A 72,089-nucleotide genomic window follows, 5' to 3' on the forward strand; every position below is an offset into this window, starting at 1 on the left:
GAGATAACATGAGCAGAATCACCACAGTAAAAACACAGCCTATTCTGACGTCTGAATTCCTGCCGTTCTGTTCTAGTCAAAATCCTATCACATTGCATAGGTTCAGGACTCTGCTCAGAGGACACTGCCATATGGTGCACAGCTTTGCGCTCGTGCAGACGCCGATCAATCTGAATGGCTAGAGACATAGATTCGCTCAAACCGGCAGGCGTAGGAAAGCCCACCATAACATCTTTAAGGGCTTCAGAAAGACCTTTTCTGAATATAGCAGCCAGAGCCTCCTCATTCCATTTAGTGAGCACAGACCATTTCCTAAATTTCTGGCAGTATAATTCTGCCGCTTCCTGACCTTGACACAAGGCCAACAATGTTTTTTCTGCATGATCCACAGAATTAGGTACGTCATACAATAATCCGAGCGCTTGAAAAAATGCGTCTACATTTAATAATGCCGGATCCCCTGTTTCAAGAGAAAAAGCCCAGTCTTGAGGGTCACCACGCAGCAAGGATATGATGATTTTTACTTGCTGAATGGGATCACCAGAAGAACGGGGTTTCAAAGCAAAAAACAATTTGCAGTTATTTTTAAAGTTCAAAAACTTGGATCTGTCCCCAAAAAACAAATCAGGAGTAGGAATTCTAGGCTCTAAAGCCGGAGTCTGGACAACATAATCTTGGATACTCTGTACTTTTGCAGCAAGTTGATCCACACGAGAAAACAAACCCTGAACATCCATGCCAGAGCATATATCCTGAACCACCCAGATATGAAGAGGAAAAAAGAGACAAACCAGAGCACAGAAAAAAAAATGGTTCAGAACTTTCTTTTCCGTCTTTTGAGATGCATTTAATTCATTTTTGGCCACTTGTACTGTTATGATGCGGTGGTTTAGGAGCAACATGGAACGAGCTCTGAAGGAAGTGGTAACTGTACTGACCGCAGTCCCTAAGCTCAACACAACACTAGAAGTAGCCGTGGGATGCTCCTAACTCTCCCTAGGTACCTCGTCACAGCCTAAGAGCTAACTACCCCTAAAGATAGAAGCAGGAAAACTATCTTGCCTCAGAGAAAATCCCCAAAGGATAGATTAGCCCCCCACAAATAATGACTGTGAGTGGAGAGGGAAAAGACATACACAGAATGAAACCAGGATGAGCACAGGAGACCAGTCTAGCTAGATAGATAGGACAGGATGGAATACTGTGCGGTCAGTATAAAACACTACAAAAATCCACGCAGAGTTTACAAAAAATCTCTACACCTGACTAAAGGTGTGGAGGGTAAATCTGCTTCCCAGAGCTTACAGCAAGACAGAATTAATTCATACTGATAAGCTGGACAAACATAGAAAGCACAGAACGGATAAGTCCACAATCTATGGACAGAAAAGAGCAAGCAAAAACTTAGCTTTGCTGAACTGGTCAGGATAACAGGGAAATCCAAAGACATGTGAATCTAACCAGGAACCATTTACAAGTGGCACTGGCTGAAGGAAAGAGCCAGGCATAAATAGCCGAGCAGAAAAGACGATCAGTGGAAGCAGCTGCTGACAGCTAACTCCAAGGAGCAGCCATACCACTTGTAACCACAAGAGGGGGCCCAAGAGCAGAACTCACAAAAGTGCCACTTACAACCACCGGAGGGAGCCCAAGAGCGGAATTCACAACACGTTATGTATTGTATATGGCACTGTGGTGACGTATTGTGCACAGTATATGAGGACAGTATTGTGGTATGTAATAGTGTTCTGGTGTACGTAATGTGTTGTAAATGGAACTGTTGGGACGTGTTGTTAACAGTGTTTGGTGACAGTATTGTGGTATATAATAGTGTTATATTGTATGTTATGTATTGTATATGGAACTGTTGGGACGTGTTTTGCACAGTGTATGGTGACAGTATTGTGGTATATAATAGTGTTATATTGTACATTATGTATTGTATATGGCACTGTGGTGACGTGTTGTGCACAGTATATGAGGACAGTATTGTGGTATATAATAGTGTTATGGTGTACGTTATGTATTGTGTATGGCACTGTGGTGATGTGTTGTGCACAGTATATGAGGACAGTATTGTGGTATATAATAGTGTTATGGTGTACGTTATGTATTGTATATGGCACTGTGGTGACGTATTGTGCACTGTATATGGTGACAGTATTGTGGTATATAATAGTGTTATATTGTATGTTATGTATTGTATATGGCACTGTGGTGACGTGTTGTGCACAGTATATGAGGACAGTATTGTGGTATATAATAGTGTTATACGTTATGTACTGTATATGGCACTGTGGTGACGGGTTGTGCACAGTATATGAGGACAGTATTGTGGTATATAATAGTGTTATATTGTACGTTATGTATTGTATATGGCACTGTGGTGACGTGTTGTGCACAGTATATGAGGACAGTATTGTGGTATATAATAGTGTTATATTGTACGTTATGTAGTGTATATGGCACTGTGGTGATGTGTTGTGCACAGTATATGAGGACAGTATTGTGGTATATAATAGTGTTATATTGTACATTATGTATTGTGTATGGCACTGTGGTGACGTGTTGTGCACTGTATATGAGGACAGTATTGTGGTATATAATAGTGTTATATTGTACATTATGTATTGTATATGGCACTGTGGTGACGTGTTGTGCACAGTATATGAGGACAGTATTGTGGTATATAATAGTGTTATATTGTACATTATGTATTGTGTATGGCACTGTGGTGATGTGTTGTGCACAGTATATGAGGACAGTATTGTGGTATATAATAGTGTTATATGTTATGTATTGTATATGGCACTGTGGTGACGTGTTGTGCACAGTATATGAGGACAGTATTGTGGTATATAATAGTGTTATATTGTACGTTATGTAGTGTATATGGCACTGTGGTGACGTGTTGTGCACAGTATATGAGGACAGTAGTGTGGTATATAATAGTGTTATATTGTACATTATGTATTGTGTATGGCACTGTGGTGACGTGTTGTACACAGTATATGAGGACAGTATTGTGGTATATAATAGTGTTATATTGTACATTATGTATTGTATATGGCACTGTGGTGACATGTTGTGCACAGTATATGAGGACAGTATTGTGGTATATAATAGTGTTATATTGTACGTTATGTAGTGTATATGGCACTGTGGTGATGTGTTGTGCACAGTATATGAGGACAGTATTGTGGTATATAATAGTGTTATATTGTACATTATGTATTGTATATGGCACTGTGGTGACGTGTTGTGCACAGTATATGAGGACAGTATTGTGGTATATAATAGTGTTATATTGTACGTTATGTAGTGTATATGGCACTGTGGTGACGTGTTGTGCACAGTATATGAGGACAGTAGTGTGGTATATAATAGTGTTATATTGTACATTATGTATTGTGTATGGCACTGTGGTGACGTGTTGTACACAGTATATGAGGACAGTATTGTGGTATATAATAGTGTTATATTGTACATTATGTATTGTGTATGGCACTGTGGTGACGTGTTGTGCACTGTATATGAGGACAGTATTGTGGTATATAATAGTGTTATATTGTACATTATGTATTGTATATGGCACTGTGGTGACGTGTTGTGCACAGTATATGAGGACAGTATTGTGGTATATAATAGTGTTATATTGTACATTATGTATTGTGTATGGCACTGTGGTGATGTGTTGTGCACAGTATATGAGGACAGTATTGTGGTATATAATAGTGTTATATGTTATGTATTGTATATGGCACTGTGGTGACGTGTTGTGCACAGTATATGAGGACAGTATTGTGGTATATAATAGTGTTATATTGTACAATATGTATTGTGTATGGCACTGTGGTGACGTGTTGTGCACAGTATATGAGGACAGTATTGTGGCATATAATAGTGTTATATGTTATGTATTGTATATGGCACTGTGGTGACGTGTTGTGCACTGTATATGAGGACAGTATTGTGGTATATAATAGTGTTATATTGTACATTATGTATTGTGTATGGCACTGTGGTGACGTGTTGTGCACAGTATATGAGGACAGTATTGTGGTATATAATAGTGTTATATGTTATGTAGTGTATATGGCACTGTGGTGACGTGTTGTGCACAGTATATGAGACAGTATTGTGGTATATAATAGTGTTATATTGTACATTATGTATTGTGTATGGCACTGTGGTGAATAATAGTGTTATATGTTATGTATTGTATATGGCACTGTGGTGACGTGTTGTGCACAGTATATGAGGACAGTATTGTGGTATATAATAGTGTTATATGTTATGTATTGTATATGGCACTGTGGTGACGTGTTGTGCACAGTATATGAGGACAGTATTGTGGTATATAATAGTGTTATATTGTACATTATGTATTGTGTATGGCACTGTGGTGACGTGTTGTGCACAGTATATGAGGACAGTATTGTGGTATATAATAGTGTTATATTGTACATTATGTATTGTGTATGGCACTGTGGTGACGTGTTGTGCACAGTATATGAGGACAGTATTGTGGTATATAATAGTGTTATATGTTATGTATTGTATATGGCACTGTGGTGACGTGTTGTGCACAGTATATGAGGACAGTATTGTGGTATATAATAGTGTTATATGTTATGTATTGTATATGGCACTGTGGTGACGTGTTGTGCACAGTATATGAGGACAGTATTGTGGTATATAATAGGGTTATATGTTATGTATTGTATATGGCACTGTAGTGACATGTTGTGCACAGTATATGAGGACAGTATTGTGGTATATAATAGTGTTATATGTTATGTATTGTATATGGCACTGTAGTGACGTGTTGTGCACTGTATATGAGGACAGTATTGTGGTATATAATAGTGTTATATTGTACGCTATGTATTGTGTATGGCACTGTGGTGACGTGTTGTGCACTGTATATGAGGACAGTAGTGTGGTATATAATAGTGTTATATTGTACGTTATGTAGTGTATATGGCACTGTGGTGACGTGTTGTGCACAGTATATGAGGACAGTAGTGTGGTATATAATAGTGTTATATTGTACGTTATGTAGTGTATATGGCACTGTGGTGACGTGTTGTGCACAGTATATGAGGACAGTATTGTGGTATATAATAGTGTTATATGTTATGTATTGTATATGGCACTGTGGTGACGTCTTGTGCACAGTATATGAGGACAGTATTGTGGTATATAATAGTGTTATATGTTATGTATTGTATATGGCACTGTGGTGACGTGTTGTGCACAGTATATGAGGACAGTATTGTGGTATATAATAGTGTTATATTGTACATTATGTATTGTGTATGGCACTGTGGTGACGTGTTGTGCACAGTATATGAGGACAGTATTGTGGTATATAATAGTGTTATATGTTATGTATTGTATATGGCACTGTGGTGACGTGTTGTGCACAGTATATGAGGACAGTATTGTGGTATATAATAGGGTTATATGTTATGTATTGTATATGGCACTGTAGTGACATGTTGTGCACAGTATATGAGGACAGTATTGTGGTATATAATAGTGTTATATGTTATGTATTGTATATGGCACTGTAGTGACGTGTTGTGCACTGTATATGAGGACAGTATTGTGGTATATAATAGTGTTATATTGTACGCTATGTATTGTGTATGGCACTGTGGTGACGTGTTGTGCACTGTATATGAGGACAGTAGTGTGGTATATAATAGTGTTATATTGTACGTTATGTAGTGTATATGGCACTGTGGTGACGTGTTGTGCACAGTATATGAGGACAGTAGTGTGGTATATAATAGTGTTATATTGTACATTATGTATTGTATATGGCACTGTGGTGACATGTTGTGCACAGTATATGAGGACAGTATTGTGGTATATAATAGTGTTATATTGTACATTATGTATTGTGTATGGCACTGTGGTGACGTGTTGTGCACTGTATATGAGGACAGTATTGTGGTATATAATAGTGTTATATTGTACATTATGTATTGTATATGGCACTGTGGTGACGTGTTGTGCACAGTATATGAGGACAGTATTGTGGTATATAATAGTGTTATGGTGTACATTATGTATTGTATATGGTACTGTGGTGACGTGTTGTGCACAGTATATGAGGACAGTATTGTGGTATATAATAGTGTTATATGTTATGTATTGTATATGGCACTGTAGTGACATGTTGTGCACAGTATATGAGGACAGTATTGTGGTATATAATAGTGTTATATGTTATGTATTGTATATGGCACTGTAGTGACATGTTGTGCACAGTATATGAGGACAGTATTGTGGTATATAATAGTGTTATATTGTACGCTATGTATTGTGTATGGCACTGTGGTGACGTGTTGTGCACTGTATATGAGGACAGTATTGTGGTATATAAGTGTTATATGTTATGTATTGTATATGGCACTGTGGTGACATGTTGTGCACAGTATATGAGGACAGTATTGTGGTATATAATAGTGTTATATTGTACATTATGTATTGTATATGGCACTGTAGTGACATGTTGTGCACAGTATATGAGGACAGTATTGTGGTATATAATAGTGTTATATGTTATGTATTGTATATGGCACTGTAGTGACATGTTGTGCACAGTATATGAGGACAGTATTGTGGTATATAAGTGTTATATGTTATGTATTGTATATGGCACTGTGGTGACATGTTGTGCACAGTATATGAGGACAGTATTGTGGTATATAATAGTGTTATATGTTATGTATTGTATATGGCACTGTAGTGACATGTTGTGCACAGTATATGAGGACAGTATTGTGGTATATAATAGTGTTATATGTTATCTATTGTATATGGCACTGTATTGTGCTATATAGTAATATTATGTAGATTGTAGGATTATAGGCATAGTCTATTACATAAACACATTGTGTCTGTTTATGATAATCTCGCACAAATCCGCTGAGCTAGGAGACGGAGTGTGGTGTTGGTCCAGTGAGGGGAGTAGTCCTCGGCCTCCTGCCCGTAAAGTGCTGCTGCACATAGTGGCCGCCATAGTGCTGACGTTGAAGCCCAGCCCTGTGAGGTTGCAGAAGCAGGGTGCAGGGAGGGGAGAGGAGGCCGCACACGGGGCCGGGGGAGGAGAACACGGGCACTTGGAGATGTCTGATTGCTGGAGAGAGACAGTCAATCGTTTCTAGAAAGTCCTCGAACCAACCGGCTGGGCCTGAGTGGAGGAGGCAGCTCTGCACCCGCGTCCGGAGAGGGGCTGTGTGCTCTGCAGCCAGCAGCACAGGGGGAGCAGACACTTTCAATGGAGGAGCAGCCTGGCCCACAGCAGCAGCAGCAGCAGCACAACCACCACCACCATCTGCACTCCGCGCCCAGCTACTACTACTACACGGCCAGCCTGCAGCATGGAGCAGAGGGCAGCGCCAAGTACCAGCCAAAGCCGATAAAACATGAGCAGAAACACGCCCTACAGCAGCAGGAAACACACCAGAAGAAAACAGGTCTGCTCCTGGGGGCTCACTACAGGGTGGGAGATGGCTGGGGGCCTGGGCAGGGAAGCATCGAAGTCTGGGGGTGCTGGCAGAGTGCTTGGCGATGCCATGGGTTACCCGGGCACACACGGTACTAGGCTGTTGGCACTGGTCATTTTCATTGGAAATTGGTCGTGCACATTGCCCTCCCCCCACTAAGACTCAGCCCCCTGACCAGGTCACCAACGTTGTGCCACATAACGCATGCTACTGAATGGAGAGGCTGCTTGTGGGAAGTATTGGGGTCCACAGGGTGGTCTTGTGCCTGCTCGCTGTTGTGTGATTGAAATGACTTCTATGGAGTGTGACTGTTGTGATATGAAACTTACAGCCGGTGTCCCCAACTTATTGATGAATATTTTGGTAAATATAGTCACTAAATTGCCTGTGCCGATCCGTGCCATAGCCCGGAACAAAGGCTGGTGCCACATGCTTAGTCTTCTATCGGGTACATGATACATTGTTTCAATTACAAAATGATTGTTTTGGTAAATCTAGAAACAATTGAGCCGATAGATCACACCCTGGTGAATTTATATAACGGCAGACACGGGTGTGAGCGGATGCCTGGGCCCCGGACCCCACATGGGCCTTCAATGGCTGTTTCATAGATGTTTATACCCAGTTTAGGGCGTAGTGCCTCGAATCCCCCTTACGGCGGATCCCTAGTGCCTCGAATCCCCCTTACGGCGGATCCCTAGTGCCTCGAATCCCCCTTACGGCGGATCCCTAGTGCCTCGAATCCCCCTTACGGCGGATCCCTAGTGCCTCGAATGCCCCTTACGGCGGATCCCTAGTGCCTCGAATGCCCCTTACGGCGGATCCCTAGTGCACAGAATAGCCCATACGGCGGATCCCTAGTGCACAGAATAGCCCATACGGCGGATCCCTAGTGCACAGAATAGCCCATACGGCGGATCCCTAGTGCACAGAATAGCCCATACGGCGGATCCCTAGTGCACAGAATAGCCCATACGGCGGATCCCTAGTGCACAGAATAGCCCATACGGCAGATCCCTAGTGCACAGAATAGCCCATACGGCGGATCCCTAGTGCACAGAATAGCCCATACGGCGGATCCCTAGTGCACAGAATAGCCCATACGGCGGATCACTAGTGCCTCAAATACCCCTAATGGCGGATCACTAGGACCTCTCCTTGCGCCTCATTTTGTTTATCCTCGCCATGTTATATTGTGCTGTGTTGGGGGGTTTTCTTTTAGGGGTTGTGTGTAGTTATGTAAGGCCGCTCAGGCCGGCTGCTTGCTGCAGGGGGTTAATTGAATTCTGGAAGCCGGCTCTGTGCCTCCCTCCAGTCAGCTGCTTCATGTGGCCTAGTGTCTGCAGCCGGAGCCCAGTACTTGCCTAAATGCCTCTGTCGGGTGTACACAGATCTGGGGCGACTGCGGCCGGGTCACCTGGTCCGTGTTGATGTGGACGATGATAACGTCGTGTGTTATTGGCCTTGTGTCGCTGTCATTGTTTCCTCTATACGGGTGGAAACAAGTTGTATCGGATGAATATTCTAGAAGATGTGGCTCTGGGCCCTGGCGTCTACGTTATATAATGGGATTGTGTCTATGAGAGATGTTCTGGCAGGACGGAGAATGTGTCGTGTGCTCTTCTATAGGCTTGGGTACATTTTAATCAATGCGAGTTGATGAAAAGGACATTTTTAGTCAATTACAATTTCACAAAGAAAATATCGCTTTATCATAAAAGGAAGAACGATTACCAATGCGATCGCCTTTATCAGTCGTGCGGGGAGGTACAACACTCATCTGCTTTTCCGTAATATATTTTTCTGAAAGTCTCTGATCCGTCTATTGCTTCTATCTGCGTGCGTTGGGCTAGGTAGACACATTGGTCCTACTTCTCAGGCTGAATTCACATGTTTGTATTTCAAGGTCTATATATGATCCACAGTATCGAAACCAACGACTGTTCTCATGATCTGAACTAACATTTTCATACATGCTATAAAGGTATATTTGTTTTAATTATTTTACTCGCTTATATAGCGCCATTAATTCCACAGCGCTTTACAGACCTCATCAACTCTGTCCCTATTGGCCGGCTCACAATCTAAATTCCCTATCAGTATGTCTTAGGGTATGTGTCCACGTTCAGGATTGCATCAGGATTTGGTCAGGATTTTATGTCAGTATTTGTAAGCCAAAACCAGGAGTGTAACAATTAGAGGAAAAGTATAATAGAAACATATGCACCACTTCTGCATTTATCACCCACTCCTGGTTTTGGCTTACAAATACTGACATAAAATCCTGACCAAATCCTGATGCAATCCTGAACGTGGACACATACCCTTAGGAGTCTGGTAGGAAACTCAATAAACACCCTGTAGATGTTGTCCTTGGTGGGATTTGAACCCAGGACCCCAGCGAGTGCAGGTCTACAGTGCTAACCACTGAGCCACTTACGTGCACCCAATTCTTTTTCATGTGGCTCGGCTCCAAAACCCGCCTGAAAAAGCGCCAACTAAACAAAAGAATTAACATTAATTTCTATGTGAAAACAACTTGCTGTCCATGCATTCAGGTTTTTTTCGCATCTTTTATCCACTTGGGGTCTCCAACATCTCCAACCGGTTAAAAGAAGTGATCTGATTGTTCTTCAGGTGTTTTCCACTTAGAAGTTGCTTTATCTTTTCTAATACAAGTCAGGCTACTTTCACACTGGCGTTTTTTTTAATACGTCGCAATCCGTCGTTTAGGGGAAAAAACGCATCCTGCAAAGTTGTTTGCAGGATGCGTTTTTGCCCCATAGAGTTACATTACCGACGCATTGCGACGTATTGACACACGTCGCAACCGTCTTGCGACGGTTGCGCTGTGTTATGGCGGACCGCTGGGAGCAAAAAACGTTAAATGTAACGTTTTTTGCAGCCGACGGACCGCTTTTTCCGACCGCACATGCGCGGCCGGAACTCCGCCCCCACCTCCCCGCACCTTACAATGGGGCAGCGGATGCGCCGGAGAAATGCATCCGCTGCACCCGTTGTGCGGCACAACAAACGCTAGCGTCGGAATCTCGGCCCGACGCAATGCGACGGGCCGAATCCGACGCTAGTGTGAAAGTAGCCTTAGTGGGATGGCTCGACGGGCGCCTGAGTGTTTCGACAACATTTTTGCTTGAAAATTCGCCAATGGTTTCTTCATTGTTGAATGCCAGTAAAAAAGACGTTCATAATCGCTGCCAAAAAGGGTTGAAAATGTGCTCAGGAAACAATTTAAAAAACCCAAAACACTCAAGAAGTATCAGGGAAAAAAAGCCAACGTTTCCTGAGATGTTGGATGCACATACCCTACTCGTGGTCGCTCCAGACATTGCGGCCGCATATGGACGTCTGAATTCATTCTTAATCTGGTGTGAACAGGTTATTGGCAATATGTGGCTCACCTTCTTTGCCTGTTAACCTTACTCCCCTACCTACTTTTGATCCGCCTTAGGCCGGTTTCACATGTCAGTGGCTCCGGTACGTGAGGTGACAGTTTCCTCACGTACCAGAGACACTGACACACGTAGACACATAAAAATCAATGCATCTGTACAGATGTCATTGATTTTTTGCGGACCGTGTCTCCGTGTGCCAAACACGGAGACATGTCAGTGTTCGTGGGAGCGCACGGATTACACAGACCCATTAAAGTCAATGGGTCCGTGTAAAACACGTACCGCACACGGACGTTGTCCGTGTGCCCTGCAGGAGACAGCGCTACATTAAGCGCTGCCCCCCCCCCCCCCAACTGGTGCTGAAGCCCCATTCATATCTTCCCTGCAGCAGCGTTTGCTGTAGAGAAGATATAAATATTAGTGTGTAAAATCAATATCCAGGTATACTGGATGAGCGGTCACGTGGGACCGCCGATTACAATCACGAATATGCGGCTCCACCTCCCAAAGGAGTGGAGCCGCATATTCATTACTGTAAATGAGCGGCCCCACATGACCGCTCATACAGTACAAGGTGCAGCCAGGACTGGACGCTGCGAGGGATCCGGAAGCTGGGTGGGTATTTTAATCACAGCGGGGGGGGGGGGGGGGGAGGAGGGCTGCTGGGGTGCACAGGGGGTGGGAGGGGCGGGGGGGTTGGCAGCTGGGGCGCACAGGGGGTGGGAGGGGGGTGGGGACCTGGATATTGATTTTACACACTAATATTCATATATTCATATCTTCTCTACAGCAAACGCTGCTGCAAGGAAGATATGAATGGGGCTTCAGCACGATGCCGGGGACAGCGCTAAACTTTAGCGCTGTCTCCGGCACGGTGCGTGTGGTACCCAGTGGGCACATGGGCGGCACACATGTGCCGCACTGATGTGCCACAGAAACGTACCGGCACACGGACACTGATAATCCCGGTACCGATTTTTTTCCGGTACCGGAAATATCTGGACATGTGAGACTGCCCTTATAGAGAGTGCTAAAAACTGATGTCCACCACTTAGGCTGCCGTCACACTAGCAGTATTTGGTCAGTATTTTACCTCAGTATTTGTAGCCAAAACCAGGAGTGGAACAATTAGCGGAAAAGTATAAGTATGGTTTTGGCTTACAAATACTGATGTAAAATACTGACCAAATACTGCTAGTGTGACATCAGCCTTAAAGTGTGTACAATGGGCATGTGAGCATGGAGCAGTAACAAAAGGTGACCAGGTCTGAGGACTCGCCTTTTCTTTTATATTATGCGGATGGCCGTGTGCATGTGTCACTTACTTGGGAAACGGATGGCGCCAGGAAGCACCATGATCACGGCACAAGTCTGTGCAATTTTCTACTTCTGCTCTCCTGCAAGCTTGAGTAGGTCTAGGCTTATAACCAATGAAGGGACACAGTGTGCACCGTTGTGCTGCTTTCTCCCTACTCAGCTGATTATTGGGGATCCACAGTTTGGACTCCCCCTGATCCAACATTGTCATTGCATATTTCAAAGCACTGAGAATGAAAGAGGAATCCAGCTCAGGAAAGTATATAAAATCAAGTTTTTATTCCAAATTATTTTAAAAAAGAGGAAACACTGCATGTCAAAAATCAGCAATATCCAATGAACGGAAGGACGACCATGATACAGCTGAACGCGTTTCGAACACTAGGTGTTCTTAGTCCACAGCAAGTCCAATATTTCAAAGCACCACTCCAGTTTTTTTTTTTTTATTATTGCAGCGGTAGAGTGGTGCAACTAGAGCAAGCTCCATGCCCCTAGTATTATACTTACCAGACGTCACCTTCATCTTTTACCGGCGCCATTCCGGTTTTCTGGAGATTGCTCCAGTGTTTGCTGGTTGATCCGGAAGTCACAACCTAGTGTAAGTTTGAGAGCCAGAACGGGGCGCTAATAGACTCACATTGAGAGCTTGTGACCGTTAACTTTAACTTCCAATCGGTCACAAGATGGCGGATTGGGACCAGAGCGGCACTGATAGCAGATCACGACGGCAGCTGGTGAGTATAATGCTACGGTCAGGGAATTTCCTTTAGTTACACCACTCCAGTGCTGCAATAAGTAAAACCATGCTGGAGTGGTGCTTTAAGTCATGGAATATTTTGTCCAGGATTAGAAGAGCATGGCTGTGTTCTATCAGAAATTGCCCCATTCCTGACCATGGGGTTGCATCTGGCATTACAACTCGGGCCCCATTGAAATGAATAGAGCTGAGCTGCAATATCATACACATCCAATGGGGGTCATAGTTTTCTAAAGAAATCGCCATGTTTTACTAATGTTAGGTATCCCTTTTAAGATGAAGATGTAGTAGTTCAGGTCTGTGACTCGCTACTGCCAACTTTCTAAATCACTGACAAACAATTTTGAAAATTCATGGCCGGAGGATCTGACTGACATTTCCGTCTTTACGATCCGGCGTAGAGGGGCGTCAATGTTGGCTAGTGACGGTTCTTTTGATCGATGCCTGTTGTAAATGTCACCATGAGCAGCACTTGCATTTCCTGATCGTGCAGCTTATGATCACTTTAGCAGCACAATTAATGAAAGTAATCCATAATTTTATTTTCCCCATGTATTCACAACTATCATGATGGCAGATTTGTTCAGTGTTGTTTTCCATCACTCGTATAATGCCAACTTGTTCTGTAGCGCTGTACGGTTTATCATTCTCTTCTTACACAGCGTTACCAATGGGGCCTCAAATTAAATCCTGCTCTTCCATTTGTATTAATGAAAAGCCAGTTCTTATACAAAACAAATGTTATTCTCAACCCTAAATAGCGATTTCTTTGCTGGTACTGTAAAACGCAGCTGAAAATGTGCATAAAAAGCGCAACGTGTGAACATAACCTAAAAGGAATTAAAATACTGCTGTGTTTAGGCATAAGCATTTTTCTATTGTAAGGCTATGTGCAGAATTCCTGAGAATTCCGGACATTTTCTGCAAGAAAACCGCATGCGTTTTTGCCGCGGTTTTTTCCGGACATTTCCCAATGCATTTTGGAGTGGGAAATCCGCAAAAAAAACGGAAAATTAATGAACATGCTGCGGCTTTTACCGCAATGCGTTTTTTTCGCGGAAAAAACCGCATCATGTGCACAAAACATGCAGAATTCATTCTAAATGATGGGATGCTTATTGTATGCGTTTTTTTTTTTTTTGCGGTTTTATAGCGTTTTTATCGGGGAAAAACGCAAAAAAAACCGCAACGTGTGCACACAGCCTAAATGTTACATATTGCTAAAGCAACCACTGCCTTTTATTTGTGAGGGGGGAAAAAACTTTTTATTTTTTGTTAAATAGAAACAGCTAAAAATTTCACCCACAGTGCATGGGGCACAGTACCTAACAGAATCCTATAAAAAAAAAAAAAAAAATCACCCACAGAGTATGGGGCAGAGAACTCCCATAGAAGCAGCTTACAAACTTCACCCACGGAGCATTGGACAGAATGCCCCCCACGGAGCATGTTTTCACATATCCCCCACAACTAAAAAAAATGTAAACTCCAGTTGTGTACATTACTAAGGCTATGTACACACGTTGCGGATTAGGCTTAGGAATTTCTTGTGTGGATTCTGCCTCTCCTGGCAGAAAACGCACCTGCGGATTTGTTGCGTTTTTTGTGCATTTTTGCTGCAGTTTTCTTGCGGGTTTGCTGCGTTTTTTCCCCCTGTGGTTTTCTATAATGGAATGGGTACAAAAACGCTGCAGATTTACAAAAAAGTGACATGCTGCTTCTTTTAAACCGCAGCGTTTCCGCAGCGGATTTTCCGCAAAGTGTGCACACAGCATTTTTTTTTCTCATTGATTTACATTGTACTGTAAATCAATTGCAGATCTGCAGCGTTTCTGTACCTCAAAAAACGCCACGGATCCGCAGAGAATCCGCAACGTGTGCACATACCCTTATGCCGCCTATGAAAGCTGGTAGTGTGATCTTGGATGGAGCTGACGGTCCTCCGTGAGGCTTGCTAATGGCAGTCCAGTTAAAAAATTTCACCCACAGAGCCAGACTTTATCTTCATACAGTAGCATTATGGAGAGGCTGCAGATAAGGTTTGCAGTTTGATTCTGTACATAGCTGGCAGTCCTACGCGAGTCTTGCTACCACCAGTCCCAGCCCCCCTGCCCTGGGACACCTCCCCAATATTGTTGCCTTAGGGCGCGGGGGGCCTGAAGTGTTTCCCTTGAAAAAAAAGTATTGTTCAAAGAAGGCATCCATGTCTGTATACTTCAGCTAAGGATAATGGAATTGTACTCCGTTTCTATTTTCTTGTTTGATCGAACCGGGGCCATGATTAAGAGGGGAACCAGTGGACCACAAAGTGAAGGAACTGGAGGCACTCTCAGCCGTCCAACATCAAACCACCCACAGGCGGAATTGCAGAGTACACACAGGTAACGGAGAATCTGGGTGCTATTCTGGAGAGGCAACCTGATAAAACAGGTACCACATCTATGGAAGGCAGCAGTCAAGCAAATTAGCCACGTCTCAACTGAGTCAGCAATTGATTTAGGGAGACAGAATAGCCCTCCATAACAATGGAGGCTCTGTAATTTGAATGAGTGGATAAGTCCTTTAATGAGCATTAGGGCACAAAGAAGAGTAAAAAAATTTTTTAGGCACACTACTCGTATAGACATGGCTGCAGAATGCACAGAGGCTTTTGGGCACCGTACCCCATAGAAGGTACTAACAAATTTCACCCATAGAGCATGTTTCCACATTTCCCCTGCAAAAGCTGAAAAAAAATTAATACCCAGACAATAGGCATAGTACCCCACAGGCAGGGTTGCAGACAACACACAGCGTCTTAGAGAGCTGTCACACAGACAGCTCTCCAGTGACCAACGATGCCGTTCCCCGGGTAACCAGGGTAAACATCGGGTTACTAAGCGCAGGGCCGCGCTTAGTAACCCGATGTTTACCCTGGTTACCAGCGTAAAAGTAAAAAAAAACCAAACACTACATACTTACCTTCCGCTGTCTGTCCCCGGCGCTGTGCTTTCCTCTGCACTGTGTAAGCACAGCGGCCGGAAAGCAGAGCGGTGACGTCACCGCTGTGCTTTCCAGCTGGCCGGCGCTAATGCAGGATGAGTGCAGAGAAGCAGAGCGCCGGGGGACAGACACCGGAATGTAAGTATGTAGTGTTTGTTTTTTTTACTTTTACACTGGTAACCAGGGTAAACATCGGGTTACTAAGCGCGGCCCTGCGCTTAGTAACCCGATGTTTACCTTGCTTACCAGTGACGACATCGCTGGATCGGCGTCACACACGCCGATTCAGCGATGTCTGCGGGAGATCCAGCGACGAAATAAAGTTCTGGACTTTCTGCAGCGACCAACGATGTCACAGCAGGATCCAGATCGCTGCTGCGTGTCAAACTCAACGATATCGCTAGCGAGGACGCTGCAACGTCACGGATCGCTAGCGATATCGTTCAGTGTGACGGTACCTTTAAAGGCAAAGATATGGGTTAAACAATACACACTTTTGGTTACTTACAGTACTCTCACAGACAAGGGTGCAGAGTACACAGTGTTTTTGTAAAACTGCGCACATGTAAAACCTAATACTGTCCCTCATTACAGCTATGTCCTGTCTCTATGCTAAGCAGAGCAGAAATAAAAAAAAAAATAATCTTGACCCAGGTGGAACAGGAGGAGGTGGGAGAAAGGACAGCACGGTGGCTCGGTGGTTAGCACTGCAATGTTACAGTGCTGGGGTCCTGGTTTCAAATCCAACCAAGGACAACATCTGCAAGGAGTTTGTATCTTCTCCCAGTGATTCCGTGGGTTTCCTCCAGGTTCTCCGGTTTCCTCCCACACTCCAAAGATAAACTGATAGGTAAATTAGATTGTGAGCCCCAATGGGGACAGTGATGATGTCGTCTATAAAGCACTGTGGAACTAAAACTAGCATTCTATAACCAGGAGGCGTAGGTACGAGTCGAGGAAGACGTGGACATCGTGCTATAGGTATAAGCAGAGGAGGTGGCCAACACCGTTGTTTGGCTTATTTTTTTCTGGAGGAGGCGCCCAAATGAAACGAATGGCAAATAGTTATGCTATTTGGCTAATTTGTAACGGGGTGAGGTGGAAGCTGTATGACCACGGTTCTCAGGTGCCAACTGTGCACTTTCTGCAGTGAACCAGCCAGTCGAACAGCTTTTCAACATCTTGTGGAGTCGGAGTCTGTGTCAACTTTGGTGGAGTCGGTATAAAATGGAACGACTCCAACTCCTAAAATATCTAATAAATTGAGTATAGTAGTTCAATGCAGGATGGGCTTTTAGTTGAGAGGAATCTTTGCTGCACCTTATGTACATGCTCAGTGGTGACCAGTGCTGGGGAGTCAGGGAAATTGTGGTTTGGCTTACCAACTCCATCCACAGCCCTGCTTGTGGCCTCACCATTCGTGCAGCAGTATTCAGGCCTGCGAATGGACACATAACATCCTGTCGTCTACATGCACCAGAAAATGTTGTTGTATTTGGGAATGTAGCAGGTACCGAATGACCAAGTCTTCTCACTGCATCAGCTACACTACCTTCAGCAGCTACAACAGCACCATCATTGTCACGTCCCTGATTTGGAAGTGGTTTTTCTAAACACTACTCACAAAGAGATGGCAGAAGACTAGATTTATTTATTTGCAATACTACTGGAAAACACAGCGGTCCTGAAAAATTATTTTTTGGGCCTATAAATGGCAACAAGATCGCTGATGTCAATTGTTTATCTCCCAGACTACTAAAAACACACAGCGGCTTAAAGACACAGTACTCCCACAGGCAGGGGGTGCAGAGTACAAACCACAGCTTAAAGGAACAGTAGTCCCACAGATTTGGATTGAAGAATACACATAGCGGGTTTTTGCACAGTACTCCCACAGATCTAGATGCAGAGTACACCCCCACACTTTTAGCACAGTACTGCTGCAGATATGGGTTGCAGAGTACACAACACAGCTTTTAGCACAGTACTCCCTCAGATCTAGATGCAGAGTACACCCCCACACTTTTAGCACAGTACTCCCACAGATATGGATGCAGAGTACACACAATGGCTTTTAGCACAGTACTCCCACAGATATGGATGCAGAGTACACACAATGGCTTTTAGCACAGTACTCCCACAGATATGGATGCAGAGTACACACAATGGCTTTTAGCACAGTACTCTCACAGATATGGATGCAGAGTACACACAATGGCTTATAGCACAGAATTCCCGCAGATATGGATGCAGAGTACACACAATGGCTTTTAGCACAGTACTCCCACAAGTATGGATTGCAAAGTGCGCAATCAGTCTGCCTCACTCCAACTGTGTCCTATCCCTACACTAATGAGAGCATTTTAGCGGCAACATTTGTGATCTGGCCTTTATACAGGCTGGGTCATTCTCTGCGCTTGCCAATCACAGCCATGCCAATACTTTGCATGTCTGTGATGGCTTCTGAAGTGCCCATGGTCTAAAAGTTTGTTGATTAGCTGCGCTGCAGTCTTTCAACAAGTTTTATTAGACTGGCGAAACCGAACGTACAGTAAAAAACCTGTGTTCGGTGACTGACATTAGGTGTCCGGTACGAACCTTGAACTTTAATGTCCAGATTCGCTCATTCTTAATTACCAGTATTCTTGGCGTGAATACCTCTGTGGCTTTTTGAATTGCAACCTATTCATCAGATGCTTTGCACCCTTTTAAGTTGTATTTTGGGGTGTGAAATCCTGCTAACAGATTGCCTTTAATAACAGAAGATGGGGATATAATGTGTATATGCATGTCTCCATTCATTTGAGATGGGAAAGTGACATGTTGAAAAGTTTTTGAGATGCTAGGCTGCATCAATGCACTCTTAAGAGAGCCAGGCTAAGAAATAAGAGCCTGGCGTCGGCACGTAACCCCTAGACCTGAGTCATGTCCTCCATAGATATATGCCCCCACCTATTGACGGAATAGGAGTCTGATGCTCGCTCCAGCAGATCAGCCATATTCGTATAGACAGAGAGATGGCAGCACATGGCAGGATTTTGCACACTCAAGTCTTTTTATAGTTAGTGACAGCTGCCAACTTGTATTGCTGTTCTTGTAAATGCCAAAATGCCATAGACTTGAATGGTGAGATCCAACTCTCCATTCATTCTTTTTCCCAGATGTATTTGTCTTATCTTAATAACAAAGAACAGGGCAACACATCATTCAAAATTGGGGGTCTTCAGGGAGGAGCGATCGATAACACAAATAGTTGTGCTTACCGTAAATGCTTTGCCAAGAAAAAGGTGCATCGAGCGCCTGTACTTGGTTTGAACAATCATTCTGTGCTGACAAATATGCAGAATATTCAGATGATTGAAATCTAAACAATTATTGGTAAATCCTCAGTATAAGGTTAGAGGCACACAAGTAGAGTAGGGCCCTCCAATTTATCTGGTTCTCCATAACAATGGCTTATACACAGAATTATGCATATACCTTTTAGGAAATGCCTGAGTGGTTCATCAGTGTTAATATTTTTATTCACAGTAGAATCCCATTAATCTGAAACGCTAGGAACAGGAGTCATAGTAAATTTATGGGACTTGCAGAAATATTGTTTTACCAGATTATTGAAATATTACCTTTTCATAGTATGTAGTCCAGGTACCTGGAATGATTGTTAATATTGGATGGCACAGTATGTCTTTATTAATGTATAGGACTTCTATGTACCAAGCATACACCTACAGCCGGTGAATTAAGTATTGTACACGTCACCAATTTTCTAAGTAAATGTATTTCTAATGGTGCAATTGACATGAAATCCTCACCTGATGTCGGTAACAACCCATCCCATCCACACAGGCAAATCATAAATCCAAAAATTAAGTTGTGTAATAATGAGATAGCATATGGAAAATGTATTGAACATGAAGAAAAAGGTGTAAAAAGCCATGGAAAGTCAGGACACTAGCTAAATCTATCAGTAATTAGAAAGCAATCCTGACACTTAATGAAAAATATCAGCTGGTTCACCTGATGGCCTATAAAAAGGTGTCTCATTACCAAGGTGCCACAGAACAAACCTCTTATGATGAGTAAAATCAATGACGTTTCAAGACCTTCGCAACCTTATTGTTGCAAAACATAGCATATTTATGGCATTGTTAGACAGCCAAAAAACATGCGGGGGATTGCCTGTGAGCAACCGATGCAAGCTTGAGTAGTGAGCACTTAAGCTCAACACTAGTTCTCATAATTTTTAAAAAAAAACTTTTTACAAAACCTCAACCCTAACCTCGAAGAAAGAGAAAAAAAAAATAAGAATCGTAAAATATACAAAATCTGTGTAAGGGGATGATACATGGGGGGGATGATTTACTAACTAATGGCTTTTAATCACATGGGGTCTATCACAGTGAACAAAAGGAACCAATAGGAAAAATCTGTACTATTCATTGAATAATGGTTACTATTCATTGAATAATGGTGATCGGGGACCGAAAAATCTGGCGCTGATCGTGTTCTCCAGGGTCTCCGCTATCCCTGGTAGCCGAGACTCTGGAGATTTCTGAGCTCTGGGGGTGCAATACCCTTGTTCCAAAGCTGTTTTTAAACGGCGATGAGGAAATAGAAGCCCCTTAGTGGCCTCCGCTTTTAATGCGTATCGGCGGTTGTTAAGGGGTGAACGTTTGCTCAACAACATTTAGTAATAATAATACTGGGAGAATATAGTCTGGTCGGATAAGCGCAAAACTGAACTCTTTGGATGCCATAATACCAGGATTTTAGGCCAAAAGACACTGCATATCAACACCCGAAAACACCATACAAACTGAAGTTTTGAGGTGGAACATCAACATTGTTGTTTGGAGGTGGAACACCGTGGTGTGGAGGTGGAACACCGTGGTGTGGAGCTGATTTTCAGCATACGGCACTGACAATCTTCATATAATTGAAGGAAGTATGAATGGAGAAATGTTCAGATATTGATGACTTATCCATAGGATTGGTGGGAGTCTGTCACCTGACAATTACTGATCATCGAGCGTGGTTGGACAAGGTGTTATCTGAGCATAAAAGAAAAGAATGTCCAGCTTCACCGAATCCGTAAAAAAGAGTTATCTGAGCATGCTCGAGTGCTTATCGAGCATTTTGGCGTGCTAGCGAAATATGCTCGAGTCTCTGCGGCTGCATGTCTCGTGGCTCCTCGGCAGCATTAACACATGCTGCGATTGCCTAACAAACAAGACATCCCTGCATGTGTTGCATCTGTCAAAGCCCCGAGACATACAGCCGCGGGGACTCGAGCATGTTTTTAGGCTGGTTTCACATTTGCGTTGGTCAGAGCTGCGGAGGGCTGCGCACTTCTTCCGTGAAGCCTCGCCCACTGCCGCACCTCTTCCATACAGCCCCGCCTATGTCTATGCGTCCTGCGTACTTATCTTTAACATTGCCATGCGAATGTATGCAGATACGTTTGTATGCATCGTTTTGACGCTGCGCCAAACTGCGTCGAACACATGTTGCATTTTGTTGCGGTCGGCGCAACGTCAAAATGACGCATGCGGAGGCATCCACATACATCCGCATGGCAATGTTAAAGATAGGTACGCAGGACGCATGCAGACATAGGCGGGGCTGTATGGAAGAGGTGTGGCAGTGGGTGGGGCTTAACAGTGGAATTGTGCTGCCCAACGCAAATGTGAAACCAGCCTTGGAGTATGCCAAAAACACTTGATTAAGACACGAGCGAACCTTATCCAACCACGCTCGATCATCACTACTAACAATCCCAGTGACCAGCTTTCATATAGCAGTGTGTATCTGGATCTAAGCAGAGTACAGAACTTAAACCTCACAGCTCCATACACACTGAAATGGTCATTCTCTGGTACTGCAGCTCTGCTCCTATTGAAGTCAATAGGAGGTGAGCCTTAGTATTTGACAATGGCCACTGCAGTGTACAGAGCTGTGCTGTTCTGGCTTCATACACTGTTGACATCCAACCCCTTTACAGTTTTGCACACATTATCATCACTGTCCCCGATGGGGCTCACAATCTAGAATCCCTATCAGTATGTCTTTGCAATGTGGGAGGAAACCGGAGTACCCGGAGGAAACCCACGCAAACATGGAGAGAACATACAAACTCTTTGCTGATGTTGTCCTGGGTGGGATTAGAACCCAGGACTCCAGCGCTGCAAGGCTGCTGTGCTAACCACTGCGCCACCGTGCTGCCCATATTGATGACCTATTTTAAGGATTGGTCATCGATATCCAAGTATTAGATAAACCCTGTAAATGTAGGTTCCCATTTTCGTATAAAAAAATCATCAGAGCTTCAGCCAGAAAACTAACTATTTTTCTCATTTGTCATCTGTGTGCAATTCGTTTTTATAGCAGAAGCTATTAAAGGGGATGTCCACTACTCTGACAACCCCCCTCTAAATCACAATATTTCCCCTTGTAAAATAACAGCTCTTCTCCCCTCCAGTGCTGGCATTGGGCGAGCAGTGTGGGCACTGGTTCTCTTATTGTGTGACCTAATCAGCAGCCACGTCAGGACAAATAACCTACATCCAGGGGAAGTCACCGCCCAGTGGAGTAACTTTGTGGTATTTTTTTTTTTACAAACAGTACTGGAATTGGCATTTACTGAAAGGCACGTTGCCTTTGGCCATGAGGCTGCAGAAACCTTTTCTATATTGTTTTGTCTGCAATGGAGAACAGTCAAGCTAAGCCACTGCCCTTTTATCTAAATGTGCCCTCTTTCAGTCTGTTATTTTATTCCCATCCTTATTTATTTTACAATGTTCTGTCTGTTTACCATACAAACTCTTTTTCTTGACTTTCAAATGCAAAACATTCTTATTGTTTTTGCAAGTGGGAAACCACTTATTCTCCACCTGTCAGACTTCTCCATTCCTGCAGCTCTCTCATAGGGGCTGTTCAATGCTAAATGATCTTTAAAGATATGTAAACGGAACCTGACCTCACCAAAAATGGCTATTAACCTGCAGATATAAGGTCAATCTGCAGGTAAATGGCGGTAATATCCTGTGTACCCGGCTGACTTTGCCTTAATCACTGTGCAATCGCTGAGTGACGGCTCCGTATGAGTCCCACGGTCGGTGCAGGTGACGGATTTTAGTGTTCTAGGAGTGTGGCTCGCTCTGCAAACATGCTGTAAAGAGTTGGTACAAAAAAAACCCAGAAATATCCGCTAAAAAAAGAAAGTAACCGTACTTAAAAAAAAAAAAAAAAAAAAAAAAAAAAAAGAAAAAGACAAATGATGAACCTGGGCCTGTCTATTGCAACGGCACATTCAGACAGGCAGATGCAGGCTGTTAAATGACCAATAAATGCCATGAAGTCAATTGGAGCTGGTTTACTGACCACAGGCTGACAGTGATGGGGTCAGAATGATCACTAGTCCGATCGTCCTGTTTGAAGATGACTGGCTCATCTAAAGGGGCCGTACATTTACGCCACTTTTTTCCACCAGATTCTCTTAGTCTATGCTTCCAAGTATAGAGAGCGAGTGGTTCCCTAGCGGAGGTCGCCCGAACTTCTTTTAAGGGTTTCTGAATCCTGAAGTGGATAAAAGAAGTGACATAAGCCGCCCCATGTGCAGAATCCGAACGTGGTTTTGACATTATTTCGGTTCACTGTATGGGGCACCCACGTATCTTCAGCACTGGGGTCCCCAGTGCTGTCACTGCATCAAGGCAGTAAATGTGGAGGTGGCGGCTGCCTCCAGGTCTATAGGGGTGACGTGTCCAAGCTTGGAGACGTCGGAGCTTGGTGATCTTTGCTTCGAGAGACATGTCTGGCTTGATTTGTTCCAAAATTGCTTTTTGTTCTTCTTGCCATCCATGGTAATGATAACATCCTTCTCCAGATCCACATTTCGGAAGCGATGATTCTCCTCGTCCCTTGACTAGAGGATCTAGGCATGTTAAAGTCCAACAGGCTGGAGCCTTTTTCCCCCTGAATCTATCACAGGTTTTACATTCTCCAGGATAGCAAACCTCAGCAGAAACGTCCACTTTGTGTGAATAGGGGCTGTAAAACCTGATTGGTGCACACTGGAGCTGGCGTGGAGCGACTCGTACCGGTCACCATCCATGGCTCTTAATTAGTCGGCATTAATGACACAGCGCCGGGCCACCTAAAGGCCCCGTCACACATAGCGACGCTTGAGCGATTCCAACAACGATACGACCTGTCAGGGATCGTTGCTGTGTCGCTATGTGGTCGCTGGTGAGATGTCACACAGTGCGATCTCCCCAACGACGCAGCAGCGATGCGGCGACCTGTACAACGATGCTATTTCATGACGATTCAATGGGACGTCCTGTCAGCGAGGTCGTTGGTAAGGTGTCAAACACAGCGATGTGTGTTACCCAGCGGGACCTCAACGATCAAAAAATGGTCCAGGCCATTCCGACACGACCAGCGATCTCACAGCAGGGGCCTGGTCGCTGCCACGTGTCACACATAGCGAGATCGTTACTGAGGTCGCTGTTGCGTCACAAAACTTGTGACTCAGCAGCGATCTCGCTGTGTGTGATGGGGGCTTAATGCATAGTCGCCTCACATTTTTGTGGCTTTTGGCCACCCTGTATCGGACATTCTGGCAGAATCAGCATCAATGGGAACCTGTCCTCATTTTACATATGCGGCTGGGCTTGTCCCTTAATAAAACTGATGTAGTTGTAGGGATCTGAGCTAAGTTGTGAGAAATCAGCTGTAGAAGCCATATGGAAATAAGTTTGAGGTGCAGTCAGGGCGTGGCCGTACACATGGGCTGCTTCTAGACACGCCTCTAATGCACCTCAGCCTGATTTGCATAATACTGCCACACTAGATTTTCCATCACTTGACTCCTAAGGCCCCATAGTTATTAGGGGAGGAGCCGTACGGCTTCTGTAATGTCGCTTTGTGGCGCTCCGCAGGCTCAGTGTCGTGTGCACCATGCTCCGGCGCCATTCACGGCAGCGCTCGGCTTCTGCTGACTACTCGTTTTTTTCCGCTCACAGTGAGTTCAGACTAGAGCCAGCGTCATACGTTGTATGGCGCCGGGCGGTGTCACGTCTCCGCCTCTGATTGGTGGACTGGGAGTGAGGAAGGGCGGGGCCGCGCATGTGTTCTTCTCTGCGATGTGACGCAGACTCTCGGCGGACTCCTCTCGCGTTGATTACTATAATGTAGGCATGCGCAGTACTTATTCGGAAGTCTCGCGTGAACTGTAAGTTCTTACGAAGCGAGACTTTCCGGCACGGTGCTGAATGGTGAGTGGGAGCAGAAGCCGGGACAGTGCATCCGCCGGCCGGTTCTGGAGCTGCGGGAGGGAGGATGGGGGCGCTGCTGCTTCTGGCGGCCACAGGTCGGGAGCGCCCGGTCCTGTAGTGAGGACGAGTCTGGATACAGGTCTGACGCTACGAGAGACACTGCCCTCCTCCTGCCGCCCGCCCTGCTGCAGCTCGGACTCGGGACCCTGCAGCCAAGGTGACCGACGGCAGCTGCCTCCCGGACAAGGTAGTGACGGCGGGGGGCGCACAGGCAGAGCACGGGGTCTCCTCAGTCACTGCGAGAGCTCGGGAGCGGGCTGTAGTGTGTGTGGGCTGTAATGTGTGTGTACACTGCAGGGGGTGTGCGGGCTGTAGTGTGTGTGTGTACACTGTAGGGGGGGTGCGGGCTGTAGTGTGTGTGGGCTGTAATGTGTGTGTACACTGTAGGGGGGGTGCGGGCTGTAGTGTGTGTGTGTGTACACTGCAGGGGGGTGCGGGCTGTAGTGTGTGTGTGTGTGTACACTGCAGGGGGTGTGCGGGCTGTAGTGTGTGTGTGTGTACACTGCAGGGGGTGTGCGGGCTGTAGTGTGTGTGGGCTGTAGTGTGTGTACACTGCAGGGGGGGTGCGGGCTGTAGTGTGTGTGTACACTGCAGGGGGGGTGCGGGCTGTAGTGTGTGTGTACACTGCAGGGGGTGTGCGGGCTGTAGTGTGTGTACACTGCAGGGGGTGTGCGGGCTGTAGTGTGTGTGTGTGTACACTGCAGGGGGGTGCGGGCTGTAGTGTGTGTGTGTGTGTACACTGCAGGGGGTGTGCGGGCTGTAGTGTGTGTGTGTGTACACTGCAGGGGGTGTGCGGGCTGTAGTGTGTGTGGGCTGTAGTGTGTGTACACTGCAGGGGGGGTGCGGGCTGTAGTGTGTGTGTACACTGCAGGGGGGGTGCGGGCTGTAGTGTGTGTGTACACTGCAGGGGGTGTGCGGGCTGTAGTGTGTGTACACTGCAGGGGGTGTGCGGGCTGTAGTGTGTGTGTGTGTACACTGCAGGGGGGTGCGGGCTGTAGTGTGTGTGTGTACACTGCAGGGGGTGTGCGGGCTGTAGTGTGTGTGTGTACACTGCAGGGGGTGTGCGGGCTGTAGTGTGTGTGGGCTGTAGTGTGTGTACACTGCAGGGGGGGTGCGGGCTGTAGTGTGTGTGTACACTGCAGGGGGGGTGCGGGCTGTAGTGTGTGTGTACACTGCAGGGGGTGTGCGGGCTGTAGTGTGTGTGTACACTGCAGGGGGTGTGCGGGCTGTAGTGTGTGTACACTGCAGGGGGTGTGCGGGCTGTAGTGTGTGTGTGTACACTGCAGGGGGGTGCGGGCTGTAGTGTGTGTGTGTGTGTACACTGCAGGGGGTGTGCGGGCTGTAGTGTGTGTGTGTGTACACTGCAGGGGGTGTGCGGGCTGTAGTGTGTGTGGGCTGTAGTGTGTGTACACTGCAGGGGGGGTGCGGGCTGTAGTGTGTGTGTACACTGTAGGGGGGGTGCGGGCTGTAGTGTGTGTGGGCTGTAATGTGTGTGTACACTGTAGGGGGGGTGCGGGCTGTAGTGTGTGTGTGTGTACACTGCAGGGGGGGTGCGGGCTGTAGTGTGTGTGTACACTGCAGGGGGGGTGCGGGCTGTAGTGTGTGTGTACACTGCAGGGGGTGTGCGGGCTGTAGTGTGTGTACACTGCAGGGGGTGTGCGGGCTGTAGTGTGTGTGTGTGTACACTGCAGGGGGTGTGCGGGCTGTAGTGTGTGTGTGTGTACACTGCAGGGGGTGTGCGGGCTGTAGTGTGTGTGGGCTGTAGTGTGTGTACACTGCAGGGGGGGTGCGGGCTGTAGTGTGTGTGTACACTGCAGGGGGTGTGCGGGCTGTAGTGTGTGTGTACACTGCAGGGGGTGTGCGGGCTGTAGTGTGTGTGTACACTGCAGGGGGTGTGCGGGCTGTAGTGTGTGTGTGTGTGTACACTGCAGGGGGGTGCGGGCTGTAGTGTGTGTGTGTACACTGCAGGGGGTGTGCGGGCTGTAGTGTGTGCGGGCTGTAGTGTGTGTGTACACTGCAGGGGGGGTGCGGGCTGTAGTGTGTGTGTACACTGCAGGGGGTGTGCGGGCTGTAGTGTGTGTGTACACTGCAGGGGGTGTGCGGGCTGTAGTGTGTGTGTACACTGCAGGGGGTGTGCGGGCTGTAGTGTGTGTGTGTGTGTACACTGCAGGGGGTGCGGGCTGTAGTGTGTGTGTGTACACTGCAGGGGGTGTGCGGGCTGTAGTGTGTGTGTACACTGCAGGGGGTGTGCGGGCTGTAGTGTGTGTGTACACTGCAGGGGGTGTGCGGGCTGTAGTGTGTGTGTGTGTACACTGCAGGGGGTGTGCGGGCTGTAGTGTGTGTGTACACTCCAGGGGGGGGTGTGGGCTGTAATGTGTGTGTACACTCCAGGGGGGGGGGGTGTGGGCTGTAATGTGTGTGTGTGTACACTGCAGGGGGTGTGCGGGCTGTAGTGTGTGTGTACACTGTAGGGGGGGTGCGGGCTGTAGTGTGTGTGTGTGTGTACACTGCAGGGGGGGTGCGGGCTGTAGTGTGTGTGTACACTGCAGGGGGGGTGCGGGCTGTAGTGTGTGTACACTGCAGGGGGGGTGCGGGCTGTAGTGTGTGTACACTGCAGGGGGTGTGCGGGCTGTAGTGTGTGTGTGTACACTGCAGGGGGTGTGCGGGCTGTAATGTGTGTGTGTGTACACTGCAGGGGGTGTGCGGGCTGTAGTGTGTGTGTGTGTGTGTGTGTGTACACTGCAGGGGGTGTGCGGGCTGTAGTGTGTGTGTGTACACTGCAGGGGGTGTGCGGGCTGTAGTGTGTGTGTGTGTGTACACTGCAGGGGGGGGTGTGGGCTGTAATGTGTGTGTGTGTACACTGCAGGGGGTGTGCGGACTGTAGTGTGTGTGTACACTGCAGGGGGTGTGCGGGCTGTAGTGTGTGTGTGTACACTGCAGGGGGTGTGCGGGCTGTAGTGTGTGTGTGTGTGTGTGTGTGTGTACACTGCGGGGGGGGTGTGGGCTGTAGTGTGTGTGTGTACACTGCAGGGGGTGTGCGGGCTGTAGTGTGTGTGTGTGTGTACACTGCAGGGGGTGTGCGGGCTGTAGTGTGTGTGTGTGTGTACACTGCAGGGGGTGTGCGGGCTGTAGTGTGTGTGTACACTGCAGGGGGTGTGCGGGCTGTAGTGTGTGTGTACACTGCAGGGGGGGTGTGGGCTGTAATGTGTGTGTGTGTGTGTACACTGCAGGGGGGGGTGTGGGCTGTAATGTGTGTGTGTACACTGCAGGGGGGGGGGTGTGGGCTGTAATGTGTGTGTGTGTGTACACACTGCAGGGGGTGTGTGTGGGCTGTAACGTGTGTGTGTGTGTACACTGCAGGGGGTGTGTGGGCTGTAATGTGTGTGTACACTGCAGGCGGGTGTGTGGGCTGTAATGTGTGTGTACACTGCAGGGGGGTGTGGGCTTTAATGTGTGTGTTTGTGTGTGTACACTGCAGGGGGTGTGTGTGGGCTGTAATTTGTGTGTACACTGCAGGGGGTGTGTGTACACTGCAGGGGGTGTGTGTGGGCTGTAGTGTGTGTGTGTACACTGCAGGGGGTGTGTGTGGGCTGTAATTTGTGTGTACACTGCAGAGGGTGTGTGTGGGCTGTAGTGTGTGTGTGTGTGTACACTGCAGGGGGTGTGTGTGTGTGTGTGTAACACTGTAGAGAAAGGAAATGTGGATCCAGCTCCAGGAATAAAATGTAAAAACTTTATTAGTTCACATTAAAATGCTGCTGAGACATGACCGGCATAGTGGGTAAAGGAGAGCAACCAGCATCCGACTGGATGCGTTTCGAGCAACAAATGTGCCCTTAGTCCTCAGTGGGGTGCAGTGGGGCATAGTGGGTTAAGGAGAGCAACCAGCACCCGACTGGACGCGTTTCGAGCAACAAATGTGCCCTTAGAGTACCGTCACACACTGCCATTTCGATCTCTACGACGGTACGATTCGTGACGTTCCAGCAATATCGTTATGATATCGCTGTGTCTGACACGCAGCAGCGATCAGGGATCCTGCTGAGAATCGTACGTCGTAGCAGATCGTTTGGAACTTTGTTTCATCGCTGGATCTCCCGCTGTCATCGCTAGATTGGTGTGTGTGACACCGATCTAGCGATGCGATCCAGCGATGCGTTCGCTTGTAACCAGGGTAAACATCGGGTTACTAAGCGCAGGGCCGTGCTTAGTAACCCAATGTTTACCCTGGTTACAAGCGTAAAACTAAAAAAAAAAAAACAGCACATACTTACATTCTGGTGTCCGTCAGGTCCCTTGCCGTCTGCTTCCCGCACTCACTGACTGCCGGCCGTAAAGTGAAAGCAGAGCACAGCGGCTGTGCTTTCACTTTCACTTTACGGCCGGCAGTCAGTGAGTGCGGGAAGCAGACGGCAAGGGACCTGACGGACACCAGAATGTAAGTATGTGCTGTTTGTTTTTTTTTAGTTTTACACTTGTAACCAGGGTAAACATCGGGTTACTAAGCGCAGTCCTGCGCTTAGTAACCCGATGTTTACCCGGGGACCTCGGCATCGTTGGTCGCTGGAGAGCTGTCTGTGTGACAGCTCCCCAGCGACCACACTACGATTTACCTACGATCACGGCCAGGTCGTATCGCTGGTCGTGATCGTAGGTAAATCGTATAGTGTGACGGTACCCTTAGTCCTCAGTACTGAGGACTAAGGGCACATTTGTTGCTCGAAACGCGTCCAGTCGGGTGCTGGTTGCTCTCCTTTACCCACTATGCCGGTCATGTCTCAGCAGCATTTTAATGTGAACTAATAAAGTTTTTACATTTTATTCCTGGAGCTGGATCCACATTTCCTTTCTCTACACGTCGACCAGTGTTGTGGCAGCAACACTTTGTTTCCGTGCTCGGATGGATACTTACCACATCGCACAGATGAACTAAGGGTGAGCTGAAATATACTTTTTTTTTTTTTTTTTTTTCTGTGTGTAATACTGTACACTGCAGGGTGTGTGCGGGCTGTAATGTATGTGTGTGTGTACACTGCAGTGGTTGTGCGGGCTGTAATGTATGTGTACACTGCAGAGGGTGTGCGGGCTGTAATTGTGTGTGTGTGTGTACACTGCAGAGGGTGAGCGGGCTGTAATGTATGTACAGTATGTGTGTGTGTACACTACAGAAGGGTGTGTGTGTGGGCTGTAATGTGTGTACACTGCAGAGGGTGAGCGGACTGTAATGTATGTACAGTATGTGTGTGTGTACACTACAGAGGGTGTGTGTGGGCTGTAATGTGTGTACACTGCAGAGGGTGTGCGGGCTGTAATGTGTGTGTGTGTGTGTGTGTGTGTGTACACATTGCAGAGGTGCGGACTGTAGTGTGTGTGTACACTGCAGAGGTTGTGCGGGCTATAGTGTGTGTAATACTGTGCACTGCAGTGGGTGTGCGGGCTGTAATGTGTGTGTGTGTGTGTGTGTGTACACATTGCAGAGGTGCGGGCTGTAGTGTGTGTGCACTGCAGAGGTTGTGCGGGCTATAGTGTGTGTACATTGCAGAGGTTGTAAGCGCTGTAATGTGTGTACACTGCAGAGGGTGTGCGGGCTGTAATGTGTGTGTGTACACATTGCAGAGGTGCGGACTGTAGTGTGTGTGTACACTGCAGAGGTTGTGCGGGCTATAGTGTGTGTACATTGCAGAGGTTGTAAGGGCTGTAATGTGTGTACACTGCAGAGGTTATGCGGGCTATAGTGTGTGTAATACTGTGCACTGCAGTGGGTGTGCGGGCTGTAATGTGTGTGTACACATTGCAGAGGTGCGGGCTGTAGTGTGTGTGCACTGCAGAGGTTGTGCGGGCTATAGTGTGTACATTGCAGAGGTTGTAAGCGCTGTAATGTGTGTACACTGCAGAGGTTGTGCGGGCTATAGTGTGTACATTGCAGAGGTTGTAAGCGCTGTAATGTGTGTACACTGCAGAGGTTGTGCGGGCTATAGTGTGTGTACATTGCAGAGGTTGTAAGCGCTGTAATGTGTGTACACTGCAGAGGTTGTGCGGGCTATAGTGTGTGTACATTGCAGAGGTTGTAAGCGCTGTAATGTGTGTACACTGCAGAGGTTGTGCGGGCTATAGTGTGTGTGTGTGTAATACTGTGCACTGCAGGGGTTGTGCGGGCTGTAATGTATGTGTGTGTGTACACATTGCAGAGGTGCGGGCTGTAATGTGTGTGCACTGCAGAGGTTGTGCGGGCTATAGTGTGTGTGTGTACATTGCAGAGGTTGTAAGGGCTGTAATGTGTGTACACTGCAGAGGTGCGAGCTGTAGTGTGTGTGTGTAATACTGTACACTGTAGGGGGGGTGTGTGTGTGTATGTCTGTACACTGCAGAGGGTGAGCGGGCTGTAATGTATGTACAGTATGTGTGTGTGTGTACACTACAGAGGGTGTGTGTGGGCTGTAATGTTTGTGTACACTGCAGAGGGTGTGCGGGCTTTGAGTCTGTAATGTGTATTAGTGTACACAGTAAAGGTATGTGTAAATATATAATGTCTTAACCCCTTAGTGACAGGGCCAAATTTTTTAAAGGGAACCTGTCACTCCCAAAATCAATGGTGAGGTAAGCTCACCGTCATCAGGGGCTTTTCTACAGCATTCTGTAATGCTGTAGATAAGCCCCCGATGTTACCTGAAAGAGGAGAAAAAGTTGTTAGATTATACTCACCCAGGGGCGGTTCCACTGCGGTCTGGTCAAATGGGTGTCTCCGGTCCGCTCCGGCACCTCCCATCTTCATTCCATGACGTCCTCTTCTGGTCTTCACGGCGTGGCTCTGGCGCAGGCGTACTTTGTCCTGTTGAGGGCAGAGGAAAGTACTGCAGTGCGCAGGTGCCGGGAAAGGTCAGAGAGGCCCAGCACCTGCACACTTCAGTACTTTCCTCTGCCCTCAACAGGGCAGACAAAGTACGCCTGCATCGGAGCCGCGGAGTGAAGACCAGAAGAGGACGTCATGGAATGAAGATAGGAGGTGCCGGAGCGGACCTGAGACACCCATTTGACCAGACCACAGCGGGACCGCCCCTGGGTGAGTATAATCTAACTTGTTTTTCTTATCTTTCAGGATACATCGGGAGGGGGGGGGGTTGGGTGGCTTATCTACAGCATTACAGAACGCTGTAGATAAGCCCCTGATGATGGTGAGCTTACCTCACCATTGATTTTGTGGGTGACAGGTCCCCTTTAAATCTGACCAGTGTCACTTTTTATATGGTATTAACTCTGGAATGCTTCAACAAATCCCAGTGATTTTGTGATTGTTTTTTTTTCGTGGCACATTATAATTTGATAATGGTAAATTTAGGTTGATATGTTGTGTTTATTAAAAAAAAAATTGACATGTCAAAAAATTTGAACTTTTCAAATTTTGTATGCTTATCCCTTTAAGGCCGAAGTCATACTTGCGAGTGTGATGCAAGAAACTTGCACATCAATACCCGGCACTGCCGCCGACACTTGGACCGGAGCGTGCGACTGCATGTATTTCTATGCAGCTGAACCGAGTGCCAGCCGCAGTACCGGGTATTAATGCGAGAGACTTGCGCATTGCACTTGCAAGTGTGACCCCGGCCTAACCCAGATTGTCACACCACAGAAAAACATTAAGGCAGTGGTCCCCAACTCCAGGCCTCGAGGGCCGCCAACAGTGCAGGTTTTCAGGATTTCCTTAGTATTGCACAGGGGTTGGAATCATCACCTGTGCAGATGATCACATTACCACCGATGCAATACTAAAGAAATCCTGAAAACCTGCACTGTTGGCGGCCCTCGAGGCCTGGAGTTGGGGACCCTTGCATTAAGGGTTAATAAACTAACTGAAAGCAATTTTTGAATAGATTGAGGGGTGCTGTTTTGAAAATAGTATCACTTTTGGGGGTTTCCAGTATGTAGGTCCCCCAACGTCACTTAAAAACTGGACAGGTCCCTAAAAAAATTAAAAAAAATTGTGAATTTCTTTAAAAAAAATGAAAACTTACTGCTCCATTTTTAAACCTCTTATAATGCTAACAAAATAAAACATTTTACAGAAGGTGCTGATGTAAAGTAGACATGAGGGAAATGTCATTTATTAATACTTTTGTGTGGTGTGACCATCTGGATTAAAGGGATAATCATATTCAAAGTTTGAAAGCAGCAAAAAAAATTTTTGGGTGAAATTTCTGATATTTTTATTAACCCCTTTCTGACATCGGACGTACTATCCCGTCCATGTGGGGTGGGCCCCTATGACCATGGACGGGATAGTACGTCCAGCGCGATCGGCGGCTCTCACGGGGGGAGCGCCGCCGATCGCGGCCGGGTGTCAGCTGCCTATCGCAGCTGACATCCGACACTATGTGCCAGGAGCGGTCACGGACCGCCCCCGGCACATTAACCCATGCCACACCGCGATCAAAGATGATCGCGATGTGCCGGCGGTGCAGGGAAGCACCGTGCAGGGAGGGGGCTCCCTGCGGGCTTCCCTGAGCCCCCCGCAGCAACGCGATGTGATCGCGTTGCTGCGAGGGTCTTACCTCCCTCCCTCCCTGCTCGAGCCCCGGATCCAAGATGGCCGCGGATCCGGGTCCTGCAGGGAGGGAGGTGGCTTCACAGAGCCTGCTCAGAGCAGGCACTGTGAAGCAGCCTGCACTGCTCTCAGATCGATGATCTGACAGAGTGCTGTGCAAACTGTCAGATCACCGATCTGTGATGTCCCCCCCTGGGACAAAGTAAAAAAGTTTAAAAAAAAAAATTTCAAATGTGTAAAAAAAAAATAAAAAAAAATATTCCAAAATAATGAAAAAAAAAATATATATTATTCCCATAAATACATTTCTTTATCTAAATAAAAAAAAAAACAATAAAAGTACACATATTTAGTATCGCCGCGTCCGTAACGGCCCGACCTATAAACCTGGCCCACTAGTTAACCCCTTCAGTAAACACAGTAAGAAAAAAAAAAAAAAAGGCAAAAAACAACGCTTTATTATCATACCGCCGAACAAAAAGTGGAATAACACGCGATCAAAAAGACAGATATAACTAACCATGGTACCGCTGAAAAAGTCATCTTGTCCCGCAAAAAACGAGCCGCCATACAGCATCATCAGCAAAAAAATAAAAAAGTTATAGTCCTGAGAATAAAGCGATGCCAAAATAATAATTTTTTCTATAAAATAGTTTTTATCGTATAAAAGCGCCAAAACATAAAAAAAATGATATAAATGAGGTGTCGCTGTAATCGTACTGACCCGAAGAATAAAACTGCTTTATCAATTTTACCAAACGCGGAACGGTATAAACGCCTCCCCCAAATGAAATTCATGAATAGCTGGTTTTTGGTCATTCTGCCTCACAAAAATCGGAATAAAAAGCGATCAAAAAGTGTCACGTGCCCGAAAATGTTACCAATAAAAACGTCAACTCGTCCCGCAAAAAACAAGACCTCACATGACTCTGTGGACCAAAATATAGAAAAATTATAGCTCTCAAAATGTGGTAACGCAAAAAATATTTTTTGCAATAAAAAGCGTCTTTCAGTGTGTGACGGCTGCCAATCATAAAAATCCGCTAAAAAACCCGCTATAAAAGTAAATCAAACCCCCCTTCATCACCCCCTTAGTTAGGGAAAAATTAAAAAAATGTATTTATTTCCATTTTCCCATTAGGGCTAGGGCTAGGGCTAGGGCTAGGGTTAGGGTTAGGGTTAGGGCTAGGGTTAGGGCTAGGGTTAGGATTAGGGCTAGGGCTACAGTTTGGGTTGGGGCTAAAGTTACAGTTAGGGTTTAGATTACATTTACAGTTGGGAATGGGGTTGGGATTAGGGTTAGGGGTGTGTCTGGGTTAGAGGTGTGGTTAGGGTTACTGTTGGGATTAGGGTTAGGGGTGTGTTTGGATTAGGGTTTCAGTTATAATTGTGGGGTTTCCACTGTTTAGGCACATCAGGGGCTCTCCAAACGCGACATGGCGTCCGATCTCAATTCCAGCCAATTCTGCGTTGAAAAAGTAAAACAGTGCTTCTTCCCTTCCGAGCTCTCCCGTGTGCCCAAACAGGGGTTTACCCCAACATATGGGATATCGGCATACTCAGGACAAATAGGACAACAACTTTTGGGGTCCAATTTCTCCTGTTACCCTTGGGAAAATACAAAACTCGGGGCTAAAACATATTTTTTGTGGGAAAAAAAAAGATTTTTTATTTTCACGGCTCTGCGTTATAAACTGTAGTGAAACACTTGGGGGTTCAAAGTTCTCACAACACATCTAGATTAGTTCCCTGGGGGGTCTAGTTTCCAATATGGGGTCACTTGTGGGGGGTTTCTACTGTTTAGGTACATTAGGGGTTCTGCAAACGCAATGTGACGTCTGCAGACCATTCCATCTAAGTCTGCATTCCAAATGGCGCTCCTTCCCTTCCGAGCTCTGCCATGCGCTGAAACGGTGGTTTCCCCCAACATACGGGGTATCAGCGTACTCAGGACAAATTGGACAACAACTTTTGGGGTCGAATTTCTCCTCTTACGCTCGGGAAAATACAAAACTGGGGGCTAAAAAATAATTTTTGTGGGAAAAAATTTTTGTTTTATTTTTACGGCTCTCCATTATAAACTTCTGTGAAGCCCTTGGTGGGTCAAAGTGCTCAGCACACATCTAGATGAGTTCCTAAGGGGGTCTACTTTCCAAAATGGTGTCACTTGTGGGGGGTTTCTACTGTTTAGGTACATTAGGGGCTCTGCAAACGCAATGTGACACCTGCAGACCATTCCATTTAAGTCTGCATTCAAATGGCACTCCTTCCCTTCTGAGCCCTCCCATGTGCCCAAACAGTGGTTCCCCCCACATATGGTGTATCATCGCACTCAGGACAAATTGGGCAACAAATTTTGGGGTCCAATTTCTCCTGTTACCCTCAGGAAAATACAAAACTGGGGGCTAAAAAAATAATTTTTGTGGGAAAAAAATTTTGTTTTATTTTTACGGCTCTGCATTATAAACTTCTGTGAAGCACTTGGTGGGTCAAAGTGCTCACCACACCTCTAGATAAGTTCCTTAGGGGGTCTACTTTCCAAAATGGTGTCATTTGTGGGGGGTTTCAATGTTTAGCCACATCAGTGGCTCTTCAAACGCAACATGGCGTCTCATGGCATCTCAATTCCTGTCAATTTTGCTTTGAAAAGTCAAACGGCGCTCCTTCCCTTCCGAGCTCTCCCATCCGCCCAAACAGTGGTTTACCCCCACATATGGGGTATCGGCGTACTCCGGACAAATTGTACAACAACTTTTGGGGTCCAATTTCTTCTCTTACCCTTGGGAAAATAAAAAATTGGGGGCGAAAAGATAATTTTTGTGAAAAAATATGATTTTTTATTTTTACGGTTCTACATTATAAACTTCTGTGAAGCACTTGGTGGGTCAAAGTGCTCACCACACCTCTAGATAAGTTCCTTAGGGGGTCTACTTTCCAAAATGGTGTCATTTGTGGGGGGTTTCAATGTTTAGCCACATCAGTGGCTCTTCAAACGCAACATGGCGTCTCATGGCATCTCAATTCCTGTCAATTTTGCTTTGAAAAGTCAAACGGCGCTCCTTCCCTTCCGAGCTCTCCCATCCGCCCAAACAGTGGTTTACCCCCACATATGGGGTATCAGCGTACTCCGGACAAATTGTACAACAACTTTTGGGGTCCAATTTCTTCTCTTACCCTTGGGAAAATACAAAATTGGGGGCGAAAAGATAATTTTTGTGAAAAAATATGATTTTTTATTTTTACGGTTCTACATTATAAACTTCTGTGAAGCACTTGGTGGGTCAAAGTGCTCACCACACCTCTAGATAAGTTCCTTAGGGGGTCTACTTTCCAAAATGGTGTCACTTGTGGGGGGTTTCAATGTTTAGCCACATCAGGGGCTTTCCAAACGAAACATGGCGTCCCATCTCAATTCCAGTCAATTTTGCATTGAAAAGTCAAATGGCACTCCTTCGCTTCCGAGCTCTGCCATGCGCCCAAACAGTGGTTTACCCCCACATGTGGGGTATTGGCATACTCAGGACAAATTGTACAACAATGTTTGGGGTCCATTTTCTCCTGTTACCCTTGGTAAAATAAAACATTGGAGCTGAATTAAATTTTTTTGTGAAAAAAAGTTAAATGTTCATTTTTATTTAAACATTCAAAAAATTCCTGTGAAGCACCAGAAGGGTTAATAAACTTCTTGAATATGGTTTTGAGCACCTTGAGGGGTGTAGTTTTTAGAATGGTGTCACACTTGGGTATTTTCTATCATATAGACCCCTCAAAATGACTTCAAATGAGATGTGGTCCCTAAAATAAAATGGTGTTGTAGAAATGAGAAATTGCTGGTCAACTTTTAACCCTTATAACTCCCTAACAAAAAAAAAATTTTGGTTCCAAAATTGTGCTGATGTAAAGTAGACATGTGGGAAATGTTACTTATTAAGTATTTTGTGTGACATACAGTGGGGCAAAAAAGTATTTAGTCAGTCAGCAATAGTGCAAGTTCCACCACTTAAAAAGATGAGAGGCGTCTGTAATTTACATCATAGGTAGACCTCAACTATGGGAGACAAACTGAGAAAAAAAAATCCAGAAAATCACATTGTCTGTTTTTTTATCATTTTTTTTGCATATTATGGTGGAAAATAAGTATTTGGTCAGAAACAAACAATCAAGATTTCTGGCTCTCACAGACCTGTAACTTCTTCTTTAAGAGTCTCCTCTTTCCTCCACTCATTACCTGTAGTAATGGCGCCTGTTTAAACTTGTTATCAGTATAAAAAGACACCTGTGCACACCCTCAAACAGTCTGACTCCAAACTCCACTATGGTGAAGACCAAAGAGCTGTCAAAGGACACCAGAAACAAAATTGTAGCCCTGCACCAGGCTGGGAAGACTGAATCTGCAATAGCCAACCAGCTTGGAGTGAAGAAATCAACAGTGGGAGCAATAATTAGAAAATGGAAGGCATACAAGACCACCGATAATCTCCCTCGATCTTGGGCTCCACGCAAAATCCCACCCCGTGGGGTCAGAATGATCACAAGATCGGTGAGCAAAAATCCCAGAACCACGCGGGGGGACCTAGTGAATGAACTGCAGAGAGCTGGGACCAATGTAACAAGACCTACCATAAGTAACACACTACGCCACCATGGACTCAGATCCTGCAGTGCCAGACGTGTCCCACTGCTTAAGCCAGTACATGTCCGGGCCCGTCTGAAGTTTGCTAGAGAGCATTTGGATGATCCAGAGGAGTTTTGGGAGAATGTCCTATGGTCTGATAAAACCAAACTGGAACTGTTTGGTAGAAACACAACTTTTCGTGTTTGGAGGAAAAAGAATACTGAGTTGCATCCATCAAACACCATACCTACTGTAAAGCATGGTGGTGGAAACATCATGCTTTGGGGCTGTTTCTCTGCAAAGGGGCCAGGACGACTGATCCGGGTACATGAAAGAATGAATGGGGCCATGTATCGTGAGATTTTGAGTGCAAACCTCCTTCCATCAGCAAGGGCATTGAAGATGAAACATGGCTGGGTCTTTCAACATGACAATGATCCAAAGCACACCGCCAGGGCAACGAAGGAGTGGCTTTGTAAGAAGCATTTCAAGGTCCTGGAGTGGCCTAGCCAGTCTCCAGATCTCAACCCTATAGAAAACCTTTGGAGGGAGTTGAAAGTCTGTGTTGCCAAGCGAAAAGCCAAAAACATCACTGCTTTAGAGGAGATCTGCATGGAGGAATGGGCCAACATACCAACAACAGTGTGTGGCAACCTTATGAAGACTTACAGAAAACGTTTGACCTTTGTCATTGCCAACAATGGATATATTACAAAGTATTGAGATGAAATTTTGTTTCTGACCAAATACTTATTTTCCACCATAATATGCAAATAAAATGTTAAAAAAACAGACAATGTGATTTTCTGGATTTTTTTTTCTCAGTTTGTCTCCCATAGTTGAGGTCTACCTATGATGTAAATTACAGACGCCTCTCATCTTTTTAAGTGGTGGAACTTGCACTATTGCTGACTGACTAAATACTTTTTTGCCCCACTGTATCTCTGTGATTTAATTGCATAAAAATTCAAAGTTGGAAAATTGCGAAATTTTCATAATTTTCGCCAAATTTCCGTTTTTTTTCACAAATAAACGCAGGTACTATCAAAGAATTTTTACTATTGTCATGAAGTACAATATGTCACGAGAAAACAATGTCAGAATCACCAGGATCCATTGAAGCGTTCCAGAGTTATTACCTCATAAAGGGACAGTGGTCAGAATTGTAATAATTGGCCCGGTCATTAACGTGCAAACCACCCTTGGGGGTAAAGGGGTTAAAAAACACAAAACATTTCAACCTAAATATGCCATTATCTTAAAGAATAATGTGTCACGAAAAAACAGTCTCAAACTCAATAGGATATGGTGAAACGTTCCAGAGTTAACTATGTAAAGTGACACATGTCAGATTAAAAAAAAAAAAAATTGGGCCAGACACTAAGTGGTTAAAGAGTTGTGCCATTATAAAGAACTAGATGGTGGCCCGATTCTAACGCATCGGGTATTCTAGAATATGTATTTATGTATGTATATAGCAGCCACATAGTATATAGCACAGGCCACATAGTATATAGGAGCCATGTAGTATATAGCAGACAAATACTACGTGGCCTGTGCTATATACATACATATTGTAGAATACCCGATGCGTTAATACAGGCCACGCAATGTATAACAGTGGCCACGCAGTATATAACACAGCCACGTACTATATAACACAGCCCACGCAGTATATAGCAGCCACGCAGTATATAACACAGGCCACGCAGTACTTAACACTGGCGAGACCGCTAAGTCTTCTGGGTAATTTCGCAATGTATCGCCGGGAACGAAAGATGGCGGCAGGTGCGTGTGGCTCGGCGGACTACGGAGGGTGAGAATAGCAGGTTTTTTGTTTTGTTTTTTTTTTAAATTATTTTTAACATTACATTTTTTTTACTATTGATACCGCATAGGCAGCATGAATAGTAAAAAGTTGGTCACACAGGGTTAATAGCAGCGGTTACGGAGTCCGTTGCCCGCAGCATAACGCGGTCCGTTACCGCTGGCATTAACCCTGTGAGCGGTGACTGGAGGGGAGTATGCGGGCGTCGGGCACTGACTGCGGGGAGTAAGGAGCGGCCATTTTCTTCCGGACTGTGCCCGTCGCTGATTGATTGTGGCTGTTTTGCTGCGACCAATCAGCGACTTGGATTTCCATGACAGACAGAGGCCGCGACCAATGAATATCTAAGACGGAAAGACGGAAGTGACCCTTAGACCATTATATAGTAGATACGTTTAACTAAGCCGAACATGTGGAAGTTAATGGTATGTAATTTACAGTTATTAAAAGTTATGCTCCATTCAAAAGATAACAAACTTTCATCTACTATATAATTGTCTAGGGCCCTGTGTTATACCTTGCAGCGTCGCCGCAAGGTTAACGGACATGCTGCGATCTAAAAAGACGCGCCGCATGTCCGGAATCGCAGGGCCACCGGATGCGCGTTTCCACGCATAGTGGAGACGGGATTTCATGAAATCCCCTCCACTATGCTGTAACATCTGGACGCTGGGTGTTTGATGCTGCGTCTCTATGCAGCGTCAAACACGCAGCGTTTCCTGAATGTGGAAACCTACCCTAAGGGTCACTTCCGTCTTTCTGTCTGTCACGGATATTCATTGGTCGCGGCCTCTGTCTGTCATGGAAATCCAAGTCGCTGATTGGTTGTAGCAAATCAGCCACGACCAATCAGCGACGGGCACAGTCCGGCGGCAACATGGCCGCTCCGTCCTGGCCGCTCCGTCCTGGCCGCAGTCAGTGCCTGCTCCATACTCCCCTCCAGTCAGCGCTCACACAGGGTTAATGGCAGCGCTAATGGACTGCGTTATGCCGCGGTGTAACGCACTCCATTAACGCTGCTATTAACCCTGTGTGACCAACTTTTTACTATTCATGCTGCCTATGCAGCATCAATAGTAAAAAGATCTATTGTTAAAAATAATTTAAAAAAAATAGTTATATACTCACCGTCCGACGGCCCCTCTGATCCTGAACACACCTTTCACGCTCCTCGCGACGCTCCGGTGACCGCTCCATGTATTGCGATCTCGCGAGATGATGACGTAGCGGTCTCGCGAGACCGCTACGTCGTCATCTCGCGAGACTGCATTTGCACTCTTCAGAACGGAGTGCGCGAGGAGCATCGGTAACCGCTTCGATCCGGGGGCCAACAGGAGGTGAGTATATAACTATTTTTTATTTTATTTCTTTTTTTGTTTAACAGGGATATGATGCCCACATTGCTATATACTACGTGGGCTGGGCAATGTACTACGTGGGATGGGCAATGCCACATACTATGTGGGCCGGGCAATGCCACATACTACGTGGGCCGGGCAATGCCACATACTACGTGGGCCGGGCAATGCCACATACTACGTGGGCCGGGCAATGCCACATACTACGTGGGCCGGGCAATGCCACATACTACGTGGGCCGGGCAATGCCACATACTATGTGGGCTGGGCAATATACTACGTGGGCCGGGCAATGCCACATACTACGTGGGCCGGGCAATTCCACATACTACGTGGGCTGGGCAATATACTACGTGGGCCGGGCAATGCCACATACTACGTGGGCCGGGCAATTCCACATACTACGTGGGCTGGGCAATATACTACGTGGGCCGGGCAATGCCACATACTACGTGGGCTGTTATATACTACGTGGCTGGCCGCGAAAAATCAGCGACAGGCGCAGGGATTTGAACCACGCTTCGCTAATTGGTCGCGTCCGGCCGAATCCTGTGTATTCAATGTATTCTAAAATCTTCATAAATAAACTACATACATATTCTAGAATACCCGATGCGTTAGAATCAAGCCACCATCTAGTCTATTATATTTGTTGTTATGATTTATGCTAGAGATCAAACCAGTTCTAAGTGTGAGTGGGGCCTAAAGGAAAAGCAAGGTGGGGGGGGGGGGGAGGGGGCTAAAATCTTGATTGACTCCTCTTTATCCATCCAAAATTAAATAATTAAAATATGTATTTGTAGTGCTTTCAAAGTACAACTGGTCCCGCAAAAATCAATCCCTCATATTTGTATGACCTTGGAAAAATAGAGATGTGGTTTTCGAAAAAGAGAACGAACGCACAAAAAAAAATTACTGCGTCCTTAAAGGGTTTATCCAGTACTCGCAGTCCCTTTGCAATCGCTGTTTCCTCCATGTAAAATAATTACAGCTGTATCATGCTGCCATGGACTTGTGGGCTTGCTCTTCTGGGCTTTAGAAATTACTGATTGACCACCCTTATTTGGGACCGTAATGACACTATCTTTTGTGACTTTCTTCAATATGACTAAGTTGTTAGGAACGCATGTGCTACTGGTATGCTAGTGTTAACATGGTGGCGGTGCTCGTTCCGTTTACCTTTATTAGAGAGTGACAATCTCTGGATGTTGTAATTTGTTTCATAATATGTATTTTTTTTTCTTCCCTTAGTACATGGAGAGCTAAATGGTACTACAGGAGACCGCAAGACCCTGGGTGCCTCCAGAATTCCCAACGGTAGCCAGCAAGGCCCTGCAGAAATCGGCACCAACTCCAAGCACCTAGCCAAGACTATTAACTTTGGAAAGGCAAACAACAAACCTAAAACTTTGCTTCATAAAAACAGTATGGACAAAAAGAATGATAAATCTTATGAAAGCAAACCTAGGGATATCAAATGCACAGACAAAGGGGAGATTCACAATGGTTTGCTGTCTAACAGCTCTGGTTTTATTACTAACGGCTATGTAGGCAAAGGTGCTGAGAACGATGGCAGCGGTTCCGAGAGTGGATATGCCACATCTAATAAAAGGAAAGCCAAGTTCACGATCACCAAGCCTGCCGAGAACTCCAGCTTTTTGAGTGGCAAAATGTCAGACGTTGAAACAAAACTGGATTCTGAAAATTTAAAGCCAGATTTGTTTGCAGATCAGAAAACAACATCTCGGGCAGATAACGGGAAAGCCACTTGGAAAAGTGAACCTTCAGCCTCGGGCATCGGTCGGAGTAAAGTAAGCCCTGGAGATATTCCTAGGAAAAACTCTGACGGCAAACCCGTTGTAGGGAAGAAGTTTGATGACCGGCCCAAGGGGAAGGCATCTCCAATTAGCTCCACTAAGGAGGACTCTTGGACATTGTTTAAACCTCCTCCTGTTTTCCCTGTTGATAACAGTAGTGCTAAAATAGTTCCCAAAATTAGTTATGCAAGTAAAGTTAAAGAGAACCTTAAAGAGAACCTCAATAAAGCAGCCCAGAACAACACAACTTCTCCCTCACCTCTCTCCTTCTCGTCTCAAAGTGGGGAAATGACCTCATCAAACTGTGTGTCCCAGGTTCCCATGTCCGCCATGAAGTCTGTATCTACAATTAATTTTGCCAATGGACCCCTTTTAGTAGGAGCTGATGGGGGTTTTATGGCTACTGCTGCTAGTACTGTTTCACGCACACTGCCTGGGGGTGTAGAGCCTTTGCCCACCGAATCCTCTTCTGCCTCTACAAACCCCTCTGAACAAAAGAAACCTGGCCTTTTTACTTATCCTTTAAATATGCAACATGCCCTGCCGGATGCTTTGCAGGCAGACCAGTCTGGACAGTCCAATCAGCAAAGCTTGGGAGACATTTTCCAGAACCAGTGGGGTTTGTCTTTTATAAATGAACCAAGTGCCGGCCCTGAGGCTGGAGCCGATAAGCCAGACACTGGGCAGATGGTTTGGGAACATCCAACTCCTCCTGTTTCACAGGGTGCCGAAACTGTTCCCTCAGGAAATGAGCGCCCTGTTTTTCCTAAGGCCTACGAGCTGGAGAAACGGACTAGCCCTCAAATTCCAGATGGTACCATACTGAAAGCAGCTCATGCTTCTGGGGTAGATGGGGGTCCATTATCCTTAGAAACCCTGCATATAGGGGAACTGCTAAAGCCGGAAGCTGCTAGCCAGGGTTTAATAGTGTTTCAAGCCAGGGTCTGTGAAAGCGAAGAAATTCCTCAGACCTTTCTGAAAAACACTTTACAGGCCTCCGCCAAAGATAAGAGGTACCACGGAGATCTTGATTGCAAAGATACCTGGGGTTCTTTTGACCAGAGGGCTGCTATAATCTATCACACTAAAGGTAAAGGTCCTATGTAATTTATGAGGAAAAATGAAGTTTAGTATTCGGCATCGGGCACACTCGGTGATGGCAATAAATGCCTAAATTGTGGCTGATACTGCCATTTTGGGGGGGGATTTATAATTTCTATGGACCGTTCTTCAGACCTGTGCATGAAGATGTGGGTGTTTGGTTATATTTTGTGATCCAATTCTTGATTGTGAGTATATGAAGTGCTGAAAATGTGTATATTTTCCTGAAGGCATAGGCAGAATGCTCCTCACATAATATTCCTATAAACCTCAGTAGAAAAGTCAGCTGGCGCTCCCATCTGTGTACGTAAGATATCTTTTGATAATGGAGCCAAGAGCGTCCTCCTGATTAACTTTCTGCTAATGTGCATGTGTTTTAAGTTATTGGTTTAGGCCCTTGCGGTTACCTCTTGCTGTGGTTTATCTCCAGCAGAAATCGGGGATCTCGTATTTGTAACTCTACTAAACCCGAGCTTTCATTTTGACGCTTGCTGTGAGATGAGTGGACATCACCATATGCATTAGAAGATCTTTATGAGCATTTTCAGGCTGAAATCACACGTACAGTTCTTGTGGACACTTTTGAGATAAGATAATGTTTCCCAAACTTCAGTCCTCACAGCCCCCATCAGATCATGTTTCCAGGATTTCCTTAGTATTGCCCAGTTTCATATGTCTTGATTTATAATTCCGCCACCTTTGCAATACTGAGGAAATCCTGAAAACATGATCTGTTGGGGGCCGTGAGGGCTGGAGTTTGGGAAACACTGAGCTAAGGAAAAGAGTCAATCCAAAAAGTATAAAGAAAATACTAATTTTTATTTTGTAAAATGGTCATAGAAACTGCATGTTATTCCAGGGGTAAAGTGTAACCAGACTTTTGAGGGTTTTTGTTTTGTTCCCTTCCCCCTATTTTGTGGACTAGTAAATGTCTTTCAGTCTCACGAGCTGGAATCCCACCGATTACCCTTAACACTGAACATAAGTGCTCAGCTCCTGCCTGATCATATGCAGAGCAGTGTAAGAACCCATAGACTTTCTGTTGCATCCACACACAGCTCTTTATGCACTCTCTCTGTAGCTGAACACTTCTTCCTCCTGAGCGTTGGGCTTCTGATCAATCTGTTGGTGATGGGTGGGAATCTCAAAGGCCCCCAACCCTGCAATAATGGCTTATCCAGGAGTTTTAAATTGATGGTCCATCCTGAGGATAGGTCATAAATATCTGATCAGATGCGGTGCGACACCCGTTACTCCCACCGATCTCCTGTTCCCGGCGGTGGCTAGATGGGCTCCGTTGCAGAGCTGAACAGCTTGGTCAACTGGATATTGACAGTGGGTACTGCACGTGTGCCCATGTATCAAATTCGTAGCACTATGACTGTGCTGTGCAGCTCCACAACTGAGCACATCTGCTCAGCACTGAGAACAGATGTTTGGGGTGCCAGATTTCACTCCACGATCAGATATTAATGACCTATCCTAAGGATAATAATTTTATTTCTATATCTCCAACATATTCTGCGACACTTTACATTTTGGATAAAGCCTTTAAAGGGCCTGCAAAATATAAAAAAGGCGTATGGACATCATATTCCCTTGTACTACGTGGTTGGCCATTCATCTTGATTCTGTGCACTACTATTTTTTTTTTTGTCTGCAGCGCACCTGAATGACACAGATTTCGCAATGAAAGTCTGTTTGGCGGGATGCGTTTTAAAGAGACTATCCCTTACAGTGGTTTTTGGGTTTTCACCTGACACGAATAGCTTATTTTAGGAAGACAAAATGTTTTAATTGATGTACGCGGATGTATAACTTAAAACATGAACAACCTTGAACAAGTTCAGCTCTTCATACAAGGTTTACTTTCAATCATGATGTAAAGGAAGTTATTTCTTTAACTCCTTCATGACCTTGGGATTTTCCATTTTTGCATGTTCGTTTTTCACTCCCCTCCTTCCCAGAGCCATAACTTTTTTTTTTTTTTTTTTTTTCCGTCAATATGGCCATGTGAGGGCTTATTTTTTGCGGGACGAGTTGTACTTTTGAACGACATCATTGGTTTTACCATGACGTGTGCTATAAAATTGGTAAAAAATTCCAAGTGCGGTGAAATTGCAGAAAAACTGCAATCCCATGCGTGTTTTTTGTTTGGCTTTTTTGCTAGGTTCAATAAATGCTAAAACTGACCTGCCATCATTCTCCAGGTCAGTACGTGTTCATAGACACCAAATATGTCTAGGTTATTTTTTATCTAAGTGGTCAAAAAAAATTCCAATCTTAGCTAAAAAAACAAAAAGAAATTGCGCCATTTTCTGATACCCGTAGCGTGTCCATTTTTCATGATCTGGGGTTGGGTGAGGTTTTATTTTTTGCGTGCCGAGCTGACATTTTTAATGATACCACTTTTGTACAGATACGTTCTTTTGATCGCCCATTATTGCATTTTAATGCAATGTCGCAGTGACCAAAAAAACGTAATTTGGGCGTTTCGAAGTTTTCTCGTTACACAGTTTAGCGATCAGGTTAATCCTTTTTTTTTTTTATTGATTGGGCAATTCTGAACGCGGCGATACCAAATGTGTATATTTGATTTTATTTTATTTTGAATGGGGTGAAAGGGGGGTGATTTAAACTTTTATATATTTTTTTATTTGATATTTTTAAAAACTTTTTCTTCTTTTTTTTTTTAAACTTTTGCCATGTTTGAATAGCCTCATCAGATCGCCCCTATGTAGCTGAATTGCAGGCTTGCTATGAGCGCTGACCACAGGGTGCGCTCACAGCAATCGGGGATCAGTAACCATAGAGGTCTCAAGGACCGCTATGGTTACAATCCTGACGCATCGCTGACCCCCGATCATGTGACAGGGGTCGGCTATGCGGCCGGAAGCGGTAGTTAAATGCTGCTGTCAGTTAATAGCGCGGATGGATCGCGATTCCACTCGCCACTATTGCGCGCACATGTCAGCTGTTCAAAACACCCATTTGAAGTGAGCGTGCTGCTCTTTATACATTTTTTTTTTTTGTACCCAAAGTTTCCTTAGGGTACATGCACACGTAGGTGGGATGTCTGCGGATTTTTCCACACCTGTTTTTGTAAATTTGTAAATCCACAGGTAAACCGCGCTGCAGATTTACTGCGGAATTATAACGCTTTTTGTGCGGACTTCACCTGCGGTTTTACACCTGCGGATTCCTATTATGGAGCAGGTGTAAACCGCAGCGGAATCCGCACAAAGAATTGACATGCTGCGGAATGTAAACCGCTGCGTTTCTGTGCAGTTTTTTCCACAGCATGGGCACTGTGGATTTTGTTTTCCATAGGTTTACATGGTACTGTAAGCTCATAAAAAAACAGCTGCAGATCCGCAGCGTCAAAACCGCTGCAGATCTGCAGCGTGTGCACAGACCCTTATACATGTCCTTCTCAAAAAATTAGCATATAGTGTTAAATTTCATTATTTACCATAATGTAATGATTACAATTAAACTTTCATATATTATAGATTCATTATCCACCAACTGAAATTTGTCAGGTCTTTTATTGTTTTAATACTGATGATTTTGGCATACAACTCCTGATAACCCAAAAAACCTGTCTCAATAAATTAGCATATCAAGAAAAGGTTCTCTAAACGACCTATTACCCTAATCTTCTGAATCAAATAATTAACTCTAAACACATGCAAAAGATACCTGAGGCTTTTATAAACTCCCTGCCTGGTTCATTACTCAAAACCCCCATTATGGGTAAGACTAGCGACCTGACAGATGTCAAGAAGGCCATCATTGACACCCTCAAGCAAGAGGGTAAGACCCAGAAAGAAATTTCTCAACAAATAGGCTGTTCCCAGAGTGCTGTATCAAGGCACCTCAATGGTAAGTCTGTTGGAAGGAAACAATGTGGCAGAAAACGCTGTACAACGAGAAGAGGAGACCAGACCCTGAGGAAGATTGTGGAGAAGGACCGATTCCAGACCTTGGGGAACCTGAGGAAGCAGTGGACTGAGTCTGGTGTGGAAACATCCAGAGCCACCGTGCACAGGCGTGTGCAGGAAATGGGCTACAGGTGCCGCATTCCCCAGGTAAAGCCACTTTTGAGCTACAGAGAAGCAGCACTGGACTGTTGCTAAGTGGTCCCAAGTACTTTTTTCTGATGAAAGCAAATTTTGCATGTCATTCGGAAATCAAGGTGCCAGAGTCTGGAGGAAGACTGGGGAGAAGGAAATGCCAAAATGCCTGAAGTCCAGTGTCAAGTACCCACAGTCAGTGATGGTGTGGGGTGCCATGTCAGCTGCTGGTGTTGGTCCACTGTGTTTCATCAAGGGCAGGGTCAATGCAGCTAGCTATCAGGAGATTTTGGAGCACTTCATGCTTCCATCGGCTGAAATGCTTTATGGAGATGAAGATTTCATTTTTCAGCACGACCTGGCACCTGCTCACAGTGCCAAAACCACTGGTAAATGGTTTACTGACCATGGTATTACTGTGCTCAATTGGCCTGCCAACTCTCCTGACCTGAACCCCATAGAGAATCTGTGGGATATTGTGAAGAGAAAGTTGAGAGACGCAAGACCCAACACTCTGGATGAGCTTAAGGCCGCTATTGAAGCATCCTGGGCCTCCATAACATCTCAGCAGTGTCACAGGCTGATTGCCTCCATGCCACGCCGCATTGAAGCAGTCATTTCTGCCAAAGGATTCCCGACCAAGTATTGAGTGCATATCTGAACATTATTATTTGTTGGTTTTTTTGTTTGTTATTAAAAAACACTTTTATTTGATTGGATGGGTGAAATATGCTAATTTATTGAGACAGGTTTTTTGGGTTATCAGGAGTTGTATGCCAAAATCATCAGTATTAAAAAAATAAAAGACCTGACAAATTTCAGTTGGTGGATAATGAATCTATAATATATGAAAGTTTAATTGTAATCATTACATTATGGTAAATAATGAAATTTAACACTATATGCTAATTTTTTTAGAAGGACCTGTATAACATGAACCTGTTATCAGAATGCTGCTTCTCTGAAACGGATCAGCCCAAGTTGTATATAAGAACATTGTGCTTTCAGAGGGCCAGACTATTGTGCGTTTCCGATGTGGTTTCCATCCAGAATTCTCCATGATTTTAAGTCTTCTCTTTCTCCTCTGTTAACAGAAATGGAATCTATTTTGAACTTGCAAAAACAAGGTAAGCTGAAACGTAAAGGTATTGGGCTCGCATTTACTTACCTTGACTAAACAAGTGCCTTATCTGTTTCTTTTATGTTCTTGTAATCATTAACATGGCTCAGGCCTACTCCCAGCACAGGGCTGTTTATGAAAGCCATTGTTGCGTTGGCACAGTGACCCCTGCTGTTCAGAGCATCTTGTAATGGTTAAAGGGGATCTGTCCTAAAGATCAACTCCCATTCGCCTAAAACCACATACATATGGGCATGCATATCTTTGAAATCTAAATCCATTGACCCCTTCATATCTTCTATTTGTTGCTGCACTCTCATGTAATTAGTGTTTTCTTTCATATGTGAGTATGGTGGTAAGTGCTCTGGGCAAGACATGGCACTTAACAAGCCACGGTCTCCCCACTCACCACCAGCATTTTGCTTGATTGATCGCTTACTATCTGTTATCACCTGGCATCACATAGACAGTGAGTTATCAAGCTAATGAGTCTGGTGCTGGGTGCGGAGCAGAGCTGAGCTTGAGGTGCTTTATTATGCCCAGAACAGTTGATGCGTCACCATTTCTGTATAGAAACACTATTTACTTGATAATGCAAGAAAATATAAAGTTGGCAATAGATTTACATTTAATATATATTTTAATTATGCGTTATTTTCCAATATTAGTAATCTTTCAATTTTCACACTGGTTTCTGGTGCAATTATAGACTCCTACTTCCTGTAGTCTGAGAAAATGTTTTCAGCAGTCTCATCCTGTTCAGAGGCAGGATTACACTGCCTGGTAACGCCTCTACATACAGCTGATAACACTGGATCAACCAATCACAGGAGGCCATGTCACAGCCCCTCTTTGCGCACTAGCATTAGATGCTTCATCATGAAAGATAGGGTCTGAGTCTGACCAGTGTGGCTAATGGTACATGTGGAAATTAGTCTATAAAAACCTCAATGGCCGGTCTTAAAATTGCAAGATTTCTATTTTATTTTTAATACCGATTTATGATATAAGAAAATTAAATATAACTAACTTTATTTTAAGCGATAATTTGATCTCGCACTGTGGTCCAAGACGGACTTGTTTTCATTCATTTATTTTTCTCCCTTAAATAGCGCCACTAATTCCACAGCACTTTACAGACCTTATCGGTCACTGTCTGCAAACAAACACGGTTATGTGAACAGACCCATAGTCTTTAATGGTTCACTTGTTCTAGCCATGAAAATATTGGATCAAACGTGATTCATGGCGTCCAAATGAGGCTGAAGAGAGACCCCAATGTCTGGCTGGTTGATGCCTCATGCACACGCTCTTTTAGAGTTTGTGCTGAGGATGTCTGTTTCTCATCTGTATTTTCTGCGAATCGATTGGCAGGACTTGGTCTATTGGACACGTCTGTAATCTCTCGCTGCTGGACTGGAGCCCTGAGAAGCACCTTCTACCTCCCGGCATGTTTGGCTCTTCATCAGTCTAGCTGGCCCGGTGAGACGTCACATGTTCCTCATGCCACATTGATAACATTGCGCCAGGCTGGCTGATCAAAAGAAGAGCTGCTAATGCCGGGAGGTTGAAGGTGGTTTATAAGGTCTCTTGACCAGCGGCCACAGATATTCCACATGGCTGACGGACCGTGTCCTGGACAATGATCCAGGGAATTAGTCTCAGTGGTGTATGTTGAGTCGGAAAGGAATTTTTACCCTATATATGGGGCACTTGGCATCTGCCTCATAAGGCTATTAACTTCCTCAAGAACATATCAGGCTATAGGTTCAATTCGATGAACTTATGTCCACCTTCAGTCTCAAAGGGAACCGGTCAGGTCCGCCATGCCCTTCAACCCAGCAGCATTCTCCTTTGTATAATTAAACTTCCTACCTAACCAGCCCTGTATAACGTAGTTCAGCTAAATAAATGCTTTAAAATAAAAAAAAAAGCCTTTAATGTCCCTGTATCCCGTGATAATTAGGGTTTTGAATAGTCGATGGGGCGTTAGTTGCTCAGACTAGTCAGCCCTCTTTCCATGTTATCATGCCCCTGTGGGCATTATAAATTTCCACGAGCCGGCCTCATGGTCAGCTCATGCAACTCTAGCGCATGCGCACCTCTCATTTCGGTATCATCAATGCATCTCTGAAGCCGGGCGTACTCTTCCCGGCTTCAGATGCGCAATGTGCATGACCAGAAGCCATCTTCTGAGCTCCAGGCCTTGCGCAGTGCGCCTCTTAAGCCGGGAAGCGTACACCTGTCTTAATAGAAGCATTGACGCTGCCGTAAGGAGCGACACGCATGCACTAAAACTTGCATGGGCTGGCGATGAGGCTGGCACCACAGGGGCGTGATAGAACGGAAAGTCGGCCTACTAGTCTGCAGAAACAAACGCCCCATTTACATGACAATTATTATAAAATCAGTCACCGCACAATTAACCTGTTTTCACATTTTTTTTATTTTTCAGATCCCAGTAGGATAATCACTTATAATGAAGCCATGGACCGCCCCGATCTCTGAGATTACTGCCAGGGGACTACTGGCTTTTCTTTTCCGAAATCATTTCATCAGTGCATGAGACATTATCTGGCTGTCATGCTCCTTTAAGACAAAAGAAGAAAAAAAAATAATGCAAGAAACAGAGGGGGAAAACGAGAACATAACAGAATCAAATCTTTGGATATATAATTATATAAATATATATACATATATATTTTGTTTAGATAACTATGTATAGAAAATTCTGTCTATATAAATATCTATAAATATATAGTTATTTAAACAAATTTAAAATGAGAATATTATTAAAACTGTTTTGATTCCGTCAGGACCTGTAGCCTCCTTTCCCAGGAAGAAGAAAAAAAAAAAAAAAAGAATTTTTGGTACATTTTATTTTTTACTTTGTTTTTGTTTTCTCCCTTTTGTCATCACAAAAGACTAAAGCGCTGAAACGAGTACATAAGCTTTGTAGACACTCACATGAAGTGGCGGTCACGTTGAAGAAGAGGGAAAATAAAAAAAACCCATGCTTGTGTACTTATTTGCCAATGACAAGAGAGCACATGGTATCATTTTCGGGGTTGTCCTGACAGTCCCAGTCTTATTCCTCTACCTTGTATTTTGTTTTTTTTTTGTTTTTTTTTCAAATGGCTTCTGCATACGACACTTATCCCGGCTAAAACTATAAACACATTTTTATGTTTGAGAATAACACTTTATATATATCAGTTTGTTTTTTTCTTCTTTTTATTACTTTTATTTGTTTTTTTTTCCTGTTTTCTTCTGTGACTTACAAATGAAAAACTCAGACAAAAAAAAGAAGAAAAAACTCGCAAGCTGTCTTAAATTCATTTGACTTTTTTTTTTCTTTGGAACTGGAGACAGATGCACTTTTTCAATTCTGGATAAAAAAAAAAAAAAAATCGGACAAGCAGGTTTCTTAATTTTGACCATTGCCGTTTGTGTCCCATCTATTGAAGACTAGAGAAGTTGCTTTAAAATTTAAAGATCAAAAGACAAAAAAAAAAATATAAAAAAAAAAAATGAGAAAAATGGTAAAACGCAAAAGAAAATTAATCTATTTAGGCATTTAATATATTGAAAAGATATATATAAAGAGTCGAATCTGTTCCCTGTTTGATGTCAATGTATGAAAGGCGGGAGCAAGCTGCGTGAGGCTGTTCTGGACTCCGGCTGCATCATCTCCTTGTGTGTTGCGTGTTCCTGTCCCTTTTGGTTATCTGCTTTTCCCTTGTGTCGGATGGAATATTGGCTGATTGCACATGAACATCATGTTGAAAACCTCCATGGCTCTGACAGGGGTCTGATTACATATATATTTTTTAACTGTATGCTTCTAAAATGTTTATGAATTTTTTTTTTTTTTTTTTTTTTTAATAATTGAGTGCCCTTTCTGTATGAAGGACATTACTGGAAGCAGGACTTTTAGCAATACAGGTAATGACCCTTTCCATTAAGTGGTTGGCTTGCAATGCGTTGGACGCTACCGGGAGGTTTGACGCAGTATGTGCACTCGTTGGGAGCGCCACTCCTCAGTTGCTCACTGTCGCTTTGTCTTCAAGCAATGTCCTCCATGCTTATACGCTTCGTTATATATCACTCATGCAGAGCACACCGTGTTGGGCTTCTATGCAGGCAATAGTTGAGAGTGTCTCTGCAACAACAAAAAATGTTATGTAGAATCGAATGGTGCTATAAATATGTAATTACAACTCACGTTGGTTTTTTTTTTCTTTGTTTGTTTAATTTTTTTTTTTTTAAATCCTGTTGCATCCCCCTCCATCGTTTATAGGGGTTAATCTTAGTTGCAAAAAAAAAAGTCCACCTGATATCACCCCAGGTTGAGAGGTAATTTAACCATTTCTTGCTGCCGTGGTTAAAATATGCAGTATGTGGGCTCTGATTAAAAAATGTTTTATTCGAAAGGCTGCTTGGTTAATATATTGCTGGCATTTTTAGGAAAATTGAAAATCGTACATATCGGTTGATTCATGCTTGGAATTATTTATTTTACTGCTGGAAATGGGGACAAAATGCTACAGTTGATAACCATTCAGTTTGTTAAATTGCTCTCCTTTACAATATTGTGAGTTTTTTTTTAATGGTTATTGCATATGTGAATAACATTACCAGGTGTAAAAGAAAAAAAAACCCTCAAGAACCAACAGTTTAGATTACCTAATAATTTTAGAGGATAGGGACACTTTTTTTTTTTTTTTTTGTTAAATGCATGTATTTTGAGTTAAAAAAAAATATTGGCAAATCTTTCATTCTTTGGCTTAGTTTCCTTGCATATTATGTGCAGAACAAGTTAACTTAGAATCTGTCAGTGAGCTGATTCTGATCAGGAGTTTATAACGCTGAGGCCGGCGTCACACTAGCGAGTTTTACGGACGTATGAGTGCAGAAAATACGTCCAGAAAATACGCATTGCATACAGTACAATGATTCTCTATGCCCCAGCTCCTATCTGCCGTATTTTACGGATCCGTATTATACGGTCTAGTACGGCCGTAGAAAATGCAGCATGCTGCGTTTGTCACCGTATTGCGCAAAAAAAAAACGCCAATGAAAGTCTATGGGGGCGAGAAAAATACGGATTACACACGGACCAGCAGTGTGACTTGCGAGAAAGACGCAGCGGAGTTCTCTAGAAAAGCCGGCAATTCAGTGCGGTGTACAGTAATAATCTTTATTTTTTATATCCACAGTAAAATCACACTGATAGAATAGGTAGAATAAATGTGTACACATAGAGATATATATATATGTGTGTGTATATGTATGTGTGTATATATATATATATATATATATATATATATATATATATATATATATATATATATATATATATATATATATATATATATATATATATATATATGTCAGTGAGACACATATATATTTATATTTAATTCAGCGCTAGATAGGAAAAGCCGGCAATTTAATTACCGGCTTTTCTGCTATCTCCTTCACAAACCCGATAGGATATGAGACATGGTTTACATACAATAAACCATCTCATATCCCTTCTTTTATTACATATTCCTCTTTACTAATGTAACAAGTGTCTCTGTGTAAAATTTGGGGTCTCTAGCTATTAGATTAAAGGGTTAAATCCAATAGTACGAAATGGTTAATAAAACACATTATTAAAAAGTATTTTAATGAGTCACATGGTGTTTTAATATTTTATTATACTCTTAATCCACCTGAAGACCCTTGTCACCTGAAACAGTTAAAAAAAAAAAACAAGAATATTCCATACGTTCCGTTGTTCAGTCTTTTCCCACGCTGTAAATCCATCTGAAGGGGTTAAATCATTTTACACCCAGGAGCTCTGCTAATGCAGCTGTGCTCCTGTCTGTAAAACTTGGTGAATGAATTGAATGCAGGGGAATGTACTGTAGTTACCGCGAGTCGCGGTGATGCGCCCTCTGCTGGATGGACTCATATGAACTCGAGCCTGGGAACTTTTTTAGAATATTTTCCCACGCTCGAGTTCATTACCCCATATCCCACCGTTACACAGGAGTGGGAAGAGTGTGGCTAAGTGCCAGAATAGGCGCATCTTCCAGATGTGCCATTTCTGGGGTGGCTGGGGGCAAATGTTTTTAGCTAGGGGGGTGGGGGGGGGGCTAATAACCATGGTCCCTCTCTAGGCTGTTAATATCTGCCCTCAGTCACTGGCTTTCCCACTCTGGCAGGACAATTTTTTCCGGGATTTAACCCTTTAATAGCTAGAGCGCCCAAATTTTACACGGAGACACTTGTTACATTGGTAAAGAGGAATATGTAATAAAAGGGATATGAGATGGTTTACTGTATGTTTGTGAAGGAGATAAGAAAAGCCGGCAATTGAATTGCCGTCTTTTCAGCTATATCGCGCTGAATTAAATATATATAGGTGTCTCACTGACACACACACACACACACACACACACACACACACACATATATATATATATATATATATATATATATATATATATGTATGTATGTTTTTAATAATATTTGAGCCGATGGGTCTATGATATGTCCATTTTGCAAGCCTGCGAGAAAAAAAATCGCCGTACGGAAGCCATACGGATGACACATGGATAAATTTGTGCGTAAAAATCGCATCCTCGCATTGAATACGGAACAGTGTTTTGGGACAATTACTGCATATTACGGCCGTAAAAAACGGACCGTATTTTCATATGCTGAGTGTGACGCCGGCCTAATACTGCTGTTGGAGCTTCTGATTTATGACCACATCAAAGTTCAGCTAAACTTTTGTCGTCATCATAAATCAACTTAAAGGAGCTCCATAAGCGACATAACTATGGGCTGCAAACAGGTCATGTTTTCTGGATTTCCTTGTACTGCACAGGTGATAATTTAATCACCTACACACATGATGATTGCAGCACCTTGTGCAATGCTAAGGAAATCTTGAAAACACGCATGGTTTGCGGCCCTCGAGGAATGCAGTTTGACATCCCTGCACTACGACACTTTGGTTTTCAGATGACCTATTAAACAATTAGTTTTTGCAGCAGGATCAGCTTTTTTTTTTTTTCCAATTTATAAAACTACTTGACCAATTGTTGGGCCACTCAGCTTTGCGGGTGAAAGAACAGTTTTCATTTGGAATTTCAAACCGCTTAATGGGCCATTTTGAGAACTGCAACAGCTCCTGTCCGCTGCAATTCTTGGTCATGTCTATATGCCTGGCCATGATGTGACTGCATTGTCTCTCCTTACCTTGACAAACTTGCTGCAGACTCGCTGACTGATTCTTGTTTAAATCAGTCTGCAGCCAGCAATATGCTGGCATATTGCATTATTATTATTATTTTTTTTAATGAAGCCTACTTGTAAAAATGTTAAGTTCCAAAATACATGTTAAGCAAAAAAAAAAAATGTGTAGTAAAAAAAATATACATAATTTTTTTTAATTTTTTTTTTAAATTCTGTTCCTGAAAGTGTCTTTATCCTTAGCTAGTTAGATTTTATTTGAAGTGAGCCTTTTTGTGGCAAGATACATACTCTGAATGGCCACATATAGTTAGTAATGACTATTGGGCACCATACAGAAAATAAGAAAGTAGTCCTGTCGTATGGTTTTTTTTCCTATCTGCCAAGTTTTTTTGTATATTTATTGTCTCAAACTGTGATATATTAAATATTACATGAAAACTGGGTTCACACATTGCATATATTAAAGTGAGGGGAATTTTTTCTTTTTATGGATCGGACTTCTCTTTGGGATCATCCATTTTGCTCTGCTGAAACAAAAAAAAAATTACAGAAAGAACAAACAAACGAGAGATGCAATGTGTAAACCTGGCCCGATAGTTCTGTCTTGATGTGCAGCTTGTTGATGCTGGGTATTTAGGCCTTCTGTCTTCAGAATAGGGGTGCGTTCACACGGAAACCCAACTAACACCATAACTGCAGAACAACATGTTCAAAATTGCACACTGCCACATGTATGCATTCTATACGTGTGACTTTTTTTTGAAGTTTTTTTTTTTCTTATTTCGAGAATTGCCTATATGAATTGCACTGTTGCATGCAAAAATATTATACAAGTTTGTATAAAGTGCAGAATCTCCTACTGAAGATGATGAAGAACAAAAAACACTAAAAAATTGTCCTGAAAATCTGTTTAGTGTTTGGTTATGCAATATGAGTGCTGCAGTGCGAACAATGCTTCATGTGAACGTACCCTGATGGTTCTGTAGAAATTTGTTACAAGGAATGACCTATTATTGTACTGTGAAGCACTGCATCAACAGTATGCCCATGAAGGCAGCCAAAGATCTTAAAGGGAATGTCATTGGAAAATTACCTATTGTTTAAATATGATTTTTATATTTACAAAATGTTTAAAAATAGTATATATTTAAAAAAAAAAAAAAAAGTCTTGCAATTCTCACACTGGCTACTAGGCCACATATTAGACTCCCTTTCTGTTTTATTCAGCAGTCACGTGAATACAAACATCAGTAAACTAGCCCTGACCCTAATGATTTGTATAGATGTATTTCTACTTTGAGCATACTCTGTTCCGGGCAAAGGTGATTGTGTTTGGAGGGTAAGGAGGTGCTAGAACATCACCTGTTTTGAATGGTGGATTTTGTGTGATCTGTATATAGAGATGTCATCTTCCACTTTAATTCGGTCTGTGATAATAATGAGGCTGCTGAAAAGCCTTCTGAGAAGTACAGGAAAGATGAATCTAATGGACATAGTGGCCAGTGTGAAAGGTTCCCTTTTTTGTGTGTGTAATTAACATTGTAATGTGGAAAATTAAAACAAAGTGTATATAAAAAAACATGATTTAAAAAAATAGTTCACTTTCTGATGACGCGTACCCTTTAAAGGGATTGTGCAGGCATATTCTCCCATCGTGTCAATGGTCATGGAGAGGCAACTGCGTACTGGTGCTGTACATTGAGCAAGATAACAGTCCCAATGCTCAGGGATATCGTGCAGGGACCCTATTCACATTAAGGGGAACCTGTCGGCAGGATTGTGCTCAGTAACCTACACACAGTGTCAGGTCGGCGCTGTTATACTGATTACAGTGATACCTCGGTTGATGAAATCCGTCTTGTGGTTGTTTAATCTTTAGGTTCAGTTTTGAGTTACTGATATGCTCGTGCCCGGGGGCGGCCTGCGGGGGGGTCTTCACGTGGTGCTCTGATTAGGTATTCATACTGATGGCTTCTGACAGGTCACTGATCCCTCACTAGTTTGAATAATATGTATATATTTTTTAACCACCTTCTGCAGGTGGCACCTGCTCTGCGGCATGATCACATTTATAATGTGTATTTAATTGTTTTTGATGGTATACATAAAATAAAAAAAATCCAATAGCTGCTACTGCGCAAGTGCGATCTTGTTAGAGGGGAAAAAAAATGCCTCCTCGAAGATGGCGCTGCCTGCGCAGTAGCATCTATCGGATCGCCAATAGATGCGACCGCACAGGATATAAAAACATCTCCTGTCAACTAGGGGACAGGTCAGTGAGGGATCAGTGACCGGTCAGGAGCCATACAGATGAATACCTTATCAGAGCACCACATGAAGACCCCCCGAAACACGAGCATAATATTAACTCAAAACTGAAAATAAAGATTAAACATTTATATGGGTCTCTCCATAACCAATCTTTAATCCGGCAGGAACGTGTGCCTTCACAATCCCGGTCACGTAGCCCCAAAGGGTGAATTCTACCCAGATCTAAAAGTTGATTCTCTGATGGATTTGTTCTTGTTTGTCTTTTTCAAAGTTCTGTCCTCCAATGCTTTGTGACTTAGGGAAGTGTGTTTTATACTTTTGGAGATCTCAAGGGGATAACTGGTTTTCACAGATCAGATTTCAGGATGAGAAAAATCTGAGTTTGATCGGCGTTTGGTCAGCGTGCCAGTTTTTACCATCAATTTGGTCTAAGCTTCATCAGGTTTTTCACGGATGAGAAACAAAAAAGAAAACAGTTTCTCTTCTTATCCCGAAGTCAGTGAAACATGGCCAGCACGCAGATGTCTTTGGATCATTAGCGCCAATTTAATCAATATCTGACGTCTCGCGAACATGTGAGCAGCCCCATTCACTAGAAGTATGGGCGCTGTCCGTGAGAATGAACCCTAACACTGTAGACGCCTAGATAGGTGTAGTCTGAGCTATCGTCTGGCCGACACAGCAGAGCTCTCGTTATCAGAGCGATTGTTTTTTCTATTTTTTTTCTTTTCATTTGTTCTGTTTCTCCCCTTAGTCTACAGCATGAGGCTCTCCAGCTGCTCTTACTCCCCAGAATTGTAATTTTTGTCCCCTGCTGAAGAGCTGACTTCACGGGTTTAGGAGTCCATTCTGATTTTGACTTGAAAAGTTTTTAGTTTAAAATTAAATGCGATTTCTTTTAAAAGAACTGTGTATTTCTTCCGTATAACACGTTGGAAACTACGTAACCATAACTGAACAGATCTGTATTTTGTACAAAATCATAAATGTATTGTAGTTTTGTAATGGAAAACTTTCACCAAATTTTTCATGGTGAACTTGACACGTATACTGGCTGCAGAGTGGAGTTAAATTGTTTTTGTTTTTCTATAAGTTCGCTTCTTTGTGGAGATATTTGTAATCAAAATATTTGGCACATGAGGCGTTAAATTTTGTTAGTTCAAGTGGGTATTCTCAGAAAGCAACTAATACAAGGGGAAGAAGTACAGACCCCCAGTGGGAACTGAGAATACCCACTTGAAGTAACAAAAGTTAACTTCTTATGTGCCAAATACTTTGATTACAAATATCTCCACTAAGGAGAAGCAAATTTATAGAAAAAAGTAAACAGGACATGACTTTAACGGGCATTGCAATCTCCAAAATACTATCCCAATATCTAGTAGGTATAATATTGGCAAATGCCTCCAATTTTGAAACATAGTATAGTTCTTCTGATTCGCTATGTCTCTTTCCTCATGTGCAGACGTTGCAGGACCTTAGCTAGCCATGGTTACGGCCACTAGCAACTAGCTGTCAATATATCAGTGGACGTAACCATGGATGCCTACGATCCTTCAATGCCTGCACACGAGGAAAGGGACATAGCGAATCAGAAAAACTAACTTTAAAATTGGAGGTATATGCTAATATTATTATTACACCTACTACATATTGGACATGGGGATACCCCTTTAAGCTAACTCATTAGGTGCCAATACTTTGATTCCTAACATCTCCTAAATGGAGAGCCGAAATAAGAAAAACCTTTTATTCTGCCTTGGAGTCGGTATTACATGGTAAGTCCCGATCAACTTGAATAATTTGGTGAAAGGTCTTCTGGCTCATCTATACAAGAAGATTTTGGCAACTATGGTATATATGAGTAAAAACAAATTCCCATTTTTATCCAATCTATTCTGCTTCTTGCAAGATTCCCACAATCTGTTTTTCTGTTTGCAACTTTGTGTACGCTTAATTTTCATGAAGCAGTTTTGTACGACATAGTGTTTTTTGCCCTCTGCCTTCCCTATAGGTACATTTATCCCGAGAGCTGTAGATAACAGAATATTGAACGGTAAAAGCAGAATTTTACGCAAAAAAAAATGCTCCTTTTTATCATTGTTTGCTGATTAAGGCAGCATTATGTATAGAATAATATAAGGCAATTCTAGAGAGTGGTCCTAGATTGATCTCTGTAAGAGGACCCCCTTCTCTTACCTTGTACTGAGTTACTATGTTACGGCCAGAGCTGTCTCTGTGCAGACCTAGTTATGGCGAGTTGCTTTCCCAGAGAAGCTCATCTATGTGGTTAGGTCTAGCTGACATCCGGCAAGTTTGCATATTGCAAATCAAGTATTTTACTACAAGATACTACAGCAGAAACCTTCTGCACGATGTCTAGCCCTATTCAATTGGACTAATCAGCCTCCAGAACTTTGGCAATTTTTTTTTTGTGTGTGTGCAGGATCCAGTAAAATCATGTTCGTTTTTTTTTTTTACATGGATTGCGAGCCATGTGAAATCTTCCACGTGTGAACATAACCTTATCTGTATGTAATTTCTCAAATTTGTTGACTGCAGAAAAAAAATTATATATCTGAACTCTTATGTCTGTGTACACAGATTGACCCCGATCCGAGCTCAAAGGCCTCTTGAGTGTAAGGTTTGGCTTCGGAGACCTGCAGCCAGTCCGTCCATCATGGTCTACACATGGACGTCTCAACAAAATATGGACTTCACTTTTCTTTTATGGTCCATGAACAGACCATGATTTTCAGACTGGAGGGGTCTCCTGAGCTGAACTCGTCATATATACCTATAATTTAAAATTACTGTAAATAAAATAGCAGCCATGTTGCTTAACTGTGTTTCTAGTAGAGATGAGCTGGGTCATAGACCAGGTTTTATTTCCTAATAAGTACATAAATGTTTAACATAATATCTTTCAGCCACTGTTTATATGCGCATGTAGCAAGTTCATCCATACCTTTTACATAGAACGTCTGTCTCCATTACAGAGAAATCTGTATTTGAAGCAGTATGCAAATTAGGATGAAGTGCTTTGGGGGTGTGGAAGCTCTTCCCAAACTTCTGCTCTCCTGCAAGCTCAGGTTCCCCTTCAGCTCTGCCTTCTGCTTGACTGACAACCTCTATATTGTGAGACTTCAGGCAAAGGAGCTGGCGAGATGGGAGGTTTGGGAAGAGCTTCCACACGCCCAAAGCACTTCATCCTCAGTTGAATATCAATTCAAATCACAATTTTTCCAGTTACAGAGGAACGGATTCGCTAGTTAAAGGTATGACTGGACTTGTCTTTACAAGAGCTGCATTTGCATATTAATTTAGGGAGTGAAATCCTGCTGAGTTCCCCTTTAAGGGTACCGTCACACTATACGATTTACCTACGATCACGACCAGCGATATGACCTGGCCGTGATCGTAGGTAAATCGTAGTGTGGTCGCTGGGGAGCTGTCACACAGACCGCTCTCCAGCGACCAAGATGCCGAGGTCCCTGGGTAACCAGGGTAAACATCGGGTAACTAAGCGCAGGACCGCGCTTAGTTACCCGATGTTTACCCTGGTTACAAGCGTTAAACTAAAAAAAAACAAACAGCACATACTTACATTCTGGTGTCCGTCAGGTCCCTTGCAGTCTGGTTCCCGCACTCACTGACTGCCGGCCGTAAAGTGAAAGTGAAAGCACAGCCGCTGTGCTCTGCTTTCACTTTACGGCCGGCAGTCACAGTGCTGGAAGCAGACTGCAAGGGACCTGACGGACACCAGAATGTAAGTATGTGCTGTTTGTTTTTTTTTAGTTTAACGCTTGTAACCAGGGTAAACATCGGGTAACTAAGCGCGGTCCTGCGCTTAGTTACCCGATGTTTACCCTGGTTACAAGCGAACGCATCGCTAGATCGCATCGCTAGATCGGTGTCACACACACCGATCTAGCGATGACAGCGGGAGATCCAGCGATGAAAGAAAGTTCTAAACGATCTGCTACGACGTACGATTCTCAGCAGGATCCCTGATCGCTGCTGCGTGTCAGACACAGCGATATCGTAACGATATCGCTGGAACGTCACGAATCGTACCGTCGTAGCGATCGAAATGTTATAGTGTGACGGTACCCTAAGACACCACTGGGGGGAGCAGCTTACAAACTTACTGTAAAGTGATTGTGCGTTCTGCTGACTCGTGAGTCAGTATGCAGAAAGCCCCTTGGTGCCCCCTGTTGAAAGCTGCAGGCACACAGAATTTTTATCCGTTAACTCTGTGTATGCTGTTATCATTTTACTCTGCATTTATGGCCTAAAGATTTGGATCTGTATCAGAACAACAATGCTCGACCAATAAGATATTAATCTATTTGCATGACTTTGTAAAATACCAGTAATTACCGTCAAATTTTCACTTATACCCATATAGAAGTCCTGAAGCCTGAAGGGGGGTGTACAATTTCAGACATTGTATCCATCAATGGGAGCAAAAAGTGCTCTATTTCAGCTACAAGTGGGGTTTAACACTTTTATAAGGCAGCATGTGATTTGGGGTTAGTGGTCTTTTTGTTTTTTTGTTTTTGTTAAAGGCCAGTAACACAGTTGTAGGCATCTGAAACCAGTCCATGTCGGTAAAATAATGTAGTGTAGTTTTTTTTCACACTTTTATTAGGTTTATCCAATCAGGGAGACATATTTGGGTAGACAATTGCTTCTGTCTAGAATGGTCTTAATTTGCCAAAAATAAAAACACAAGAAAAAACTCATGACCATGTTTTCTTTGATGTCCAGGAACATATGTTACCCTGTTACTCGGCCTTTTAATGCAGGAAATGTTTTATTGTTTGTGCGGTTCCACAGCCCTGATATCAGATCACTTTTCTTTCGGTTTGTTAACATGAGGTATATCCATCACACTGTTTGTACATCTTGTCCAGTATTATGTTCCAATTCAATAACTTAATAAAACATTTCTCTGCAGTCACATGAACGTCATTTCCATGTTGTCGCTGCATGAAATGATTGTGGGTGAAAGCAAATTCCTGTATCTGAAAAACTGCTGAATTAGAGAACCGGTCACTTCTTGTTGGTAGTTTGAACAACGCAAAATTCCCAATACTGAAGAGGTCTAAAAACTGCACAGAACACCTACGTTCCTAAAAGCATAACACAGCCTTTGTTGTAGCATCTGTTTAAGGCCGGAGTCGCACCTACAGCGAGAAACGGCCGAGTCTCGCAGGTTAAAACCAAGCTCTGGCACCGGCACTCCGGAGCGGAGCGTGCGGCTCCATGTATTGCTGTGCGGCCGCACGCTCCGCTCTGGAATGCCGGTGCCAGAGCTTGGTTTTAACCTGCGAGACTCGGCCGTTTCTCGCGGTGTGTGATCCCGGCCTATTAGTTTTAATGTGTGGGGTCCAGATCTGGAGACCCCCATGCTAGGGGGCTCTTTAGATTATTTCAGCACAGGAACATTTTACTTAATAAGTTTCACAATTTGATGTTTATTTTTCCAAGATTTATTGATTAAAATTAAATTTTGTTCTTGGGAAAACTCCTTTAATTGTAATAAATTTTATTTTGGTTGTTGTAATACAGCCTTATTGTGGAATCAGTGATTTTTTTTTTTTTTTTTTTTTTCATCAGTGTTTTTTAATCCAATTTTCAGCATGTGAAAGTTTCCACATCCGTGAAAGAAAAAAATGCAACCCCCCCCATTACCTTTTACCATGCTAAAAACGGACAGTTTGCACTTGGATGGCATTGTAATCCGTTACTTTTTTTTTTTCTCCTCCCATAGACGTCTATGGGTATTTTTCATCAGTAACTGGGATAAAAAAAAATGGACACAGTCCGCAAAAAAAAAACCTCACACCTGACATGAATAGCTCCATATATTAAAATGAATTCATGTTCTTTTGATGAAAACTAAAGAATGTGAAAAATAGACTTATGAATGATGCTCAAGTTAGCAAAACGGTCTTCAATAGTCACAAAGGTGCCGGCGTAGTGATGAGCCAGCATGCTCGTGTCCTAATAGCGTATTTTCAGTGTGCTCGAAAAATGTGCTCGAGTCCCCGTGGCTGCATGTCTCGAGGCTGTTCCGACAATTGCAACACATGCGGGGATTGTCTAACAAACAGTCAATCCCTGCATGTGTTGCGGCTCTCGACCAGAAGGCATCTCAAGAGTACTACAATGCAATGACACCACGGACACATGGAAATGCATTGCACCAGATATTTAAAGAATTCAATTGAAATTGAGTTTTGGTAGGCTTTCCCATTAAAAAGGACTTTTACCACATTTCCAAGCAAGAGTTTTATTGTGGGGGAAATAACACTTTCCTTTTTCCAGAAGTGGGCTGTGCCTCCGCTCACAGCTCTATTCCTCAATCTGTGCTGGTCATATGGAATGAGAAAGTTACAGCTGGAGAAACAAAGAAGGGGTATCCTGGGAGGTGAATAAAGTGACACGTTTTGCGGCGGGGTTTGGACGAAAGCCCCAATGGGTCTTGTGAACATGTAGCTAAACGCAATGTGAAAACAACCTTAGGAGGGTTGATACTCCTAACATATCCTTTAAGTGTTGACCAAACACCACAAATATGTATTGTATTTTTTGGTAAAAGGGGTTTTTCCAACACCATACAATTACAGCAGTGTGCTGAAAAAAACATGAGTAAATTGCAAAATCTTTATCCTAGTTTTTATTTCCATGCATTGGGAACATTGCACACTGTTTTCTAATTCAAAACATGAAGAGAAATGTGTATATTTTTTTAACTGCTTTACAGAAAATAACAAAAAATGAACATTGGACTGTCTGCATTTGTCTTTACAAACTCACAATATACTATTTTTACGGATTTGGCATTCCTGTGAATCACTAACCTAATATTTCGTTGTTACCCACAGTTTTTTTTTTTAGAACTGCTTCACATCTATGTTGCATAGAGACAACCAACTTCTGTCACTTGTTATTCCAGCCACGGATACTTGGACTACATCCCACAATTTTTTGACATTTGTTGGCTTTGCCTCTTAAACAGCATTTTTTATGTCACCCTACAAATGTGCTATCGGATTGAAGTCCGGGGATTGGGCCGGCGACTCCATAACCTCAATTTTGGTCCGCTGGAACAAAGATTTTGCTCGTTTACTGGTGTGTTTACAGTCGTTGTCTTGTTGAAACACCCATTTCCAGGGAATATCCTCTTCGGCATAAGGCAACATGACCTCTTCAAGTATTTTAATAGATGCAAACTGGTCCATGATCCCTGGTCTGCGGTAAATATGTCCGGCACCATAGTAAGGCTAGGTTCACATTGCGTTAGGGCAATCCGTTAAGCGCATAGTGCTAGCGGATTGCGCTAACGCAATGTTTATTTTGGGTCTGCGTTCGCCGTCCCCGCTAGCGCAGATCCCCGATCTGCGCTAGCGAGGGGCGCACCTCAGACGCTGCAAGCAGCGTCCAAGGTCCGTCACAAAAGAATGGCACATTGCTAGCGCGTGCCGAAAATGGCATGTGCTAGCGATGCGCTACAGGCACAAATCACATTGCTGTCAATGGGTGCGCTAATGGACCCGTTGCACGGCGTTAATTGCGACATTTTCGCCGGGCAACGCAGTCCGTTAGCGTTAACCTTTTAACGCAATGTGAACCTAGCCTTAGAGAAATATGCCCATATCATGATGCTGGCACCACCATGGTTCACTGTCTACAGAGTGTACTGTGGCTTGAATGCAGAGTTTGGGAGTCGTCTGATGAAAGGTCATTGGCCCTTGGACCCAAAAAGAACAATCTTACTTTCATCAGTCCACAAAATGTTTCTCCATAGGCCAGTTGATATGCATAGTATTCATTTTAGTACGTCATTTTTTTTTTTTCTTTTAACAGTAGGTCTTTGCGGGGACTTCTTGCTAAGAGATTGGCGTCACACAGGCATCTTCTGTCACAGTCCACACAGGTAACTTGAGCCTGTCTGTGATCATTCTGGAGCTGATCATTGGCTGAGCCTTTGCCATTATGGTTATTCTTCCATCCATTCGAATGGTAGTCTTCCTTTCTCTAGTCACCTTCCACGACAGCCACTTCGGAGGTTGTCTTCCCCGCCCTAATAGGGGACAGGAACACAAGAGGTTAAATACCCCTCCCCTTCCTGCACCGCCAGTGTTTTCCTGTCCCCTATGGGGCATGAAGAGTTTCTGAAGGGGCTGCCGTGGCCGGCGACGGAGCTCCACTTACCCAGAAGCCGGGCGGCATGAAGGTCGGGTTTCCCTCCTTGATAATGCCGCTCCCGTCTCCTCTCTTCGGAGCGACTCGGGACCCTCCCGCCCCTCCGGCGCTCCCTTTGGGGGCAATGCGGGGCGGTGATGTGCTTGCCGGGGGCCTCCTGCAGCCCCCCGGTTCCCTCCTCCACAGCTGCAGCGCTGGAGGTGGCGCGCGTCCCGGGCTGGGGCCGGAGAGCCTGATGACTTCCGGGTTAAAGCGCGCCACTTCCGGTTCAACCAGGAAGCGTGCCATGGAGCGCACGCCGGCCGGCAATGGCGTCCAGCAGCAGAAGCACGCCATACAAACAGCGTCGGGGGCGTTCTTGGACCTACCCCAATCGGGCCACACGTGGGGGGAGGAGCACTGCACGCTGGACCACCGATCCTTATAAAAAGATCCGGGTAGCAAAGTAAGCTGTCTGACTGTTAGCAACCTGACGGACATGGACAGTGACAGACCCCCTTGCTCTGCATCTGCAGATGCCAGCGTTCCCCCTCCTACCAAAGTAAGTAGCAGGTGTTGGGCCCAGCTATCCCCTATATACATATGTGCTTTTATGTATATATGTATATATAGATATTCCTCTAAGTGGCTTAGCAAACCCTCTCTCTCTCTCTCTTAGGGAGAAAAGGTTTCCGACCCTAAAAAGTCAAGCCGCAAATGCAAAGTGTGTACGGCCAAACTCCCATCAACATACGGGAAAAAGCTCTGCCAATCCTGTACGGATGAGGTCCTGCGCGCCGAACAACCCTCGCTGTTGGATAGCATTAGATCCCTCATTAAAGATGAGGTCCATTCTTCTATGGCTACCTTCTCTCAGATGTCGGTGCCTCAGCCACCCCCTCCAAAAAAGAGGAAAAAAGCCCCAGTAGAATCCGACCCGGACTCGGGAGAAATCCAGTCCTCAGGTTCAGAGGATAACTGGGAAAACGAAGGCTCCACTTCTACCCCCACCTGTAGATCAGAAAACAAAAAATATTATTTTAGTTCTGAGGACATGAGTGAACTAATCGGTTTAGTAAGAAGCACCATGGGGGTAGAGGATGAAGAAGTTACGCTCACAGTACATGATGAGATGTTTGAGGGTCTGAAACCCAAAGACCAAAAAGGGTTCCCGGTGCATAAGAACTTACGAGATCTAATTCTGCATGAATGGGACCTCCCTGAAAAAGGTCTGACTATACCATCGGAACTGAAAAACCGGTACCCATTAGATGGGGATAACTCCTTATGGGAGACCCCGAAAGTAGATGTTCAGGTGTCTAGGGTAACTAAAAAAACTGCCCTCCCCTTTGAGGACTCTTCGCAACTCAAGGATCCGATGGATCGTAAAATAGAGAGTTTATTAAAAAAGTCCTGGGACACCTCCACAAATCTGCTAAAATCTAATATAGCCTCTACTTGCGTGGCCAGATCTCTATTTATCTGGTTACGCAAACTTGAGGATCACTTGACTCAAGGCACCCCAAGAGAGGAGATTTTAGACTCCCTACCCTTACTACAGAAAGCTACAGGGTTCCTAGCCGATGCATCTGCTGAATCGGTTCGAGTAGCCGCGAAAGCTGCCGTTCTCTCTAACTCGTCCAGGAGAGCACTCTGGATAAAATCCTGGGGAGGCGATTTTGTCTCCAAGTCCAAATTATGTAGCATACCCTTTCAGGGTCATAATGTATTTGGACCCGTCCTGGACGATATTTTGGATAAGGCGGCAGATAAAAAGAAATCTCTCCCTGAGCAAAAGACCCAAAAAAAACGCTTTTTTCGTCCCTCCCGTGATCAAACCTCACAGAGAGGAAAAGGCAAAACGGGAAGATGGAGTTATCCTAAGGGAGGCAGGGGAAAAAATATCCTGGCCCCTCAGGCCCAGCAAACCCCAGATAAACAATGACTGTACTCCGGTCGGGGGTCGACTCTCACGATTTTTCACCGAGTGGCAAAACATCTCCGCAAATCAGTGGGTCCTTCGTACCATTCAAGAAGGATTAAAAATAGAATTCGTGAGACCACCCCCACATTGCGTAAAGATAACCTCCCTTCAAAACCCAGATCTCCAAAACTCCTTGTTACAAGATCTACAAAAATTAATACAATCAAATGTGATTTCTCAGGTGCCGAAGTTAGAGGAAGGACGTGGTCATTATTCACGCCTTTTTCTAATAACCAAGCCGTCGGGGAAGAACAGAATTATCATAAATTTGAAACCCTTAAACGATTCTGTCCGATACAGGAGATTCAAAATGGAGACAGTCAAATCCGTGATTCCCCTCATCGGTCAGGGTTGGATGATGGCGACTGTGGACCTGAGGGATGCGTACTACCATGTGCCAATCCATCCAGAGCACAGGAAATTCCTCAGGTTCGCAGTCTCCAAGGGTCACCAAATCAAACATTTTCAGTTCAATGTTCTCCCCTTCGGCATCTCTTCGGCCCCTCGGGTCTTCACAAAGATTATGGCGGAAGCGATAATCTTCATCCGTCAGCAGGGAATATGCATAGTCCCGTATCTAGACGACCTGCTTATCATGGCTCCATCTGCCTCCCGTCTGGAAACAGACGTATCAAAGTCCCTAGAGATATTACAAACCCTGGGTTGGATCCCAAATCTGGAGAAATCGGAGGTCCATCCCTCCACAAGAAGAAAATTCCTGGGGGTGCTACTGGACTCGGATGTAAGAACATCTTTTCTACCCAAAGATCATCAAATCAACCTTGTCCGCAAGGTAACCAAATTCAGAGGCCAGCGTGCACCGACCCTCAGAGAATCGATGTCTGTACTAGGGTCCCTGACCGCATGTATACAATCGGTTTCCTGGGCCCAGGCTCACACACGAACTCTCCAGACTTATGTTCTCCTACATTCCAGGAGACGACAGACTCCATTGAATCAGAAGATTCTTCTCCCTGGCCATGTGAAATCGGCGCTAAAATGGTGGCTAGATTATCAAAATCTCCAGAGAGGGGTCAGCTGGGACCACCTTCCCCTAAAAACACTCCGCTCAGATGCCAGCAAAAGAGGCTGGTGGTAGAGGGTTTCCACTTTCAGGGACAATGGACATCGGACATCAGCAGCAGCTCCTCGAATCTAAGAGAATTGAAAGCTGTGGAGGAGGCCCTAAAGGCATCATCAGCACTGATCAAAAATCATCACGTTCGTATTTACTCGGACAATATGACCACAGTGGCCTATCTACGACATCAGGGGGGGACAAAGTATGCCTCTCTAAAAGAAGTGGCCGCAAGAATATTCTTCTGGGCAGAGAGGAACCTTCTATCGGTCACAGCAGTACATCTGAGGGGATTGGACAACACTCAGGCGGATTTCCTCAGCAGGAAAGACGTTCATCCGGGAGAGTGGTCCCTAAACCAAGCAGTATTTCAGTCCCTAGCCGAAAAATGGGGTACTCCAGAGGTGGATTTATTCGCCAACAGGCAAAATGCGAAGGTGGAAACATTTTTCTCCCTTCATTACAAAGACAAGGCACAGGGAATAGATGCCTTTTCACACCAGTGGAAATTCAACCTTGCATATGCCTTTCCTCCCATTCCCATGCTGGCGAAAACCCTGCAAAAAATCAGGACAGACGAAGTGACCACAATCTTGGTTGCCCCATTGTGGCCCGGGAGGAGTTGGTACGGCGCCCTATTAGATATGGCCCTGGAAGGTCCCTGCCTTCTACCTCAAAAGACCGATCTCCTACACCAGGGTCCTCTACTACATCCGGACCTAAACAGACTGAACTTGGCTGCATGGCTACTGAAGCCACAATCTTAAAAGCTAAAGGACTCTCAGATGACGTAATCCAGACCCTTCAAAAAAGCAGAAAGGCAGTAACCAATGCCATCTACACTAAGCTCTGGAAAAAATTTACGTCCTGGTGCTTCCCAGAAGTTCCAGACCCCTTCAATCCTGATATAGCAAGGATCTTACAATTTTTACTTACAACAAACTGAAGCCTGGCGAATTGATCAAAATTTATTCATTCAGTTCTCCGGACGAAATAAGGGAAAGAAGGCGGCAAAAAACACCATCGCAAACTGGATCAAACAGTCTATTTGCTTGGCTTATTCATCGCAGGGACTAGATCCACCTGCCTCTCTGAAGGCACACTCTACCCGAGCAATGGCAACATCGTGGGCAGAGAGGGGGAATGCCTCAGCAGAGCAGATATGCAGAGCCGCCACCTGGTCGTCCATCCATACGTTCACCAGACATTACCGGCTAAATTTCAATAGGGATTTAACGTTTGGCAGACGTGTTCTGCAGGCTGTAGTCCCTCCCTAGAGAAATTAGCTGTTGGTACTACTCCGAAGTGGCTGTCGTGGAAGGTGACTAGAGAAAATAGAATTATTCTTACCGTTAATTCGGTTTCTAGGAACCTTCCACGACAGCACTAATTTCCCTCCCTACCTGATATTCTTATTGGATGATTCCTGCACTTTTGTGGTAACTATACATGCTACTGTGTCCAGGAAAACACTGGCGGTGCAGGAAGGGGAGGGGTATTTAACCTCTTGTGTTCCTGT

At 44.3% G+C, this 72,089-nt stretch overlaps 1 protein-coding gene across 2 annotated transcripts; it reads left to right on the forward strand.

Annotated features, from left to right (window-relative positions):
• Nucleotides 1-7,077: 7,077 nt before the first annotated feature.
• On the forward strand, nt 7,078-52,433 carry NUFIP2 (nuclear FMR1 interacting protein 2). Of its 2 annotated transcripts, none has more exons than XM_069761186.1 (4): nt 7,078-7,493; nt 42,925-44,580; nt 49,762-49,794; nt 52,243-52,433. In XM_069761186.1, the coding sequence occupies exons 1-4, from the start codon at nt 7,295-7,297 to the stop codon at nt 52,293-52,295; spliced, it is 1,941 nt and encodes a 646-aa protein (XP_069617287.1). In that variant the 5' UTR covers nt 7,078-7,294; the 3' UTR covers nt 52,296-52,433. The 2 variants fall into 2 exon arrangements, with proteins under 2 accessions (XP_069617287.1, XP_069617286.1); XM_069761185.1 differs by lacking the exon at nt 7,078-7,493 and adding an exon at nt 25,249-25,520.
• The last annotated feature ends 19,656 nt before the right edge of the window (nt 52,434-72,089 follow it).

Source organism: Ranitomeya imitator, chromosome 3 (genome assembly GCF_032444005.1).
Source record: "Ranitomeya imitator isolate aRanImi1 chromosome 3, aRanImi1.pri, whole genome shotgun sequence".
In the NCBI taxonomy this organism is placed as follows: domain Eukaryota; kingdom Metazoa; phylum Chordata; class Amphibia; order Anura; family Dendrobatidae; genus Ranitomeya; species Ranitomeya imitator.

Excerpts from the sequence above, each read along its gene's own strand:
- NUFIP2 (XM_069761185.1), top strand. The coding sequence starts at position 25,271 with ATGGTGAGTGGGAGCAGAAGCCGGGACAGTGCATCCGCCGGCCGGTTC. Across the intron at positions 44,581-49,761 it reads TATAATCTATCACACTAAAG|AAATGGAATCTATTTTGAAC; the intron begins GTAAAGGTCCTA and ends CTCTGTTAACAG. Across the intron at positions 49,795-52,242 it reads TTTGAACTTGCAAAAACAAG|ATCCCAGTAGGATAATCACT; the intron begins GTAAGCTGAAAC and ends TTTATTTTTCAG.